The 72,089-nt window shown below is 40.2% G+C and overlaps 1 protein-coding gene across 4 annotated transcripts; it reads right to left on the minus strand.

Annotated features, from left to right (window-relative positions):
* Nucleotides 1-4,065: 4,065 nt before the first annotated feature.
* On the minus strand, nt 4,066-28,822 carry INSIG2 (insulin induced gene 2). Of its 4 annotated transcripts, none has more exons than XM_059166664.1 (7): nt 28,730-28,822; nt 22,801-23,182; nt 9,894-10,018; nt 6,535-6,701; nt 6,256-6,355; nt 5,117-5,299; nt 4,066-5,076 (listed from the first exon to the last, which is right to left on the minus strand). In XM_059166664.1, the coding sequence occupies exons 2-6, from the start codon at nt 23,042-23,044 to the stop codon at nt 5,258-5,260; spliced, it is 678 nt and encodes a 225-aa protein (XP_059022647.1). In that variant the 5' UTR covers nt 23,045-23,182; nt 28,730-28,822; the 3' UTR covers nt 4,066-5,076; nt 5,117-5,257. The 4 variants fall into 4 exon arrangements, with proteins under 4 accessions (XP_059022647.1, XP_059022648.1, XP_059022649.1 ...); XM_059166665.1 differs by lacking the exon at nt 28,730-28,822 and adding an exon at nt 28,395-28,702; XM_059166666.1 differs by lacking the exon at nt 28,730-28,822 and adding an exon at nt 28,270-28,386.
* Nucleotides 28,823-72,089: the final 43,267 nt, after the last annotated feature.

Raw genomic sequence — 72,089 nt, forward strand, 5'->3', positions numbered from 1 at the left:
GTCCTTTGCACCTGACCTCTGAGATCATTCCAGGTAACACCACTACTGCTCTAATAGCTGGTTACGCGGGCCTTGAGTCCACTCCACTGCGGTGTGTCTCCACCTACGTTGGTGAACTATGTAAACAAAGTTGTTTAGATCACACCTTGGACCTCTCAACCTGGAAATGTTCCACTAAATTCTTGACTACAAACCCTAAGCCTATCATCACCCTTTTTGTGGAAAAGGGCTTTTTACCTCAGGGCATTCAGTCCTTTTAGCGCAACTCATTCTTTCTTTCTTTCTTTCTTTTCTTTCTTTCTTTCTTTCTTTCTTTCTTTCTTTCTTTCTTTCTTTCTTTCTTTCTTTCTTTCTTTTTAATATTTTATTTATTTATTTGACAGAGAGATCACACGCAGACAGAGAGGTAGGCAGAGAGAGGGAGGAAGCAGGCTCTCTGCCGAGCAGAGAACCCAATGCGGGGCTCAATTCCAGGACTCTGAGACCATGACCTGAACTGAAGGCAGAGGCTTTAACCCACTAAGCCATTCAGGCGCCCCCCACTTTTTTTTAAATTAACATATAATGTATTGTTTCTTTCAGGGGTATAGGTCTGTGAATCACCAGGCTTTCATAATTCACAGCACACACTGTAGCACAAACCCTCCCCAATGTCCATCACCCAGCCAACCCATCCCTACCCTCCACCCCCCAGCAACACTCAGTTTGTTTCCTGAGATTAAGAGCCTCTTACGGTTTGTCTCCCTCCCCCATCCCATCTTGTTTCATTTTTCCCTCCCTTCTCCCCAGTGACCCCCCCCATCCTGCCTTTCAAATTTCTTATATCAGGGAGATCATATAATTATCTTCCTCTGAGTGACTTGTTTCGCATAATACCCTGTTAGGTCAGCACTGCTGATTCAACTTCCCTTCCCAATTTGCCTGGATCCCGTGATAAAAGATCCCTTGATCTTTTGTTAGAAGCCTCCACTCATTTTTCACATAGCCTTTGTGCCATGTCTTCCAATAAATTCCCAATGAGAATCAATCTATCCCATCACAATTGCCCTAAACTCCTGGACCTCTGAGCCCCCCTAGACATGGCACTACCATGTTGATTGGCTCCGCTGTAAGAATCTTATCTCTGGCCTTGAGTCCTTGATGGCCTCAAATGATCTAGAAACTCTTTCTTTATCTCCAGTCAGTCCCTGTGTCTATTCTTTGTAGAGGCTGTCCAAATCTCCACCATTCCCTCAAAGTTCTCTAGCTAATCCCAGCTGCCCTCACTTGTAATATACACCTCAGTATATGATCAGACTTGTCCCAAATATGTTTTGTAAGCTATTGGTATACAATGAAAGACTTCAAATGTTAAGATAAAAAGGTTAGGAAAAGCACTTTCCAACATAAAACAGTCACATCCCCTTTACCTATAAGGTTAATACTTCCTTCCAACTGCACTTCAAACTTCTAGCTCCCTTCTGCCAGGAACTGCCTTCTGCTCTGGTTTCAAGCACATCGCTCTTTTATTTCTTCTCCCACTTCTGACCACAGCCCCTCCACCTCCTTCACCAGCTCTTCTGCACACACCACTAGGCCTCAGATCTCATCTCTGTTTGTTCTAACATGCTCCTTGAAGATCTCATCCACCTCCACAGTGTCAAAGATCATGGACACATGCCAACGACAAGCTCCCTCACTTCCATCCAATAACCCAGACTGCTATATCCAATTGCTTATGATGCATCTTTACCAGATGTTCCAGACATAGCTGAGCTGATCAAACTCATTAACTTTACCCACCCACCTGCTTCTCTGCATTCCTCTTTGGTTTATAGGAATACCATCCACCTAGTTTCCCAAGAAAGAAATGTTAAGTCCCACTTCTCTTCCTTATCCTTCACACTCAAGTCATCAGGTTCAGATGTTAGTCTAAAATGTATCTCAATGTGTCCCTCACTCTTCGTTCCCGAAGTTAGGATTTCTCTCTCGCCTCAAACATTCCCCTCATCTTACATGCATCTACACCAACCAATAGCAATCTGGGCTGCACATTAAAACTGGCTGGGGAATTTATGAAAATCTTCATGTTCAGCGCACACCCCAGGCCAATTATTTTAGAGTCTCTGGGAGTGGGAACAAGGCATCAGCATACTTACAAGTTCCCATATGATTCCAATATGCAGCCAGCTTGAAAATTTTCCCAGAATTGAAGACATGAGCACACAGAATGAAAGTGCATACTGAATAACAAGCAAGAAAAGTAAAAACAAATCTAAAGCTAAACAGGTCAAAGTGAAACTGAGTTAACTGTGAAGATAAAGAAAATTCTGTGTAAAAGCTCCTGGAGAGAAAAACCAAAATTACCTACAAAGGAAAGAAAATCACACTAATAGATTTATCATCTCCAACACTAGATGGCATAAACAATGAGTTAAAAGTCTTCAACATAATGGGAGTGATGGGGCAGGGGGCAGTGGGTTAGCCTATGAACCTAGAATTCTAAGGCCTGCTAAATGTTCTAGGAGAGTGAAGCACATTCTTCCACATGCGCAAACCTAGGACTTTACACACACAGACCATTAATAGAATTGAATTGAATTACCTTACAAACAACACACAGTTGACCTTTGAACAACCTGGGTTTGAACCACACAGGTCCACTTATATGTGGATTTTTTTCGATAAATGTGGTACAGTACTGTAAATGTATTTTCTCTTCCTTATGATTTTCTTAAGAACACTTTTTCTCCATCTTTATTATAAGAATACAAAATACAATACATACACAAAATGTGTTATCAGTAAGGCTACAAGTAGTTAAGTTTTGGGGAGAGTCAAAAGTTGTATGCAGACCTTGGACTGTGCAGGAGTCAGTGCCTGTTGTTCAAGGGTTAGCTGTACTTCACTGTGCAGACAAGTGAGCCAAGAAAATTAGAGAACTATTTAATAATGACCAAGTTCGGATTCCACCTAGAAAATACAAGACGTGTGAATGTATGTGCCACTAAGAGGTTCCACCGCCCTTGATCAACGTAAAATGGCTCAGTGCAAACAAATAAATTTTATAACAAAAGTATCAGCAGGATTCTGGATAGTTAATTTTAATTGTTTTCCTGTGCTTTTGTAGAATTAAGTTTCAGTTTTCAAGTGTTTGCTTTCCAGAACTTTAATAAGAGGAAGTGCTGCCAATGTAGCAATGTTGAAAGATGTCTACTTTCTTTCACTGCAAAAAACTGGATGTAATATATTTACATGTTTATCAAAATATCAAAACAATTTTATTTTTGCCACTAATATCTTGTTTTCTAAATGATCTGAAAATAATCTTGAGAATTCCCAAGTGATAACCATTCAATTCCTGTAATATTAGACTTGGTTTCCTTTCATTATTTCTTAGGAAATTCAATCATACATGTTAATTTTATTAAATTAACTCTCAGTATTAGATTCTAAGATTTAGCACGAGGAAGAAAAAAATGACTCTTAACCAAGATGATAATTATGTATTTAATACATCTTGCTTTTAACAGCAATTTTCAAAGTAAACACATCATAGACCTTATAACTTATTAAAGATTTATAGTGCTTACAAAGTTGATTCTAAAAATATACCTTATTTGTTCTAAATGAATAACATTATCTGGAAGATAGAATAATAAATTATAGTAGTATGTTTACCACCACTATAGTTAAGATTGTATACATATATTCAATATGAAATCCTTTTAGGATCTTCATACTTTCAGCCATAAAATGTAAAAGCAGATTAAAGTTTGGCATATGAGATCTCAGTCTGACAGCAATGGTTTTAAACCCCAAAATTACAGTATCTAGTTGACACATTACGAGAGCATGGGCACATGCACATACATTTCTACATGTACATTCTCTCTCACTCAATCACACACACACACACACACACACACACGGACACACACACAAACCCAAAGTAAGGAGAAAGTTCCACCCCTGTGTATCAGACAATTGTCATCAATTTCAAAAATAAAAACTGAGGAAAAAGTTAACTAAAAATATGTTTAAACCACACTTAAATGGTTCCCATTGTTGGAAAGATATGCACAAAACATGCATGGTATATGCCATCTCAGGACATTCTGGAACAGGCTTGAACTGTTCACTCATGGACATATGAATATAAAAAAAGTGATATGCTCATCCATTCCACAGATGGCATTCCACTGACCGTCAGTCATGTGACCCAGACAGGCTAATGTGGTTTGCTTCACAGAACCCAACAGATTACAGAACCCAAGAGAATTAGAAACTTCATTTTGATCTGTTTAGGGTTTCTTAGGTGTTCCATGTGCAAAAGCAGTGAGTTACTGTACTGCAAAAGACAACATCATTTCACACTTTGTGGCACTGCAAAAGGTCATTTTGGTATTTCTATAACATATTTATTCTAGCTAAATTTCCCAATGGTGCCTTCTTTTAATTACATATAGCCTTGCAGACTTAGACTTAAAACAATTTAATGCTGATAACCCTCTCCTGCTCATCACTTTTACCTCCAGCAGAATTCCTTTTTGGATGCTCTCCAGTAATGCAGGTTTTAAAATGTTCTATGGAAGTTCATTTTCATTACCAATTAAAACACCCAAGCTCTCTGAGACAACATTAAAATAGAAACTAACCATTCGTCAGGGCACCCATAACTCATACTGCTGCGATTAGAAAAATGAAAAGGCACAACATAAGCAGAAGAGAATATACCAGCTTTCCATTTTTCTTTTTCTTTCTCTTTTTTTGGCTTTCCTCTTATTTTATTTCACTAAGTTTATAAACTGTTCAAGCATTCTTATACTCTGCATGACAATAACAGAATATTTTGGCACATCAACATTGTGATACAATATATGGTATGTTTAAAAAATTAATTAAAAAATTTCATCTATTAATGAACACGCTGTTTAACGTAGTGCATATATTTTATAGTTATTTAAGTCAAATACATCAAGGTTTGTAACTGATTTACAGATGAAGCAATCACAGATTGCAGTAATACATGCGTATGTGCATGTATATGTGTGGAAGTGTGTGTATGTGTGTGTGTAGATATGTATATATGTATATCTACATATACATATCTACACACACACATACACACACACACACATACACACAAATATATACACCAATCAAGGGAAAAACTGCATCCTGGCAATTTTACAGTCCGAAGCTTTGTTGATACATAGCGATCATTTACGTGCCCTTTTCATCCTGTTTTTCTGTATAGAAGATATTTTTGCCTTCTTCATTCCTGATGAGATTTTTCTGCGATAACTTTACATTCATACTGTAAAAATTAAAAGGTTAACAGATTAAGGTGTATTTTGAATAGCAATTTCCATACAGACTAGAAATTAATACTTTATTAACATATGCCCACTTTATTTGTCAAAGAATCTGAGAGTTATGCAAGGATTAGAAGCAAATGACAAATGTGATGGGAAAAAGAAAGCTCACAGTCAAGAAGTGAAAGAGACATAGCAAACACAGGCAAAAAACAAGGTTTCTGCATCACACGTAAATGATAACAGTATGATTCAGATCAATCCTATAACACGAAGGGAGGCAAACGGGTTTCTCTGAGTGCTTGGTAAGGCGAATCAGCAAAGGAAGGTCATGAACTTAAGAGCAGGACTATACAGTGAATTCAGGTAATATTTTTTTCAAATCACTTTATAAAATCAAGGGGGAGAAGACTATTACATTAGCAAAATCTTCTGGTCAAGACAGTATTTTAGAAGTACAGCTACAAATGTTCACCCACAATTCAAGATAAAGGAAACTAATGGGCTTGAGATAATTGGATGGCCAGACTATCAAAAAGACAGCCACCCAAGCCACTCAGTTCTCCTAGCAGCTACAATGACACAGAGCACTTATCTAACTACTCTGGCCTCCAAATGCAGCTCCCTGACTCCTCCCATTCAGGACAGGCATGACCAACAGCGTCCTTTTTCTTTTTAACTAAAATGTTCAAACATCTTGATTTGCCAGAGATAGTCCTAATCTATATCTATTGAAGCAACATAGTTATTAGTAAGGATGCTTTTCACTTTTAAAAACTGTCTCTCTGTGATAGACTATAGACTAGTTAAAAAAAAATTAGAGGTTAAATCCTATCACCTTATCCATAACACCTTTTAGCCTTTCTATCCAGGGGTTCCTTTGACTCTCAGTATGCTTGGCTTGGAGAAAACTTGTTTTACAACTCAATAACGGATGAAATAATAAGCATCAGCTTACCATTGCCAGTTGTCGACCAATGTTTCCCATTGTTATGCCTCCAGCAAAAAATATACATGGTAACCAAGAACGAACATAGAGAAAATCTGGAGATGTATATCTAGAATAACAGAAATGTTTTTAACAACCCAACCAGGAAGTACAATGATACATATAAAGAAAATTACAATGGAAATAAGTTACTCTGTACATTAAAATGGCTAACCCAATTCCAAAATCTCAATTCTGAAATCAATTGTTTATTTCTTTTAGCAAACAAGCACCAAAAAGAATACTTACTGATAAACACCATTATAGACTAGCAGTTGAGTGACCAAGGTTGCCAAGAAAGCAATTCCTACTCCAAGGCCAAAACCACTTCTAGATCTATCAAACGTCCACCATAGTCCAATGGAGAGTGCAGCCAGTGTGAGAGACAACTGTATGTTGTTATCAAAATCCACTTTCTGAGATCAGTGTTAAAGAGTCATCTTCTTAAAACTTGTCACCAAATAATACCAACTGTTCATTTTTCTAAAATAAGATGTTACTGCTGAGACAGGAACTGATTGCTTATTCGAGAGTGAGTTCAGTCTTTCCATACAATGCAGGACAACGGGTGAGATTAAAATTGTCTGCGATACTTACTAAAGATACACAGAGAGCATGATATTTCATTAACAGATCCCACCTACTTGTATTTCCCCCACAACCCACCCCAAAAAAAACTTCTGTCTACATTCACAATTATAAGATCAGACCCATTACATGAGAAATGCTTTCTTTGCTAAAAATGTAACCAGAGGTCTCGGAACACAAGTACTGCTAAAGGAACACATTTTTGCTAAAAAAGAAACCAATATTACTTCTCAAACAGGTTCAGAATTACTTGCGAATCATACAAGAACTTGAAAATAGAAGAGTTGACAGCTATTTAACAGGGTACCACATTCTTTATATGATTTACTGACAGACACATTTTATAATAATGCAGTTCAGAAACAAGAGGACCAAGGACACAGTATCCCTTTCTATTATGTCAACTGTTCTAGTTTTAATTTGTTGAGGATAAAGCCTTGAAGTGAACATTATCTTGCAACCTGCCAAGCTATTTTGGTGCCTGAGACTTTCTGGTATAGGACAGTTTGCTCAAATGATATTTTATTTCCGTCACTTACTTAAGCATCTATTCACAAATGTGCAGCCCTTTTCTACTCCAAAATCTCTGGGCAAAACGAAGCTTTACAAATTCAATTTTCTCATTTCTTTGCTAGAGGATTACACTAAAGGAATTAATTTCAAGTATCATTAAAAGGGCATTATCTATGTCCCAAAGGCCACATCTTGGCTCTATATCTGGCTCCCCAGGGGGGGCTAGATAGCTCAACCAAACTAACTGGCCATGCTGCCACTACAGAGAAGAGAGGAGAAGTTCAAAAAATGCATATAAAACTACTTCCCACTTCCTTTAACATCCTGTACTTACCACCCACCCCCACCCCTACTACACCGGCTGGTATCTCCAACACCCACTTCATGTACTTCTTAGCATCTGAGGGCCATCTTTGGCCATTTTCTCAAAGTCATTTCCTGATTAGGTTGATTTACCAAAATAAAAAAATTAAAAAACCCTACAGTTTATGGTATGCTTTCTGCAAAAGCTTTTCTTATTCTTTTGCAGGCATTATACCTAACACTCCAAAGGAAAGGTTATATGCTCTGATTTTTCTATGCAATAAACATTCTTATAAAGAGTGGAATTTGATATTCACTGAGTTCTATCTTTGATAACTAAACAAACTTTATTAAGAATCAAAGGAAAATAAGGATAAATAGGTAAAATACTTCTACCTGGAAAATAGTACCATGGGATTTTCTCTAGTCTAAGGAACCTAATATTATTAAGTCTATGTGATAAATTTTGCAGACATTTTGGATTTTGCTTCAATGGTGAACAGAACAGTAAAAAAGAAATCACTATATTCAAGTATTTCATTGCCAGAGAAAAAAAGAATGACCAAAGCAAAAAACTTAAATTAGATATATAAAGGTTTTTAAATTCCAGAAAAGACTATCTAAATTTGTCTATTTAAAAACACCTGAAACATCTGTGATAGAATGGTCTAATCCACCAGTTGGGAGGGATTTACATGCTTAGGGGGCTCCTGAATGAGGGAAGGAGCCCTTTCTAGACTCAAGCCAGGATCTCTGTGGTCTGATCTCACCTCTGTCCCAGCCTTGCAGGACGAGCACCTTGGCAAAGTACCTAACTCTTAGCTTTCATTTGTCTTGTTATCTTTATAAAGAAAATGTATAACTGGGTGATTTCTAAGTTTTCCTTTAGATACAGTATTTTATGAGTCTATCTTTTTAAGCACTCCCCGCCACTAGATCTGTTTGTTATAAAATCCTAAATCTCAAAGATTCCTCCAAGCAAAACTTGTTGGGAAATTCTTTAATACAAATGGAAATGGAAAACCAAACTAGTAACCACCACTGAGGGGCTTCCAAATTTACAAATCCCCAAGGGCTAGCACAACTGGAGAAAAGAAAGGCAAATGTGTTTGCAGAATGGAGGACCTTGCCACCTGCCCTTGTTCCCCTTCTCAAGCTTCTCCAAAACAGCTCAGTATTTCCTATGAAAGACACAGGAATCCATCCACCGTGTGCCCCACCCTCTCACCAGCTAACCACCAGCCGCCAGCCCAGTGCAGAGCCACACAAGGGAACCCTAGGCAGCCTGACCTGCACTGCATGCTCTTCCCAGCATCAAAGCTCCTGCCCCTTCCACTCTCTAAGCCACATCTTCTAGAAGAGGGAAGACTGCACTAGCCAGTCCCAGGCTCTCTTCTTCCACAAAGGAAAGTCAGGGGCAGGAGAGGAGAGGAGAGGCAGTCGGGAGGATGACAGGATGAAAGTCTTACAAGAGCAAAAACTTTTATTCTGGGGTGGACTTTTTTTTCTCTGTGCTATCAGGGAAAAGATGGGGAAGAAGGGAAATAGAGGCTACTTTACCTTTCCAGCTGGGATTCTCAAAAAAACACTCTGATCATGAAATAAAATGTCAGAATCCATAAATGATCAGACTTTAAATATATGTACCTTAGGGACAAATGTTCTTTTTGGCCAGTATCTAAGCTGAACATTTCCACTTACTACACCTTTAAGAACATTTATGTGGTTTGCTGGCATTGATTAAAACCAGTGGATGAATCTTTTCTTGGAAAAAATTACAGATTCCATACATTAAAAACAAATTAAAAAACCAGCCAGCATCCTGAAGCCACCACACGTCCTCACTGGCAAGTCTTAAACGAAAAGAGAGAGGGAAGAAATCCTTTGAAAATGTATCTGTTTCAATCAAAGAGTTAGCAAAACTACACAGAATTATGTAACCTAGTTCAAGAAGAACACACAAAATGTTTAAACGTGCCAAGTTGTTCAGTGGTCCTGAAACACGGGGGTTTAAATAAAAGGCCATACCCAAAGCATTAACTGCACGGCTGCTACCGTGATATTTCAACAACATAGCACATGTCTTTTTATGACAAAGGGGACATATCACAACTTGACAATGGTGAAGTTGCAAGGGACTGTTTAACCTTTGGTTTGTTGGAACTGCTTTGTGATTATGCATTTCGTTACAGCGGAAAGGATACAGCGCTGGCATGATTTATACCAACAAAGACGGCTACGCACCGCATCACACTGGACCACTCTCTTTTAAATTTATGTGGTTCTCCTAGATGTCTGTCAATGCAGGGGTATAATAACCCAATCACAGCTGTGGAAAGAAGGAGAAAAAAATTAAGTCATCTCCAATGCTATACTGGCAAAACTTAAGCTAAAAGAGTCACTACAACCCCCACAAGCATTTGAAAGATTGTTTCAAAAGCTCTCCAAGTTGCTTAACATCAATCACTGATATTTTTAAACTTACCTCCCCAAAGGGGGGTTGGGAGATAACACCACTGCAGAAAGCACTGTAAATGATTACAACAGTATTCCAAATTATAATTGCAGAGCACTACTTCACTGTATGAGTCATGATTTAGCAGTTTGCACTAGATGCTGCATGCTTCTTCTCTACTACTCCTATCTCTGAGATCTGAAAACATCAGACCAGCTGGCAGCTAAGCAATGTTCTCTCTGAAGTACATAACCATGAAGCATGTTATAAAATGCTGCATAAACTGTCCAAAGAAAAGCTGGAAGCATAAATGAATACAGTAAGGTCACCCCACACATAGTGTTTGTTCCAATGGCTACGGATGTCCTGGTCTACAGATTACTCTAGTGCCTCCAGCTTGTCTCCTGTGCCCAGGGCTGTGTCCTGATGTTCCCCTCTATAGAGTTCTCTATAAGAACTGTACATTTTCAGTTAAAATTTAAATTCCTTCTTAAAAGTGAGAAGTCATTTTAGTACATTTCTCAGTTTTGGAAAGAACATCTTGAAGGTTAACCATATAATTATGAAAAACTGTATACAAAATGTCTATGATTGAGACTCCAAATATTCACGCCCAATTTTTAAATAAAGTACTTGTCAAACGTCAACATTTTATTCATTTATGGAAAGAGATTTTAAATGTATAGTTAGTCACTAAAAAAAGGCCTTAATGAACCAAAACATTCTTCAACAAGTTATAAGGAAAATGTACTTCTACAGATTAAATTTAATGGGAAATAGCTAATCAGCCTTGGCTTGCTCATTTCCCTAAAAACAGAATAGTCATGTTGCCATCAAGTAATAAAGACACAACTGATGTCCAGTGCTACCTATGATGTATCTTGAAATTACTGTACCAAAATCTTAAGTGCCTGAGGATCAGGAACCGCCCCCCCTGCCTGGCCTGGTATTGGCTAGATCTTACAAAAGACACATTCAATCTTTAAGGAAAAAGAGAAATCAATTAATATCAAAAACCACAGGCTATCAGACCAATGGAGCAGTATTAAAAAGAGGTCACACAGTCACCCCTCCATCTGGGGGTGAGCAGCTGCAATGGTATATGTGTGCTCTAATCCACAAATCTGAAAGTGCTCTTCTGAGTTAGGCTTTTGCTGAGTAGAGATGGTTCATAGACCATCAAGAGATTAACAACAAATTTCAGCAATGTGGACCTCCAACAACTATTAGTAAATTTAAAACTTTCAAATCATATTCCTATTTAAAAGGCTTGACTCTAAAATCCTGAGAGATTAACTGACAGCATTTCCAAATTCCTACAAAATTAAAATGGCAACAAGCATGCCTAACAGTTGAAATACATCATAATGAGTATTACCTCCTTTTTTTTTTTTTTTCCTCTCAAGGGGTCATGAAACTAACAGCTCATGTCATTCCTCACTCTCTCTCTCCCTCTCTCTCCTCTCTTTGCCTGTTGCTGACTAAAATCAACTAAGATCAGGCATTCCAAGTCAATTTTCCTCAGCAGCTGATGCCATAGGTAAAGAATTATCACATAGAGAATACTGACGTGTGTGCAAAGATATAAATAAGTAAAATTGACTAGATTTGTATGCATGTGATGTCAGACTCACAAGTGAGAGACAACTGAGGAGAGAAAGCAAAAACACAAAAAGGAATTTAAACTGCCACGCTGCCAACCTTGGGATTTGCCAATAAAAATCAAATCCATTGAGTATGCATGGTTCTCGGTTGCTCACTGAGAAGAAGAATTCGAGGAAGCTTGTCACTTTCCATTAAATGTCTTCTTCCTTCCCTTTAAATAAAGGCATGGCAGAGTCTGATAGCAGTGTCTACAGCACAGTGAGACTCCACTGTTTGTGAGTTCAGCAAAAGGATGTCTGGGCTTCTTTTCTCTTCCTTCTGACTTTATTTTAACAAGAGATTGTTAAAATCATGCCTGTATAACATTATATGCAAACACTGTCCTGCTTAATTGAAGGGCTCTCTGATGCAAAATAACATCTCTTGGGATAGATTTACTTCTCTTGGTTACAGCGTACCAAGACAAAAGCAGAAGAAGTTTGCAAAACATCAATATTAAGTCATCACATTTTGGGGTATTGTGTTTAATTCAGTGATGCACTAAGAGGAACAGTTAAATCAAATGTTTTTCAAGAAAGGGTGGGGAAAAACGAAGCCACTGAAAGAGATAGACTTTCATGGAAAACTACAACGAGTTACGCAATGTTTCATTCAATAAATTCCCATAATATATCCAGTTCTTGCTATTTGCCAGGGATTTTAAAAGAAAAAAAGAGTAAGACATGATCCCAGTCCCAAAGTGAGCACAGAAACAATGCAATACAGTAATATGTTAGGGGTGTTACTGACAGGGCCTAGTGGGGGCCCAGACTTCTGGCATGTGCTGAGGGGAGGCAGGGTGCTGGAGTGTTGGGAAAGCTTCACAGAAAAGGGGGCCCCTGAGGGAGGAGCTGAGTGTAGCACATCAGTGGCGTGGAAAGAGCTTTCTAATCCAAGGCGAAAGTCTGGGGAAAAGTATGGACAATGAAAATACCCACTGTCGGGGGTGGGGGGAGGAGTCAAGATGGCGGAGAAGTAGCAGGCTGAGACTACTTCAGCTAGCAGGAGATCAGCTAGATAGCTTATCTAAAGATTGCAAACACCTTCAAATCCATCGGCAGATTGAAGAGAAGAACAGCAATTCTAGAAACAGAAAACCAACCACTTTCTGAAAGGTAGGACCGGCGGAGACGGGAAGGCGACGGGAAGATAAACCCCGGGGGGAGGGGCCGGCTCCCGGCAAGCGGCGGAGCAACGGAGCACAAAATCAGGACTTTTAAAAGTCTGTTCCGCTGAGGGACATCGCTCCAGAGGCTAAACGGGGCAAAGCCCACACGGGGTCAGCGTGGCCTCAGGTCCCGCAGGGTCACAGAAGGATCGGGGGTGTCTGAGTGTCGCAGAGCTTGCGGGTATTGGAACGGGAAAGCCGGCTACAGAGACAGAGCTGACAGTAAGCTCACAGCTCAGTGTTGCCTTGAACCAGCCACAGGCTCGGTGAGCTCCGAGCGCGGCCGGAGGTCAGGCAGACGGGAGTAACTGGGCGCTGTTCTCTGAGGGCGCACTGAGGAGTGGGGCCCCGGGCTCTCGGCTCCTCCAGGCCAGAAACCAGGAGGCCGCCATTTGTATTCCCGTCCTCCGGAACTCTACGGAAAGCGCTCAGGGAACAAAAGCTCCTGAAAGCAAACCTGAGCGGATTACTCAGCCCAGCCCCTGGTAAGGGCGGTGCAATTCCGCCTGGGACAAAGACACTTGAGAATCACTACACCAGGCCCCTCACCCAGAAGATCAACAAGAAATCCAGCCAAGAACAAGTTCACCTACCAAGGAGTGCGGTTTCAATACCAAGGAAAGCAGCAGAATTCCAGAGGAGGGGAAGGCAAAGCACGGAACTCATGGCTTTCTCCCTGTGATTTTTTTTTAGTCTTAAAGATAATTTAATTTTTTTCTTTTTCATTTTTTTTTTTTCTCGCCTTCTGGTAAAATTTTTTTTTAACTTTTACCCTTTTCTTTTTTAACGTTTTTTAACTATTTTATCTAATATATATTTTTTTCTTTTTTATATTTTTCTTTATTCGTTTTCTTTTTTAAAATTCTTTTCTTTTCTTTTTTTTTCTATTTTTCCTTATTTCTTCCTTTTTGAACCTCTTTTTATCCCCTTTCTCCCCCCTCATGATTTGGGATCTCTTCTGATTTGGTTAAAGCATATTATCCTGGGGTTGTTGCCACCCTTTTAGTATTTTACTTGCTCCTTCATATACTCTTATCTGGACAAAATGACAAGACGGAAAAATTCACCACAAAAAAAAGAACAAGAGGCAGTACCAAAGGCTAGGGACCTAATCAATACAGACATTGGTAATATGTCAGATCTAGAGTTCAGAATGACAATTCTCAAGGTTCTAGCCGGGCTTGAAAAAGGCATGGAAGATATTAGAGAAATCCTCTCGGGAGATAAAAAAAAAAAAGCCCTTTCTGGAGAAATAAAAGAACTAAAATCTAACCAAGTTGAAATCAAAAAAGCTATTAATGAGGTGCAAACAAAAATGGAGGCTCTCACTGCTAGGATAAATGAGGCAGAAGAAAGAATTAGTGATATAGAAGACCAAATGACAGAGAATAAAGAAGCTGAGCAAAAGAGGGACAAACAGCTACTGGACAATGAGGGGAGAATTCGAGATAAGTGACAACATAAGACGAAACAACATTAGAATAATTGGGATTCCAGAAGAAGAAGAGAGAGGGGAACAGAAGGTATACTGGAGAGAATTATTGGGGAGAATTTCCCCAATATGGCAAAGGGAAACGAGCATCAAAATTCAGGAGGTTCAGAGAACGCCCCTCAAAATCAATAAGAATAGGCCCACACCCCGTCACCTAATAGTAAAATTTACAAGTCTCAGTGACAAAGAGAAAATCCTGAAAGCAGCCCGGGAAAAGAAGTCTGTAACATACAATGGTAAAAATATTAGATTGGCAGCTGACTTATCCACAGAGACCTGGCAGGCCAGAAAGAGCTGGTATGATATTTTCAGAGCACTAAACGAGAAAAACATGCAGCCAAGAATACTATATCCAGCTAGGCTATCATTGAAAATAGAAGGAGAGATTAAAAGCTTCCAGGACAAACAAAAACTGAAAGAATTTGCAAACACCAAACCAGCTCTACAGGAAATATTGAAAGGGGTCCTCTAAGCAAAGAGACAGCCTACAAGTGGTAGATCAGAAAGGAACAGAGACCATATACAGTAACAGTCACCTTACAGGCAATACAATGGCACTAAATTCATATCTCTCAATAGTTACCCTAAATGTTAATGGGCTAAATGCCCCTGTCAAAAGACACAGGGTATCAGAATGGATAAAAAAACAAAACGCATCTATATGTTGCCTCCAAGAAACTCATTTTAAGCCCGAAGACACCTCCAGATTTAAAGTGAGGGGGTGGAAAAGAATTTACCATGCTAATGGACATCAGAAGAAAGCAGGAGTGGCAATCCTTATATCAGATCAATTAGATTTTAAGCCAAAGACTATAATAAGAGATGAGGAAGGACACTATATCATACTCAAAGGGTCTGTCCAACAAGAAGATCTAATAATTTTAAATATCTATACCCCCAACGTGGGAGCAGCCGACTATATAAACCAATTAATAACAAAATCAAAGAAACACATCAACAATAATACAATAATAGTAGGGGACTTTAACACTCCCCTCACTGAAATGGACAGATCATCCAAGCAAAAGATCAGCAAGGAAATAAAGGCCTTAAACGACACACTGGACCAGATGGACATCACAGATATATTCAGAACATTTCACCCCAAAGCAACAGAATACACATTCTTCTCTAGTGCACATGGAACATTCTCCAGAATAGATCACATCCTCGGTCCTAAATCAGGACTCAACAGGTATCAAAAGATTGGGATCATTCCCTGCATATTTTCAGACAACAATGCTCTAAAGCTAGAACTCAACCACAAAAGGAAGTTTGGAAAGAACCCAAATACATGGAGACTAAACAGCATCCTTCTAAAGAATGAATGGGTCAACCGGGAAGTTAAAGAAGAATTGAAAAAAATCATGGAAACAAATGATAATGAAAATACAACAGTTCAAAATCTGTGGGACACAACAAAGGCAGTCCTGAGAGGAAAATATATAGCGGTACAAGCCTTTCTCAAGAAACAAGAAAGGTCTCAGGTACACAACCTAACCCTACACCTAAAGGAGCTGGAGAAAGAACAAGAAAGAAACCCTAAGCCCAGCAGGAGAAGAGAAATCATAAAGATCAGAGCAGAAATCAATGAAATAGAAACCAAAAAAACAATAGAACAAATCAACGAAACTAGGAGCTGGTTCTTTGAAAGAATTAATAAAATTGATAAACCCCTGGCCAGACTTATCAAAAAGAAAAGAGAAAGGACCCAAATAAATAAAATCATGAATGAAAGAGGAGAGATCACAACTAACACCAAAGAAATACAAACTATTATAAGAACATACTATGAGCAACTCTACGCCAACAAATTTGACAATCTGGAAGAAATGGATGCATTCCTAGAAACAAATAAACTACCACAACTGAATCAGGAAGAAATAAAAAGCCTGAAAAGACCCATAACCAGTAAGGAGATTGAAACAGTCATTAAAAATCTCCAAACAAACAAAAGCCCAGGGCCAGATGGCTTCCCGGGGGAATTCTACCAAACATTTAAAGAAGAACTAATTCCTATTCTCCTGAAACTGTTCCAAAAAATAGAAATGGAAGGAAAACTTCCAAACTCATTTTATGAGGCTAGCATCACCTTGATCCCAAAACCAGACAAGGATCCCATCAAAAAAGAGAGCTATAGACCAATATCCTTGATGAACACAGATGCGAAAATTCTCACCAAAATACTAGCCAATAGGATTCAACAGTACATTAAAAGGATTATTCACCACGACCAAGTGGGATTTATTCCAGGGCTGCAAGGTTGGTTCAACATCCGCAAATCAGTCAATGTGATACAACACATCAATAAGAGAAAGAACAAGAACCATATGATACTCTCAATAGATGCTAAAAAAGCATTTGACAAAGTACAGCATCCCTTCCTGACCAAAACTCTTCAAAGTGTAGGGATAGAGGGCACATACCTCAATATCATCAAAGCCATCTATTAAAAACCCACTGCAAATATCATTCTCAATGGAGAAAAACTGAAAGCTTTTCCGCTAAGGTCAGGAACACGGCAGGGATGTCCATTATCACCACTGCTATTCAACATAGTACTAGAGGTCCTAGCCTCAGCAATCAGACAACAAAAGGAAATTAAAGGCATCCAAATCAGCAAAGAAGAAGTCAAATTATCACTCTTCACAGATGATATGATACTATATGTGGAAAACCCAAAAGACTCCACTCCAAAACTGCTAGAACTTGTACAGGAATTCAGTAAAGTGTCAGGATATAAAATCTATGCCCAGAAGTCAGTTGCATTTCTCTACACCAACAACAAGACAGAAGAAAGAGAAATTAAGGAGTCCATCCCATTTACAATTGTACCCCAAACCATAAGATACCTAGGAACAAACCTAACCAAAGAGGCACAGAATCTATACTCAAAAAACTATAAAGTACTCATGAAAGAAATTGAGGAAGACACAAAGAAATGGAAAAATGTTCCATGCTCCTGGATTGGAAGAATAAATATTGTGAAAATGTCTATGCTACCTAAAGCAATCTACACATTTAATGCAATTCCTATCAAAGTACCATCCATCTTTTTCAAAGAAATGGAACAAATAATTCTAAAATTTATATGGAACCAGAAAAGACCTCGAATAGCCAAAGGGATATTGAAAAAGAAAGCCAACGTTGGTGGCATCACAATTCCGGACTTCAAGCTCTATTACAAAGCTGTCATCATCAAGACAGCATGGTACTGGCACAAAAACAGACACATAGATCAATGGAACAGAATAGAGAGCCCAGAAATAGACCCTCAACTCTATGGTCAACTCATCTTCGACAAAGCAGGAAAGAATGTCCAATGGAAAAAAGACAGCCTCTTTAATAAATGGTGCTGGGAAAATTGGACAGCCACATGGAGAAAAATGAAATTGGACCATTTCCTTACACCACACATGAAAATAGACTCAAAATGGATGAAGGACCTCAATGTGAGAAAGGAATCCATCAAAATCCTTGAGGAGAACACAGGCAGCAACCTCTTCGACCTCAGCCGCAGCAACATCTTCCTGGGAACATCGCCAAAGGCAAGGGAAGCAAGGGCAAAAATGAACTATTGGGATTTCATCAAGATCAAAAGCTTTTGCACAGCAAAGGAAATAGTTAACAAAATCAAAAGACAACTGACAGAATGGGAGAAGATATTTGCAAACGACATATCAGATAAAGGACTAGTGTCCAAGATCTATAAAGAACTTAGCAAACTCAACACCCAAAGAACAAATAATCCAATCAAGAAATGGGCAGAGGACATGAACAGACATTTCTGCAAAGAACACATCCAGATGGCCAACAGACACATGAAAAAGTGTTCCATATCACTTGGCATCAGGGAATTACAAATCAAAACCACAATGAGATATCACCTCACACCAGTCGGAATGGCTAAAATCAACAAGTCAGGAAATGACAGATGCTGGCGAGGATGCGAAGAAAGGGGAACCCTCCTACACTGTTGGTGGGAATGCAAGCTGGTGCAACCACTCTGGAAAACAGCATGGAGGTTCCTCAAAATGTTGAAAATAGAACTGCCCTATGACCCAGCAATTGCACTACTGAGTATTTACCCTAAAGATACAAACATAGTGATCCAAAGGGGCACGTGCACCCGAATATTTATAGCAGCAATGTCTACAATAGCCAAACTATGGAAAGAACCTAGATGTCCATCAACAGATGAATGGATCAAGAAGATGTGGTATATATACACAATGGAATACTATGTAGCCATCAAAAGAAAAGAAATCGTGCCATTTGCGACAACATGGATGGAACTAGAGCGTATCATGCTTAGCGAAATAAGTCAAGCAGAGAAAGACAACTATCATATGATCTCCCTGATATGAGGAAGTGGTGATGCAACATGGGGGCTTAAGTGAGTAGAAGAAGAATCAATGAAACAAGATGGGATTGGGAGGGAGACAAACCATAAGTGACTCTTAATCTCACAAAACAGACTGAGGGTTGCTGGGGGGAGGGGGGTTGGGAGAAGGGGGGTGGGGTTATGGACATTGAAGAGGGTATGTGCTTTGGTGAGTGCTGTGAAGTGTGTAAACCTGGTAATTCACAGACCTGTACCCCTGGGGATAAAAATATATGTTTATAAAAAATTAAAAATTAAAAATTAAAAAAAAAAATACCCACTGTCACCTGAAAATTGTTAAGCTTTAGGCAAAAAGGGAGCTTCAAAAAGACTCTGAAGAAGACAAAGTTGGCAAGGGTCGTATCATAGAGACTACCCTGTACACACTGGGGAATCAAGAAATAATGCCATTGCATTTGTAGCAAACTAAAGGCTGCTCACTCTTACAGTCCTAAGTGTACCACACATGATGGAGAGAAGGGATTGGCGGGTGGTCAGAGTGAAAAATTAGAAGAAGAAAAAGAATAACTGAAAATTCCCATCAGAGCAGTAGAGGGTCTGGATCAAGAGACAAAGGAACATAGAAACTTGGAAACCTGGAGAAGTGAGAGCAGGAGGAAACTTTCAGGGCTCTCCAGGAACTGGGTAGATGACTGCTGGGCTAAACTGAAAAGATCTGTTTTTTCTTTGTTAGATATTAGCTTCACAGGTATGAATATAATTTGGTTACTTGCAATTTTCAAATCAATCTCCCTAGTTATTTTACCCACACAACGATAGTTATCTTTTCCCTCTATTCTTTCCTCGGAAAGATTCCTTTGCAGGCCCCCATAACGTTCAAGAGGTTTCTAACTCTGATTCTAATCACTGCACATATTGAGAAGTTAATCAACTTGAAACACCAACCATTATTAAATTAAAAATAGAGAACTAAGAAAAAGAAAATGAAATCAAAAGAAATATACCAGAGTTCTCTACTGGGTACCCCTTCAGAAGCACCGCTAATTTTCCAGCAGTAGGTGCTATAGGGGAAGATAGCAGATAGCCAGGGACCCTTCTGTTTGCATGTAGAAAGTGGTGATTCTGGAGAATCTCCAGAAGGTAGCTAGCTGCTCTATGAATATTAGTTGGACAGGAAAAACAAAGGACAATTATCAGTTTTTCTGACTTAAGATGGTAAAAGCCTAGAAATTTTTGAAAATGCATACTAGCACATATACACAAAAACATATATTCATTGACTTCTTATTTCCTTGATGTTTTCCCCAAAACTGGGGGCAGGAGGTGCAAGAATCCATTTTCTACCTTCAGTAATGTTCACAAAACTGGTATCTTCACTCTCATCTACTAAATGCCATGACTCACCCAACAAAATCAGTAGCAGAGTTAACTGGAATCTAGATTTCCAAATGCCTCTGTACCTCCGTGTACCACATACCTCATGGAATGCACTGCTTTCGGGATAAACACTTAAGTGTAAATCCCCTAAGTGGGGAAGTAGGAAGTTAGGTTTGTAAGTGTGATAAACCTAGTGGCTGGGCAAAGGAAGGAAAGCAGGGACAAAGTAACTGAAATGTGGCATTAACATTTGTAATTGTCTCTCTTAAATAGGAGTTTGTGGCAAAAGTGCCCATGTCACAGGGACAGACACAACCCCTGGTCCTCTCCTTAATGGTGGTACAAAGAAACCTCCTGGTACAAAGAAACCTGTTCTCCTGCCCCAGCCACAAAAGTCCAACACACAACAGCAGGTTCCATCAAAGCCTGGCACTTGGTCTGCAAGCTTACCCTGAGTCCAGAGGAAGTGTGAGTAGCTTCCTCTTTCCCCTCCTCCAGCCTGGAATGCTGGAGCCAGCTGCACTATTCACTAGCTCTGAGACCCTGGGCTCAATGACATCCTCTCTTCCTATCAGGTTCCTCATTCCCCAAAGTAGGCACAATGTCAAAATCTCACTCCCAAAGTTGCCCTACAGATCCCTGGGGTTAAGGGATGTGCCTAGCACATTACGAGGCAGTCAGTAAGTAACAGTTTCCCTCCCTTGACCGTCCTTTGTCTATTCTGAAAAGTCATGTTCTTCCAAATCCCAACAAGCTTCAATTGGTAGCCAGATAGCAGCTATACCATGCGAGAAAATAAACAAACTAGAAAAAGACAATGGGTGGGCCACCTGGGTGGCTCAGTGGGCTAAAGCCTCTGCCTTCAGCTCAGGTCATGACTGTAAACAAAGAGAATCCACCTCAGTCCAGGGACTGAGCCCTGCATCAGGCTCTCTGCTCAGCAGGAAACCTGCTTCCCCTTCTCTCTCTACCTGCCTCTCTGCCTACTTGTGATCTCTGTAAAATAAATAAATAAAATCTTTAAAAAAAAGAAAGGAAGAAAGAAAGAAAGAAAAAGACGATGGGAAAACTTAGTTTTTCTCTTTTTAGTTTAGCTGAAATAAAAGAAAATACATGAGGACTAGTAGACACAGCAACGAATGATAAAATATAATTTATGCTTTCTATTCTATTTGGATGAGTTTGTATAGTGTCTCAGAAAATGTACTAACCCTGGGGAAATTACGAATCACTGCCTTTATAAACTTTTAATGTGAATATTGTGATAGAGACACTGACACATAAACTGACACATAAACCACACTGAAACCTTACCACAACATGCCTCTCCATCCATGCAACTGTCCAGCAGATTCCACAAGTCATTCTAAAACATCTCACACCTAACTCCCCCCCTTCAACCTCCAGCTCAAGGATGGAAGTCAAGAGTACATTTTACTGCAAGGTATTGGTGTATTTTAAGTATGAGACACGAAATGGACATTCCAAAAAGCAATTTTCTCCCTCAATCAGCTTTTTCTTCTACCACACAATGATGGTGTCCTCTAATACTTTCTTTTATAAAATGTTATTAATCTATTGGTCTCAGTCAGTAGAAAAAGCTAAAAAGCATCAATTATGGAAGCTCTGCATGAAGTAGGCTTTCTGAAATGCTCCACTTTATCCCTCACACACTGTCCACCAAAAAAGAACTAAAGTAACTACTGAAATAGGCTAATGACTGTAAGCAAAGAGAATCCACCTTATTAATCTCTTTAAGTATTCATTATCCTTAAACCATATCTAAAAACAAGATACCAAGAAAAAAAACAGGTACAAAAATCTAAAAAATAACAACATGAAGCTTTAAACTTGCATAACACTACTCCATCTCTCAAGTTGTCATGTACTTCAAAAACAAGGCCATAACACACACAGGTCTAAGCCTTAAAACCACAGTGACAATGATCATCAAAATAACTCAGAGTAAGAACTGGAGTGCCTGGGTGGCTCAGTGGGTGAAGCCTCTGCCTTTGGCTCAGGTCATGATCTCAGGGCCCTGGGATGGAGCCCCACATCAGACTCTCTGCTCAGCAGGGAGCCTGCTTTCCCCCTCTCTCTGCCTACTTGTGATCTCTGTCAAATAAATAAATAAAATCTTTTTTTAAAAATTATTTTAAAAAAAGGATTAATATGAGGTGGGTTGAAGAAAAGACAAAATTAAGAATTAAAAGCCTCACCCCAAAGGGAAGTAAGATTCTTTTAAGATTAAATTGTTAAAGTTCATAGGTCAGACAGAAATCAGACACAAGAGTATCTACACTGTGATTCCATTTATATTACATGGCGAACGGGCAAAAATAACCTAGGGACAGAAACAGAAAGATAAGTGGAAGCCTGAGGCTGGGGGTAGGGAATGGACAGCAAGAGAGCACAAGAGAATCTGTGGGTCATGGAAATGTACTAAAGCAGGACTGTGGTGATTGGTAACACCATGTGTGAATTTGCTTCAACACATCAAACTGCTCATTTAAAACAGGCCCACTGTCCCGCATTGAAATCAAAGCTGAAAAACAAGTACTGCCCAGACAACATCCACATGCATGCGGCCTCCTTTCTTTCTAAGCATTATAGAAGCAGCCTACACATACCTGAGGCTGTGCCACAGCACGGCGGTACCCACCACGCTGAAGAAAAGATGCTGGCGATCACGTCAGGTGGAAAGAGCGTCACATTTCTCTGAATCTGAAGTAAATTTAACACTAGGGCAAGAAATACTCCAATAAAAAATAGTACCACTCCACGAATCATCAAGTTCACACTCCTGCTAGTGACAGATGAAATGTAGGGGCCGCGCTTTTTGGGCCCAGGTGATTCTGTCTCTCCTTCTGCCATGGTTTCATCAGTTCAGTAAACCAGCAAGGTGGGGAGAAAAAGGCTTCCCAGCTGAAAAGCCAACTGTCTGTGAATCAGTGCAGAATGGTGTTTCAACAGTTACAGCATCTTATCCTAAAAGAGGACCTACCAGAAATCCTGTAAGAGATAAGAAGAAAAGAAATCAATGTTTATCTAATAAATGATCATACAATTTTTCTGATTTCAATACTAATTAATTTCAAAGTACAAATAATGAAATGACAAGCTTACGTATTTATTTAAATTAGTATTTATTGAATAAGAAGTGGTTTAAAAAGCATTCTTATAGGCATGGTATAATAAAAAGTGTTATAGTTATATATACTAAGACAGAATAAGTGACCTGCGAAGCTCAAAGGTTAGAATAATAATAAAAACAGCTTGTTCTGCTTCAGAGAAATGCAGAACAGGTTATCTGTGATAGTTATGCCAGAATCTGGAAGATTAAAATCCAAGTTTCTATTTCTTCTACCTAAATCTCCAACCCAGAACAGATGGGCCTGCAGATTTAAAAATCTTTATGCTTTATAAAAAATAAATAAATAAATGAATTTATACAGAAAATCAACATATTCTAACGAAAATTCTGTACTGCTCACAATAAAATGTGACTTGCTCATAAGGATGACCCTCCATAGAGGAACGCACTGTTTTCATGTTTACAGGCTGTATATTTGATTTTTGCACAAAAGCATCTTAGAAAACACAGACTGCCGCCCACTTACCTATACATAAACCAAGCACAGAAAGCAGACCTTCTCTCTGCAGGGCCACAGCTGTGTCCCACCCCTGCCTGGACCCAGCAGCCCTCTTTTGCAACCACAAAGCTACTGTGGAGGAGTTGCACTAGGAAGCAGAAGAAAGGAAGCTAAGAAAATAGAGAGTAACCTCATGCCCAGACTGTAAGGAGTTTTGGCCACATGGCTCCTAAAAGCCAGGGAAAGTGGTCTCTTGTGTGCATCTGGTTAAGACAAAGAACATCTGATGCTTTCTGTGAACACAAGACCCATGTGTAAACTGAGGGTTGGGGAGAGGGGTGCTGACTTTAGAAATAATCTGTATGAAAATGAGAACATTTGCGAGTACTAGTAAGCCATGTCACAGCCAATCAGTTCCATGTGCTAAACAGAGACAACAGACTGGGTTTTTTGTTTGTTTTGTTTTGTTTTGTTTTACTGAACCTCTGTCACATCCAAAGCTCTGTGCCCAACACTCACAGTGGGATGTCTGTCCTCAAGCTAGTCCTCACAAACCTACCTTAGTCTACAGCATGACTGAGCTCTACAGCTTAGAGGACTACAGAAAACAGTACATCTTATGGCTGATTCATGGACAAATACATTCTACAAACCAACTGAAAACGTCTAGAACCCATCTCTTCCTGATCTGGTCCTGCAGACTCTTCCTTGCTGTGCAATCCAGCAAATAAGCATGCCAGGTGTTCAGCTGCTACAGAACTTTTCATCATCACCATAATCATGACTATTGATACAGCTCTCTGGACATACAGTTAGCCCTAATCTTCAAAATCATCCAAAGGTACGTATTATCATCCTCATTTTACAAATGAAATCAAAGTCAAAGAGATTTAGCAACTTGCTTATCATCACATGACACATAGTAACAGTACTGGAATCTTACCTTAGGTCTGAGTCCAAAACCCACCTCTTCCCTCTAAACCTGAGTCCTATTCCGGCCTAACTCCTCAGACCTCTTCTTTGGCACATGGATTTGTGGAAGGGGATTTGGTTACTGAAAAGATGGCAGACATGGAAAATCTAACTCAACTGTAATATATCCTCAGTGTAAGTAGGCAACCATATAATATCACAGAGATCATGCCAGTAAATGCAAAAATGCTTTAAAATTTTCCTCAAAATTACTAGATCAAGGTGTGAAAAGGTATTTTAAAGAAAAAAAAATCATATGGCCAATTTACAGACTCGTATGCCACCATACTGCCTAAGACCCTTCACTTCCCAGATGTCCAGTAGACACAGCAAGGTGCCCCAACTTCTGCTCTTAAAATGGCTACTCGAGAACAAAAAGTATACATACATTTTAAGTAGCCCCAATTCCTCTAGTAAATCCTTCTTTTACGTCTGTGATTTTTTTCCAAGAGGGAATTAATGGCAAAGGATATGGTGTGTTGAAATTATGTTTCTGTAAGAGCTTAATAACTTCAACTTAAAAAGCTTTTTCCAGTTGTGCCAGGCCCCAGCTCACAATCACCAGTGTTTGTCAGAGGGCAATGGCATTTTTGGCAGGACAATTCCTTGCTGAGTGAAACTGCCCTAGGCATTGCAAAATACTTAACGTCCCTGACTCGTGCCCACTGAATGCCAGTGTGTGCCCCCTCACCCATTTGAGACAACCAAAAATGTTTCTACAATATTTCCAAACACCACCAGATTAGCAATGTCCTCCCACTCAGGGCCACAGATTGCCACAGACTATTTCCTCAAGCTAGAGACTTTCTAAGTTGTTTGTTTATGTTATTCTACAATAGCTCTTTATTCAACCTTTCCTAGCAGTGCTTGTTTATAGATTCCTACTTCACCCCAAAAGTTTTCTTTAAAAGTAACAAAATGTTGTTTTGGTGACTGTTTATTTGAATGAGTTCTCTTTTTAAAGATAATATTTTAAAAATCCAAAAAGCTGATTTTTATGACTATGTAATAATATAATAGCATATAATTACTAGAGACAAAAATAAAAGAATGCTTTAGAATTACAGTATCCTAAAATTTAAGAAAGAAAAGAGAACTGAGAGATCATCTGTTCCAGGGGGACTTGAGCCTGATGCAAAACAAAACAAAAAAGTTGTATATATATGCACTTTCCTGGACAGTTGCACAGTTTATACCAAGTACTTACAAAGTCCATAATCCAAAAGAAGTTAACCAGTGATCTAACAGTTTTATCATTTTACTAGATAAGAAATTCCACAAGACCACTCACTCCCTACTCCCACATCCCTACTATGCAACAACAGTTCAGTTCCTTAAAAAAGCATGCTGTTTATAGTAACAGAACAGGGAAGTAGGTTATTTAAATGAAAGCTTTTGGGATTAAGTATGCCCTTAATCTGTTTATTGTAAAGTTTGGTTTTCTGATTAAGTATTGATTTTTTTTTCTTAAAATAAAATGTACCTATACCTTTAAACATTATTCTTATATCAATGATAAATTTGATTCTTCTCCAAAATTAAAAAAAAAATCTATATTTGAAAAATTTAGATTATTCAAGAAATAATTTGTTGATTAGGGAAAAAATCTTTGGTATAAAGATATTATTTAGAGAGAACAATACCTCAACAGATCTTCAATGATAATCCTGGTAGGGAGGTAAGTGTTTTTTCCCCATTTTTACAAAACAGAGTAAGTTAAGTAACTTCCTGAAATGATAACACTGTTATCAGGTAGCACCAGGACTGGCATTCTCCCCCACATCCCCAACACTCTGGTTCCTTCTAGAGTTCCTTCACATTTCATCACACTGTCCCAACTACAAACACCATCCAAAAACAATTCACGAATCACACAAGTGGCAACTTTTAAGTCATACTGATCAACTAATGTTAATACAAAAATAATGGTTTTGTTTTTTTTTTTCAAAAACTGACAAAGAAAAATCTCCCACTGTATATAAGAAATCCTTATTCTTCCTTGAGCTCTGACCTATAACTTCTATAAAGTACATTACTAAACAAAGAGAAAAATAGTTTAGACAGGTCTATAACAAATCATCAAAAATGAAAAAATACTAGGCCAGCTATAGGACCGCCTGTTAATGGGTGATATTATTCCTTTAAAAAAAAAAAAAAGTGGTAAGTGATTCCAGACTATTGGAATGAAAATCAAAGTTCATGTCTTCCACTGAAACAACTTTTAGGCAACAGGCATTTGAAAACAAACAAAAAATTTTCTATAACCTTAAGAACCGGTTGTATTTGATCAATTCCAACACCCTCTCAAATCACACAAGATCATTCATCCTCCAAAGATTAACAGTCACAGAAGTATATTTCCTTCCTTATAGAACCCTATCTCTTCAGGTGTTTAGGTCAGATAGGCTATAAATAATAAAACTAAATTACTACCTCACATCTTTCATTAGATGCTCTCTTAATTATAATGGTATTCTCAAAACAGAATAAGCATAAACATTAGGAAAAACACATCAATGAAAAATAGCACACAAATGTGAATCATAGACTTTGCACACTAAAACTTCTAGAAAGACAAATATGTTTGTCTTGAAGACAATGACATTTATCTTTCCTTTCTACATTAAAACCCAAACACAGAAACCATTAAACAAGAAGCATTTACATCCCATTACTACTTTTAAATGTCAAACCTCATTCACTAAAAAGATTACTCTATCATTTGAATAGTTTTTTGATAACAATGAAAATGTGTCTCTAAATTACTCAACTGCATTTTCTCCTTTCCTTTGAAGCGGACCATTCGAAAAAGCAACAGTTGTCAGTTTATAAAAAATCAACCTCTTTCCCAAATGTACATGATTCACTGCATGGTCACTTTGTATCAGATATGTACTGACAACTACAACAAATCACACTAGTCAACATAATGTGCAGTGAAAGAATGAAAATGGAAAACAGGCTAATATTTTTTTTCCCTGGAGACCCTATTAGTTAGGCATCCCTTCATTTTCACTCAGTGGTAGGCAACCAGGGATAAGCCCCAAAGTTGGAAAACACAATCTAGCCACTGTTTGGCTGCCTTCCCCTGCAATCCTCTGCTCCATTGCAATACTGGTATGGGCCAGCTCCAGTGGCCCACGACTCAAGTCTACCCATTCCTTCTTAAAGCTCTCCTCATTAATCCTACAAAACAGGAAGCCCTTCATGACATATTTTCCATATTTTCCTAGACTATCAAGCTTATCCCATACTTTTAAAACTTTTTTCCAACACTAACAGGGCATGGGTTATGATCACTTGTTTTAGCACACTTCCCCCACCCCCCATTCCAGTCCCCTATTATCCACACCGCTTTGCTTTTCCAAATTTCCAATCCCCACTGAGCAACCCCCAAATCCCAGTAACTATCACCAACTGACTTCTAGGTCCCAGCAAGTGTTCCCTTTGGACTGACCCACACACCTACTCCAAAGGTGTCCAATTCCAATCCAAATGCCAAAGTCCCACTCCTCAACCTAATAATCAACATACCTTTTTGTGGATTCCAAAGTTACTACAAAAGCTACGCTTTTGGATCCATCCACCTCCCCAACCTGAGTCTCCCTGGCTACAAGCCTCCCAAATCCTGACAGCTCTATGGTTGACAGCTCGCCGACCTCCAGCTTCATCAGATCTCCAGGGTCGCCCTTCCCGCCGTCCTCCAGTTTTCTTTCCGCTCGGACACTCTTCCACTGTCCGGGGAGACTCGGCCTCTCCTATGACCTCCGCCCGACCCCGCTGTCCGCCTCCGGACCTCGCCGACCCTTCACCAGGTAAGCGGGAGCCCTTGCCCTTCAGGCCCCATCTGTGGTCCTGGCTACCCGCATCTGCCAGCAGGGTTCCTAGCCTGCAAAAACACAAGCGGCTCCTCTTCCCGAAGGCCATCCCCCTCTTCAGGCCTCTTCCCTCAGCACCATAGCTCCCGAGCTTCGCAGGGGGACCCCCAACTCACCCCCGCCTCCGCCATCTTCTGGGACCTGCTCCCGCCCCCCTCCAGCTCTTCCTCCTCCCCTCCCACAACTCCGCCGAAGCCCCACTGCGCCTGTGCAGTCCACGAGGAGGCGCTCTGACGATCGGGGCAGAGGAACTTCCGGTTAGTACCAGCGCTTCGTTGTTGAGCCGGCGAGACGGGGCAAAGGAGCTTCCGGTTTGCCCGAAATCAGCTCCTGCTTGTAGGCGTGGACTGTTTTGAGAGTGGGAGGTGGTTAGGTCAGCTGTTGTTTGCTGACCAGGCAATCTTGGGTTGTGACGAGTATCCAGGCCCAGTGGGCGGTGTGAGAGAATCGCGCACTGACACACGCACACTCTCTGGGAGGCGTGACGCTCAGCGTGTGCCTCTGCTCCAGGAGGAATTGGCTCTGGACTACAGGCCGCCCAGATCCCCCGCCAGGGACGCTGACTCTCAGTATCTGTGCTTTCGCTGGGCTTTACTCTTTACGTTTTCACGTCCTGTACTAAATCCTAAAAGCGTAACTGATATTTCGCTCATCTCCATCCCACACCACTTCATAAGGTCTTTATTAATAATGGTTCCACAAGTTCGACCAGGTAGCACAGTTTGAGGACAGATGTTTTCCCAGGAAGAGCTTTGGAGGTCGATAGCAAAGTAGAGAAAACAGAGAATCTTATAACCCCCTCTTTGTTGGGAGGTGTACTATGTATGAATGTGATCAGATTATAGTGGTCTTGAGGAAAGTTTTAGGTGAAATTTAGGCCTACCATAATTGTTTAAGAGCTTCCCATAAAAGTGTCAGTGAAATACTTTCCCCCCCTTCCTTTGAGTGGTTAACAGTAAGATGGATTTTTATATTTCTAACCTTTATATCAATACACTTATTTCTCAAAATTAAAGGCTAAATTAAATCTGCAGCAAAATATATCTAGGCAAGTCTTTATATGCTCTTTCTTGTTTTCTCTAATGTTTCCTATAGCTTATGAATGTCTCTCTTTTTAAAAGATTTTATTTATTTGAGAGAGGGAGAGAGGGAGAGCGGGTGAGAGCACAGCAGGGGAAAGAGGTAGAGGGAGAGGGAGAAGCAGTAAAATAAGATTTGGGCAGATTATATGGATGGGTGAAGAATTTTAAAAGGAAAAGGGAAGAGCACCTACAAAAGAGACAACAACCTCAAAAATGTCCTGACATTAAGGCTTTCTATGAGTTCTATTTGTCCAGCTTATGTCTCCCCTAAGCCGTCTTTTTCAAACATGAGAATTCGGTTTTAAGAAAATCCTTATGGAAAATTTTAGCCTATAGAGGCATTTATTTTAGTTTAAATATTTATTTAAAGCTGAAAAATGTTGGTATATTCCAGGAATTCAAAAGAAGGTGGAATCGCTGGGGGGTAGCAATTGAGAAGGAAGAGGTCACACATTGAGGTTGTGTATTAATATCATGATTGAGCACATTCTCAATCAGTGTGTCAGACACTGCACTAAATTTAATTTCATTTCACCTGCTCAAAAACCCCTTTAAAATAGATATTATGTAGTAGAGGAGGAATTAAGACCAAGAGCTGTGATACTCAATCTTGGCTGTGTATTAGGATTGCCCAAGGATCTATCAAAATTTATTTTTTTTAAGATTTTATTTATTTACTTGACAGACAGAGATCACAAGTAGGCAGAGAGGCAGACAGAGAGAGAGGGAAGCAGGCTCCCGGCTGAGCAGAGAGCCCAATGCAGGGCTTGATCCCAGGACCCAGGGATCATGATCTGAGCCGAAGGCAGAGGCTTTAACCCACTGAGCCACCCAAGCACCCCTCTATTGAAATTTCTTGAGTCTGAGCCTCATCCTCCATGTATTCTGATTTAATTGGGCTGAGGAGAGGACCTGAACCATTTTAATAGATTCCTTGTATAATCCCAATGTGCATCCAGAGCTGAGAATCACTGTCTTAGGGTTAATTTGCCCAGGGTCACTTAGCAACTAAGTAAGTGGCAGAGGAGGCAGAAATTTAATTTAGATCTATCTGATTCCAAAACCTGTGCTCTCAGCTGCTCACTAGCACCATCAACATTCAGCAACATGTAGCACACACCACTTGCATGCTTGGAATTTTGTTAAACACTGGCACGCAAAGACAAATGAGACAGAGGCTTTGCCTTCAATAAATTCAAGCCTGGTAAGGCAGAAGTCTCAGGAAATGAAACTAGGCCAGCTCATACAAGGTAGAAGCAAGTCAACTGGAAATTCTGTGATATTTCCTTCCAATTTTGAGCTAAATTGGCATGGAAGGGAACTGGTAGTGGGGAATCTAGGTAGGTGGCTATTGAACTAAGACAATGGCAGAGGTACAAAGAATTGGCAGGACTTACTGGCCATTGATGAGAGGATGAAGGAAAGAAAGAAGCAGAAGATGACTTCAGAGTTTTGAGTTTGAGTGGAAGTAACACCATTGATTCAAATCAAGAGCACAAGTATGGGGTTGAATGAGATTGAAATACTTGTTGAACACTCAGATGGAAATATCTAGTAGAGCACTGGAAGTGTGCATCTGGAATTCAAATGAGCAAATAGTCTGGAAGTAAAGATCTGGAGTCACTGACTTATAAGTGGTAGCTGCAACCAAGCTTTGCATAATGTGTACTCTATGTATGGATTTTTTTTTAAGACAACAGAGATCAGGGAGGGGAGAAAAACCACCAAATTTGACATTACCATATTTGAATAGTTCAATAAAGCTATTTTTGTCTACAGTGATATTAAAGACAGTCAACTCATGATCATCTATGATGAGTTTTTAATACTTTCCAGACCTTCTCTAGCCTCACAGCAAATTTAACAGATGATGCATGGCCATGGAATGCAAACCAATTTTAAATATTGGCTAAATATTTAAGAGCACAATATGATACATTCAGAAATGTAATAGAAATATCCTAGAGCAGTGTTTCCACACATAAATAACTTTTATGCACCCCTAGTTTTGAGTTCAATTATTTTATCCTGATATTACTTTAAACTGACAAAAATTACAGTATTCTAAACATAAATCTAGAAATAAAATCCTTAGGCTTAAGCCATATACCTCTATAAACCAAAAGACTTGCAAAATAAATAGGAACAAAAGTATAAAATAAGTAAGTTTCAAATTGTAATGTGAAAGGTGTTTTTTTTTTAACTTGAAGAATTTCAGTAAATATTTAAATCTTTGCTCCAGAATGGATTATTTTAAGATAAAATGTGATTTTAATACTGTATGTCATGTGATGGTTCAAATCTCTCACCACTTCTCTTTATTAAACCTTTGTTTTTACAATGAACCCTACCATTACTGGCCCTTTATCTGGGGCAAATGGTCATTTAAATCCACCTCTTTTTTTTTTTTTTTTCAAATCAATGTAAAACAATTACAGGCCAATCTTAAGAGAAATCATGTAAGAGTACCCTGTTAGAACATGTTCATCAACATAATCCAGAACAGGCTTGCAGTAATATTTGAAGTTTATCATGTAAGTAAGATTGTATCATTTCAAAATTCTTCAGAGGAATTATAGAATACTGAGAATATATTCATGTCCCTTAAAGATCTGCAAATGCCACTTTGAAAAACAAAACAAAACAAAAACCTAACTTAGATTATTCAGTGTTTTTGATTATTTATGCTTTATAAAATTCCTTAGCATAGATCTCCAATTCTCAAAATACATTCCATAGAATCAATATTAACAGGTAGTTTGTGCGAGGAGAGGGATGAGGTTCTACATTTGTATTTGGTAAGCATTGGATTAGAAAAAAATGAAACACATTTTCAATATGGGGATTCTGAGATCCTTTAACATGCTAGGACATGGTGGTCCCAGGGAACCTGTGATTCTTTCCCTTCTCCAGGGCATCTCACAGTATTTGACTATATTTCCATATTGTTAAACATTTCAGGCTAGTATATGTAAAGAAAGTTGAAGGAATGAAATTGTATTTTACAGTGAAGGCTGTTTATAAAATCCTCTGTCATCTGTCAATCAATGACATCTACTTAGAAAGCAGAAGCATCATCAGGCATATGGCACACTTTTCAATGCCTAGTGTGGTGCCTATTTAATAATACAAACTCAAGAAGTATTTTGGGGGTTAATTAGTATTTTGCTGCATTTGTTATTTGTTTTATGTCAATAGCAATTGCTGCTGTTTTAATTTAATGAACACATATCTTCTGGAGAGAAGACCATGGTCACAAAAGTGTTTTGATGAAGCCCGTCATTTAACCAATATTTATCCTGAAGTATCATAAAGAAATTTGTCTTAGAATCTACAGTGTCCAGTACAGCAGGCACTAGCCATATACTGCTATTTGATTAATTTAAGATTTTATTCATGTATTTATTTGAGAGTGAGTGAGTGAGTGAGAGAGTGATTGTGAGTGTGAGCAGGGAAGGGGCAGAAGGAAAGGGAGAGAGAGAACCTCAAGCAGACTCCATGCTGAGCATGGAACCCAACACAGGTCCATCTCACGACCCTGAGGTTATGACCTGAGCCAAAACCAAGAGTCAGACATTTAACTGACTGAGCCACTCAGGCACCCTAAATTAATTAAAATGAAATAAATTTTAAAATTTAGCAGGCACACATTTCACGTGTGCAATAACCCCATGTAAACAGGACAGATTACAGAATATTTCTATCATCACATGAAATTTTATTGGAAAGCCCTGTATTAGATTTCCCCAGAATACTAACATGGTAGGGAAAAAATCAAGAAATGGAGGTGAAATTAAATTATTGCCCACCATCAATTTGTCCACCTAAAATTTATAACCTCTTTGAGCCCATGGGAGAAAGACTTGTATAATACAAAGCAACCCAGTGGTTCTAGTTTTATTTTAGGAAAAAGTTTGAATTATGGCACTCTCCACTTTCAAACCTGGCACCAACATCTTCTAGAGGGATTGCCAATTCCAAGAGAGTTTGGTTTCTCGGTAAAAGCCATGAGCAGACGGCCAGTAGAAAGTCTATACCATGTAATGTAGATCAGGTGCTTAAAGAAAAGCCCTCCCACTGAAACCAAAAGTGTTTCTTGGAATATATTTTAAGTATCACAAAGGAGCTGAGAAGATAAAGGAGGATTACCAGGCCAACATCTAAGGGAAGGTAGGACCTTAAAGAAGTAAGCAAAGAAGGAAAGCAACTTGCCCTGAAACATTTTCCTAGTTGGAAAAAAAATTGAAATTCTGTTTTGACAGACTTTTCAGATGAGAACAAATGTAAAATCTTGAGGCCTGCTAATCTGGGGACTCAGACCTCAAGTTTAAAAGTTGGGACAGCCAAGGACAACACCTTGGTGTAAAGGTGATAGGAAGTAAAGCCACTCCCCACCCACACAGGGCAGAATGGGCAGAAATGAGGAGAGCAGAAGGAAATAAAAACATAAATGAGTACCTGTGGAAATGTAGGTACAAGCTGACCCTCAGGCAAATTTGCATTCCAAATTCACTCCACCTCAGTAAATTCAAAAATTTCATATTTTTAATTTTGTTTAAAGTGTTCTTAGATGGATGGAATCCAAAATACCTGTGAATTGAACATTTCTTCTACATGTCTTTCCATTCTTTTACAAATGTCTAGCCTGCATTTCAATACAGCTACAAATGTTTTTGTAACACTCACCTTAACCAAGTATCTGTAGCTTTTGACTTATTTGTCCTAGAAACAAAACCTGCCCTTTTAATATTTCCATTTCATCGATTTAAAAATTTTTTAAAGGATTATTTATTTGAGAAAGAGACAGAGTTTGCATAGGTAAGATGAGGGGCAGTGGAAGAGAATCTTCAAGCAGACTCCATACTGACTGGTGGGCCCCATGCAGGACTCGGTCCCATGACCCATGAAATCATGATCTGCACCAAAACCAGGAGTGGGATGCTCAACTGACTGAGCCACCCAGATGCCTCCATCAGTTTCCCGATTTTAAATTACATTATGCAATCACAATGACATAATTCACAACAATCACAATGGACTCTGAGTGGACATATAACCCAATTGCTGGAGCTGGAAGTGCTGGGGGTAACTAGACCCAGGAATGGAGCATGCTTTATCAGGGAAAAGAGACTTGCATTTTACTTTCAGTGTAAGATCTTACATCCTTTCTCAGTGATGTGAGGTAGACAGGGGAGGCTCTTGAGAGGTATATCTCACCCAAGGTATATTAGCAGTTGGGTTGGAATAGAAATCAGATCTACTGATTCCTAATTCAGTGATTTTTTTTAATAGAATTCATCTTGATTTAAGAACCATGCTTGAAATCTTTTAGATCATGTAAAAAGAAATTTTTTCTACTGTATTCATCTAACACAAACTGAGGTGATAATAGATAATTCTTGGTCTATCTGTAGGTAAAGTTTTTGTATGTTTCCTTGATAATATGCCCAGAATATTCAATCTATCTTTTTGTAACTCTAGACTGAAAATATACTGAAATTACCCACCATTCAGTTGTAGTTACAAATGTGAGGTGATTTTATAATAATGATGTTTATCTTCTTGGATATAAACTCATTAAATGTTTTCTGCAATTACTGACTTTTAGCCTGATCTTACCATTTTTTGTTTTATGGCAAACTCTATAGCACATTCAAACAAACTGGGGGTTGGGGTGGGGGAGGAAGTGACAGAGGTGCTTACGAATCAATCTAATCACAAGCAGGCCAACTCACCTGAATTCTCAAGGTTGCACTGCATCAATCTGTGATTATTAGGAAGACTGGTACTGATTACAGAGGAAAAAAACAATGACAACATGTTGCCAGAGAGGGGAGGAGGATGGCGAACAGGGGCAGGGTGACCCCCCAAAGCTCTGAAGGGAGAGGTCAGTAAGAAGAGCAGTCGCCTTTTAGTAGTGACCTTGATGTAACGCTGTTGGGTGTTTTGGGGTCTGTTAGGAAGTAGTGGCAACTAAAGTCAATAAATTGAATGTATATAAAGTCCAATGGTCCCTGTAAGGCTGGGTATGTATCATCAGGCAACAAATAAACTAAACAAAGCCCCAACAAGGTCATCGCGGATGAGCAGGCAAATGCAGAACACAACTCTAAGACAAAATCACTGGGGTGTAAAACATCACAGTGAGAAGACAACTGGAAAGACTATAGACTATAAACTATTTGTCAGAGAGGCAATGATAGAGACCAAGAACCAAGAGGCAACACTAGCTATTAATTATTACAAGGGCCTATGCAATTTGAGGTCAAAAAACATAACAATGTGTTCTCTAAGAGATTTCTCTCTTGCTAATTCACCGCACCGTTATTTCTGTTGTGTGACACTCTTGCCTTCGAATTGAATTCACACACTGAGGGCTTTAATACTATTCAGTCTCTCCCAAAGGCGGAACGTGTACTCCAATCTCTAATTGAACTTAAGCTAGACTCATAGTTGTCTAAGTTTATTGTTTATTATATAAGTTTATTATATCCAATATATCCATATATTGTGGATATCCAATATATCCATGTATTGTTTATTATAAGTATATTATATCCAAAAAGATAAACATCATTATTGTAAAATCACCTCACATTTGTAACTACAATGGAATGGTGGGTAACTTCATGTATTTTCAGTCTAGAGTTATGAAAAGATAGATTGAATATTCTGGGCACAGTTTATTGTTTTTATAAGAGACTGAAAAAAGTAGCAGAGAATCTCCTCTGGCTTGCCAATTATAAATGCATGTGTATACACATTGATTCACAAAAGCAGAGGATTTCATCTGATAACAGATGGAAGACACAAACAGTCAAATTTTTGAAAATTTCCCAAAAGGAATATGTATACGGCTAGGTGATGTAACAGACATAAAACATACTTACAGAAACTCAATGGTTTGGATTTAGATTTCTTCTGGGACTCAGATTTGCCAAAAACAGAAACTTCCAGAAGAATTTTTCATAACAATAAAGACATTGCTTGAAGTGATTTTAAATTTATTTCCTTTGGAATTTGAGAATCATTGCCTTTTTTTTTTTTTTTAAAGACTAGCAATCAATGTATTAATAGCGATTAAAGAGAATTAAATGAACTTAGACTTTTCAGAAGCATATCTTAGATTCATAAAATTAATGTTAGTACTGAAGTATGATAAAACCATTAGTTGAAAAGGCATTCCAACCTGGAACATAATATGTGTAGCTCATTGATGGTCTGGAGAGTCCCGATGATGCTCACTATTTTCAGAGACTTTATTAAACACTTGAGCTCCAGTAGGTCCCACCGCTCTTCTGTTATTTGAAAAATTGCCGTGTGTCCACTCCTAGAGCTCAGTCTTATTTAAGGGAGCCTGAGGTAAACGAAAAGCATGTGCCCTGTGTAGAAGGAGGAGTATCTTGGTTCCAGGCTCTGCTCTCTATTACCATCTGGTTATTCTTGGGCAAGTGACTTGCCTTCTCTGATCCTCCATTTTCTCATCATTGAAGTGCTTCTTGTCATAAGGAATATGTGTAATAAAGTAGTCATACAACGTCATGGTTTTGTGGATATTACCATTGATCACTTTGATATTTGCCTTGACAAATGGCATTCCTATTTCTGTTGAATGCCTCCAGGATCAAAAATTCCTCACCTCAGGGCACCTGAGTGGCTCAGTGGTTTAAAGCCTCTGCCTTCAGCTCAGGTCATGACCTCAGGGTCCAGGGATCAAGGACTGCATTGGGCTCTCTGCTCAGCAGGGAACCTGCTTCCTGCCCTCCACCTCTCTGCCTGCCTCTCTGCCTACTTGTGAGCTCTGCCTGTCAAACAAATAAATAAAATCTTTTTTTAAAAGTATTAAAAAAAAATTCCTCACCTCTTACGGAAACTTGTTTCATCTCTTCAGAGCTCGAGGTGCGAGAAAGTTCTACTTGGAGTTCAACTATATCCGGCTTCTTGCTGACTTCCCACCCACTGACACCACTTCATGTGACAGCCTTGAGATTGTGAACATCTCCTGCTCTGCACCCCCCCACAGGCTCTTGTCCCCGTTAAATATACTGTTTGTTTAACCATTTTCCACATGACACGTTCTCCATCCTCTTACCATAATTGTTGCTTTCTTTTGGGCATGCTTCAGACTACCAACATCCCCTCCATAGGGTTACTTCCAGAACAAACACCAAAGCTGCATCACCACGTCCCTCATTTTCGATCCCTCCTTGAACACAACGCCTCACTACAGTAGCGTTTTTGGCAGCCATATCCTACTATTAAGTTGTATTGAGTTGTTAAATTTAAACAGCTCTTAAATCCTTTCCATGTGCACAAACCACATTTTCTCTATCCTGTTCCGGTAAAGTTGTGGGTCGAATTTGAGAGTGTTTAGATTTTTCCATGTTTTCCACTGAGGAAGATGGGTGGATGCCTAAACAAAAGGGATTGTGATTTTTCTGTTGAATTTCTTTCCCATGCAAATTCCATGGTTCAACATAATGATGAGCCCCCGTAAGGCTTGTGTTACCTGCAGACTGCCTCTGCAGGCCATCAGGATCTTATCCAAGTCCTTAATCAACACTTTGGGTAGTGCTGCACCAGGCACAGAGGCCTGTGGTAGGCTCCAGAGAGAGCCCTGCTATTTGGTTTGACATAAATCCACTCATCAAAAAAGAATTCTGTTCACTATCGGCCCAGCTTACATTCAGAGTGGGGTCATTACAGACTGGTAAATATGTTTCGAAAGCCGGACTAACCGTTTCAGCTTCACTGACTGATGCTGATTCATTTGTTGAGAGCTTGCAAGTCATCTCTTTAATGCTTTGTTCTAGAAAATTCCCCAGCTGTCAAGGACGTCTCCCAGAATTCACAGGATTCACCTCTGCTTTGAGAATAAGACATTTGTCTATTTTCAGTTTTCCCTAATTCTTAAGGGTCTTCAGAAATTATCTACAGGAGTTCCTCGTTTTTATCCTAAGATCCTTGTAGCCTCTAGGAAATGTGACTCATTCAAGCCATGAAACTTAAATGCATTTTGAGTGGCTAGTGCTTTCTTAGAGGTTTCTCCCCTACCTTCCTTTTACAAACTAGTATTAGGGCTGCTTTTCTTTCTCTGAAAATCTTTCAGCTGGAAAAAACATAGGAATTAAAGCAGTGAAGTGGTTCTACTCTTCCTCTTCTCTTTCAACACTGCAAGTAGCAGGCTCCTTAAACTTGGGGCACACATCTGTCCCATCTATGAAAACGTGCCTTGTGTGACTCATCACCTCAGGCCTGAACCACTTACATGTGGATTATTCACAACTCCAGTCCTAAATGCTGGCACTCCACAGTCTAATCTGTTTCCAGTTTGACCCTAGGACTTATTTTTTATCTTTCACTTCTGCTTCTCTCCTGAGACCTAATGCTTTTCCATACTTCAATTTTCCTTTTGCTTTTAAGTATCAGGCTCCTGCTATGGTCCCCCACAGGTAAATGCCCACCCCCACCCCCGCAGATGGATTCTTGCCCTTTGGCTGATTTCCTTGGTGCTAACATTCCCACCAGGTGTTCCAGCCACCAGTTGCTGTGGATCAAACCAGGAAGCAGCTTTATTGCCTTTAAGTCACACGGTGTTACTTCCGCCATCCTCTTTTGGTCAGCCAATCACTAAGTTTTGTCCAGATTCAGAGACAGGAGATGTGGACTCCAGCTCTTAATGAGAGGAGTGTCAGAAAATTTGTGCACAGGTATTTAAAATGCCACCAGGTTAGTGGAGCCCAGCAAACAGAGCCCTGGCACCACACAACAAAGTCATCCTTTACTTAAGTAAAGTGTATATGACCTAAGCATGCATGACCTCAAATGCTTAGCATGTTTCATAAACCTCCCTCTATCCTGGTCATTAGGGTCTAATATTCTTACAGGCTTACACTGCTGTCTTCCCTTTGACCATGATTGTTTGTCTCTTTCCTGTTTGAATTCATCAGAGAAGAGCCCATGGAGTCCTATCAGTTTATTAAGGGCTCTTCCATTATTTCCATTCCACGGTAATGCCAAAAGTTAAGCTTTGAAAATATTTTATTCTTTTTCTCAGAGTCCCTATAAATGGAATGCTGGCAGTCCCTTTCCTCTGTCTGCATAACCCTGCTTAACATTAACACGCTCAATACTGGCCCCTTGTTAATGCTTCTTATCCCCTTCTTAGGATGGAGAAGGTTTATGGGGAAGAGTCAGACAGACCTGAGAGTCCATTTCTGCTCTCCCTCACTAGCTAGCTGGGTAATCTGGACAACATGATTTTACTTCATTAGGAGAATAAATTTCATATGATAATAGTGATGGCAGTAGGATTAACTGACAGTGGAATTAATTTTTTAAGATTTTTTACTTATTTGAGAGAGAGAGAGCACACGGAGCAGCGGGAGGGACAGAGGGAGAGGGAGAAGCAGATTCTCTGCTGAGCAGGGAGCCTGAAGTAGGGCTTGATCCCAGGACCCTGAGATGATGGCCTCAGCCAAAGTCAGATGCTTAACCAATTGAGCCACCCATGTGTCCCTAACTGACAGTGGGATTAAATGGAAGACTATATGGAGAGGATTTAGCACATTAGTAGGCACTCACTAAGCAGTAACTGTTACTCTTCTTCATCTCTTACCCATATATTTTTTAAAGGTTTTATTTATTTATTTGAGAGACAGAGAGAGAGAACATGAGCAGAGGGAGGTGCAAAGGGAGAGGAGAAGGAGACTCCCCACGTGCAGGGAGCCCGACATGAGGCTCAATTCCAGGACCCCGAGATCATGACCTGAACCAAAGGCAGACGCTGAACTGACTGAGCCACCCAGGTGCCCCAATCTCTTACCCTTATTATCTTTTCACTGAAAATGGCAACCATCTCTCTATTCTGGACTCCGGGTGTGAGTAGAATAGTCACTCACTATATATCTGTACCAAACACCCTGGCCGGTGACTTGTTCTTTATGAGTAGTTGTCTATGCTTTTGCCTGGTTTTGTCAGCAACTTCAGCAAGATCTGCTAGGGTCATGGTGACCCATTCCTTCCTTTCTTTTGTAACCCTTGCAGCACAGACCTCCATCCTAAGCTACCGAGTCCAGAGGCGCAACCCATGTTGAGCTGTCCCTATGTCCCTATGTTGAGCTGTCCCTATGTTGAGCTCTGAATGTCAGAGCCAAGACTGTTGCCCCAAGTTCCTCTCTGCAAATAACTATAGGACACTTTCCTACAGAGAGCCTAATGTAGGGGAATGCTGCTTGTCCAGGGTGTACACTTGTGGGTGTAAAAATTGTCATGAGTCACTGTGTAAATACTATGGAAATTGCTTTGTTTGTTAATGTGAAAAGCTCTGCAGAAATACAAGGTATTATAGGAACCAGGGCTGAACATGAGAGATAAGGTACTGTGGGGAGAGAACCAGTGAGTGAAGCATCGGTGTGTGTCACGTATCCCTCTGAGGGGACGAAGCCCACAGGTTCTCCTCCCTCACTTTCTAAGAACACCGACTCCCCTGGGTGAATAATTTAAAGGACAAATTACCACTCTTCTGGGTACCAAAGCCAGCCATAAGCTAAAATTAAATTAAATCATAAAGCCCTACAAGAAACTGAGGGAAGAGTCAGAAATATAAAACCAAGGGAATCCAGGGCTAAGCATGAAATATTAGAGGCAGTGCAATGTCCTTGCCTTCCCCTGCTGATGAAGGGAAAAAGTGAAAACCACCCTGGCACAGACTGAAAGGACCACCATCAAATATCCATTTTTAAGTACTTGGTAGTGGCTATTGCAATGATTTCAATTCCGGTGGGGTATTGGAGGGAGGTAGGAGAGACACCACTAGATCAACCTGGAGTGCTTGCACCTTGGCTAACTAGCTGGGTGACCTTGAGCTTCTCACTGTCTAACTTGGCCTCTGTTTCCTTTACCTTTGAGTTGAAAAGATGAAATCAGAGTTTGTGTTTCTAAAGTTTTTTTTTTTTTTTTTCCCCATATCAGCTCAAAGATAGTGAGCTATAAAAGCATGTATAAGGGTGCCTGGGTGGCTCAGTGGATTAAGCCACTGCCTTCAGCTCGGGTCATGATCCCAGGGTCCTGGGATCGAGCCCTGCATCAGGCTCTCTGCTCAGCAGGGAGCCTGCTTCCTCCTCTCTCTGCCTGCCTCTCTGCCTGCTTGTGATCTCTCTCTGTCAAATAAATAAGTAAAATCTTTAAAAAAAAAAAAAAAGCATGTATAAAATTTGCCTATGGAAATATAGAAAGCTCATTTTTCACAGCACCAGCCCTAGCACCACCTTTAAAATTTCCTTCTATCCTGGGGCGCCTGGGTGGCTCAGTCATTAAGCCTTTGGCTCAGGTCATAACCCTGGGGTCCTAGGATAGAGCCCCGCCTTGGGCTCTCTGCTCCTCCAGAAACCTGCTTCTCCCTCTCTCTCTCTCCCCCTGCCCTTGTTCCCTCTCTCACTGTATGTCTGTCTCTCTCTCTCTCTCTTTCTCTCTGTCAAATAAACAAATAATATCTTTAAAGAAAAAAATTTCCTTCTACTCTTTAGTATACTCCTTAGTATTAGACCAGGAGATCGGGTGGGGGGGAAGGGGGCAATTTTGGAAACAGAAAACTATGAAGTGTGTCCCCACACTTCTTTCCTCCAGATGGAAATGACTTGTTTACATGTGGCCTAGAGGTAAGATCCCACCCAGAATGCAGGAGCGAAGGAGCCCTTAAACATCCCAGGTTGGCTTCCGTGAGAGGAACCCAGCATGCATGAACTAAAGTAAAAATCCAGCCATCTAGCAATCTACAACCGCGGAATGAGGAAGGATTGTGAAGGAGTTCCTTTATTTAATCAATACAAAGCAGGGACTTTGGTAAGCAGACTGGCAGATCTCCAGCTGCCAACGCGGCATGAAACTCTAAAATAAATTAAAGGCTACAAAGCAGATGGTATTTTCCAGGGGGCTATATAGTTGAAAAACCTGGGACGTGCCCTACGTCCAGCATTTTAAGCTTAACTCTAGCAACATCACAGCTGAGCCTGGTCAGCATCTCCTGCTATGACATATCACAGGAACGGGTAAATAAAATCCTCACACATACCAGTATGTGTTAGGATTTCCTTGTTAGAAAGCTGTACTCAACCTCTTGGCCCACGTGAGTGAGGGCAGCAGTCAAGGCCACGTATCAGGAATACTCCCTTAACCGGTGGTGCCCAGGTCTTTGGATTTTAGGGACCAGTAAAATTTCAAAGGGAAAGAGAGAGACCAATCCCATGGAGGCCAAATTCAAAGCCATTATTTCCTCAAGTAAAAACACCTAGCCACCGATCCTTCTCATGTCATAAAAGGAGGTTTTAACACTAAACCAAAGGAAGGACATTGTCTCAAATAAAGGATGGTCCTTTAAATTGCTTGTGTTTAGTTTTCGGACATATTTAATGACATTGCTCTTTACTTTTCTGAGCGGTCATGAATCAGTGAAAATTTCCTTCTAGGCCAGAATGATTCGTAAACAGGCATACGGGAAGTCCTGCTCTTCCTTAAGATACTCTAAGAACTAGAAATCCTCTTTCTCCAATAATTCCAGTCCCACCTTTCCGGGCTGAACTTTAAGCCTGTTTCTACTTTGAAGCTTTTTTTTTCCCTGAATACCAATGACCTTTTATGATCTTGATAGTCCCTGAACTGTTACATCACTTAGAATATTATTTTAACATATAATCTACCACTGTCTCTCTCTCTCTCTCTCTCTCTCTTTTTAAGATTTTATTTATTCCTTTGAGAGCGAGAGAGCGCAGGCGCACACCCGAGCGCAGGAAAAGGGGAAAGGGCAGGGGGAGAAGCAGACTCCCTACTGCACAGAGAGCTCCACTTCAGGGCTCATTCTGGTGTCCTGGGATCATGACTTGAGTCAAAGGCAGACGCTTAACCAACTGAGCCACCCCAGGCGCCCCATAATCTAGCAGTCTTGCTTTGTGGGAAAAGGTTTTGAAATTGAGAATGTTTTATAGAAAATAGTTTCATTTTAAATGAAAAACTTCAAAAGTTTTCTTATTGACTAAGAGAACCAGAAGTTAGACATCTTAGAATAAGAGCTCAGCTTTAGAAAGATAAAAAAATACAGAGAAATCTACCAAGGAGATGAAACATCCATTATTTAAAATGCATCTGAATCTGGCTGAGGTCTTTTAAAGTTGAAAGTACAGAATTCAACACAGTTTGATAATAGGCTGTTGTGTAGAAAATGCTTTGGTAGTACATCAAGAAAGGGTTACAAGACCTTGGATTTTAATATTGTCCCTTCTCTTTACCGAGCTAAGTAAGCATCAGGACAATGACTCCCCTACTTTTTGTTCCAAATGGCCCATATTCCCATTTAAATAGAATAACAGACTTCTGCATAATTCAAAAAAATTGTCTTAGAGATCATCTAGTCTACCCTCTTGTTTAACAGATAGGATATCTAAGGCCTGGGTAAGTGAGATGACTCACCCCACATCCCAAGAGATCAGTATTAACAATGGAATTTCTACCATGTTGTATGATCTTTTAAAGATTTTTTTTTTAAGATTTTATTTATTTATTTGACAGAGAGAGACACAGCAAGAGCAGGAACACAAACAGGGGGAGTGGGAGAGGGAGAAGCTGACTCCCCACTGAGCAGGGAGCCCAACCTGGAGCTCAAACACTGGACCCTGGGATCATGACCTGAGCTGAAGGCAGATGCTTAACGATGGAGCCACCCAGGCACCCTATCTTGTAGGTATTTTAAATATAATAGTCTTATATCCCCATATTTCTAGGTATATAGTATGCTCCACGTGAGTATAGTCCCTACAGGGTTTATAAAGAAAACAAAATTTTCCCAGCCCTGTAAGTTCTCCTTTTGGCTTTCTTTTTACCCTGGACTATTCCTTCTTCCCTTCTTTAGTCTACTACCCCTACCCTCTCCCCTCTCCTCCGTACTCCCTGTCCAAACTCCTTAAAACCTAAGCTCTCGAGAAAGGCTCTGCTAGATGTATCTAGCCAATATAACATCCTCCTAATCTTTATGGACTAAAGGTCCATATGCCCAAACATCATGCTGGGCATCGCTAAGTGAGTTTTTTCTACCAGGGGTCCTTACGATTTTACAAGGTAGAGAGATAAAACACCACATTAAATCTTTATTCAAAAGGCAAGTGCAGTTTTCTCTTGCCTTGAAGCCACCACATGTAAGCAATAGTTTACTTTCAAAGTCATCCATACTCGTCTTTGTGCCCTCATCGCAATTACCACAGTCCTAGATATTTTAGCAATCTGTATGAATCTATATTGACAACTTAAAGGACTCTTCTTCATTTTCCTTCTTTAGGGTCTGATCTTTTCTTCCTTAACTAAAAGCAAATCCTTACGCTTTCCACTTAAATGTGATTTTGAGATATTTGAAACATTTCATGATGTCAGTATCCAAATCAATTACTCATACCCAAACCCAGAAACAAGGACTCCCATTTCTGGAACAGATATAGTACAGGACACATGCCAATTCTCTAACTTCTCTGGCCACAAGTTTTCACTTTTCTGAAACAGAAAGATAGTTCTTAACAAAGACTGAGGTATTGGAGGGTTGGGACCACACCTTTTAATCTTCCGTATGTTACATATAGAGCCTCGTCTCGGGCTCTGCCCACGCAGATGCTCAGGAAATGCTTGCTAACTGAAGATTTTTATGATCACTGATAGAAAGACAGCATAAATGCAAAACACGATTTTTCCCTTGCCCCGAGTTACCCAGGAGCATCATTCTCATTCAGAGATGACCACGTTTCAGAAAGTGGGTCTCATAAAACATACAATTTAATGAAGCCATCTGGGAAGATGATCGTCATATAAATGCAAGATATTGATATTATCTGGCTACTTGGGGAAATACCATGTAAATGAAGGTACAACCCAGCTCCATAATTCAAATCAAGTATTGATGTACAGGTCTTTGGATAATGGACTTCGAAGATTGATATTTCTCACAAATCTGAGGCTACTTTTCTCTCCTCCTTTGCAATTTTGCTATTTTTGCAATAAGATTTTATTTTACTTTTTTTTTTTTTTTTAAGCAGAATCTATCAGTGTCAGTTGGGAGTCCTGAAACAGAAAATTTACATCTGTCTTTATCAGGGTTTTTAACTTCTCTTTTTTGAAGCAAGAAATGATGCAAACAACCAGGCGTTTCTTTCCTGCTCCAGTAATTATGCCGAATGTTGTTCAGTTATTCAGCCTCCCTACTGACCCAGCTGCTTCCTTTTTTGTTTCACACACCTAGCAGGAAGGTGTGTTCTGCCCCCAATATTATCCTGAAGGCCGTTCTGGATGAAGCCACCCAAGGATCTGGACGCTCTTTTTGCCAGTGTTACCCCCTTTCTCGAGTGACCATCACTAAAACAATACCAAGTTCATTCATGCTGGTAATCACAAAGTGAACATTCAGCTAGCTGTGGTACGTACTCTCCATCTTCTATGTGGTTGGAAAAGGGGATGGAGCGTTTCCTCTGCACTTAGGATTCTGCCTTACTCCCTCTGCTGAGGTAATTACCTCTCGAATGGAGGCAGCACCTGTCCCCACAGGGTGATCCGAAGGTCCTCTGGGCTCCTTAATGTCTTTGCTGGAAAAAGTGCCATCCTGTGTTTGTGCCCACTTTCTAAAAACCCCTGAGTCCTTCACACACTCATCAAATATTGTATAAATACAGTCAATATCAACACTCTTCCTAGAAATTGTCTGCGTGGCGTGGGGGGTGTTCATGAACATTGTCTGTGGTGGGTTTGCTGGTCCCAGGCACCACACAGAGTATTCATGTAGGGAATGCACATGAAATGAGTTGGGGACATGGAAGCAGAGAGGCTGCTCCAAATGTTTTGCCTGGGTGACAACTGAGGTAGAATACAGGGGGGAACTGACAACATATCATTGATCCTTAATCCTTTTCATTAAGAAATGTTCACCGCAGACACTCCTCCTCCTATTGCTCATTGTCTTGCATCCCTAAATCACAGCTTAGAAGCAAGTGTGCCCAGAGCTGTGCCCTATATCTTAGGGACAAGTTTGCACACTGAGTTGCACACTGAGAAGCAGGGTCAGAAGAATCTGCTGGTCCTCTTTCTTCTCGGACTACAAGGCACTGTCACTGCCCATCCGTGGTGGGAAAATAATAGTCTGAGTGTCAGCCAAATAAGCTGAGGGGAGGTCTCATGTCCTGAAAGCCATGTAAGCAAGCCCATTTACTGAGTGCTGTAGGCCAGAGAGGGTAGTAGTCATGGGGGTACAGAAGGGAGAAAGCACAGTTTGTGCCCTCAGAGAGTTCTCAACCTGGCAGGATCATCATAGTAAATTTGACTATATGGATCTGTTAATGTTTTCAACATTACTTTCCATGTTTAGAACCTCTAAATGTATTTTTCATGAAAACAAATTACAAACATGATGACAAAATAGTGTGGACATCCCAAGGGACCAGAACTCAAACCACAGAGATAGAAAGTACAGAAACAATCCTACCCAAAGAACTGATAGTAACAGATCAACACACATGAGAGAAATAGATTTGCCACAAAGAAAAGGCATTGGTACTGGGGAAAGCCTTTCAACTTGTCATAAAACATCAGACCATTAGGAGAACTCAACACTTATTTTAAAAAAGGTGTCTTTGTGTAGAAAAATTAGTCTCTCAGATAACCACATTTTCTCAGCATTCAGAGATAGGTTATCACAACAGGAGAAGGCAAAGAAGTAGGATGCGATCTAAACCTTAAGTCACAATACTGGTGGGAAGGTGAGTTTTTGCACATGGAAAAATTAAAGTGATATTGATTCACACTGTAAGCTACCTTTAAAACCCTTTGTCTAATATCTAAAGATTCTGTGGAGAAAGAAAGATGTATGGCCATAACCAAGAGGAAAAAATTGAGTTTACAGGGTTTTTGTAGTTAATGGGGGGGGGGGGCGGCAGTGACAAAGGACTTGAGGTTTGGAACCTGGGAAGAGCTGATAAAGTGTTTTTCTGTGCAAACAAAAAAGCCAAATCCTTTCTAACCATTCCCTGAAGTGATTTTCTGTAAGCATCAAAAGTCTAAGACCAATAAGATTTTGTACTCTGTCATTCAAGTGTTTGGGAAATTTTGAGTCAAATATAGATTTGTTTAAAAAAAAAAAAACCCAGAAATTGTTTTTCTGATTATTCCTTTTCATAGCAAAAAGGCTGTAGGGGAAACAATAAAGAGAAAAGCAAAAAATTACCCATAATACTGTTGCAGAGAGATAATCAGTATTAATATTCTGGCTGTATTTTTCTGAACATTTTTCTATGCATGTGCACATGCAGGTTAACATATGCTTTTTACAAAAATGAAATCAGGGGGCGCCTGGGTGCCTCAGTGGGTTAAAGCCTCTGCCTTTGGCTTGGGTCATGATCCCAGGATCCTGGAATCGAGCCCCACATCGGGCTCTCTGTTCAGCGCTGAGCCTGCTTCCTCCTCTCTCTCTGCCTGCTTTTCTGCCTACTTGCGATCTCTGTCTGTCAAATAAATAAATAAAATCTATCTTAAAAAATGAAATCATACCAGGCATATTGCTTTTTAATGGAATTTTTTTACTTAATAATATTTCATTTTGCATCTCAATAAATATAGGTTTGAATGAGTATAGTGAGTTATTTTCCCCCAAATTTCATGTCCATCCAGAACCAGAGACTGTGACCTAATGGGGAAATAGTGTCTTTGAAATTTTAATTATTTGAGGGTCTTGAGATGAAATCATTCTGTACATAGGGTCCCTGAATTCAATGACTAGTGTCTGTATAGGGAAAAAGAGGGGGATTTGGACATAGAGAGGCCCATGTAAAGACAAGACAGAGGTTGGAAGATGCTGCCACAAGCCAAGGAAAAGAGGAAGGCACCTGAAGCTTGACTGAGGCAAAAAAAACTCCCCCCTGCCCCTGCGCCCCATACTGCCAGCGCCTTCAGAGGCAGTGTGGCCCTGCTGATACTTCAATTTGGGACCTCTGGCTTCCAGAACCATGAGAAGAAACTCCTGTGGCCTTAAGCCACGCAATTTGTGGAAACCTCTTGTGGCTGCCCTAAGAAACACATACCATTAGCATTTTTCTTGGCTGCATAGCATTTGTCATATTCCATTCCATGCGGAGGTTTAGCAAGGAATGTAACATAGTGATGGATGATGCTGTTGGGCATTTTAGGTTGCTTCCAATTTTTCCTTATTGCAAACGACACCACAGTGAACATTTTTGTTCAGGCAACTCTGTGCCTTTTTATGGGGAGGGAATATAGCCTAATGGTTAACAGCATAGCATGAGTCCCAAAGCCAGAGTCACGTTGCCTGGATTAGAATTTGGGCTCCATTACTTACTAGCTATTATTACCTAAGGAGTAACTTAGCTGAAGATGTGCTGTTATATGGAAAGATTTTTTTTTACAACCTCTGATGCATAATAAGTACTAAAGGCATGTTTCCTATTTATATTATTGGAAATGGATAATTCTTTCTAGATCAAAGGAGAAATACATTTTTAAAAATCAAATGCAATCCTAAAAGGTTTAGGAATAAATCCAATAAGCACCAGAGTTCACTTTTGTTCATAGGTATACACACTTTCATAGAAAAATTAGAGCAGAAAGACTAGGAGTACTTAATTTCTAACACCTTCGACAAAACAAAGAAAGCACTTAGGAATTTGTTGCCATTGGCTTTGAAAAGGCCATTGTTAATTGTTCAACGTACTGCCACTTAAATATCTAAAACTACTTCTAATTTCAATCCTAGTTCTGCCACCTTTTAATCTGGAGGACATTACTAAACTTCTACGCTCCTAAATTTTTCAATCAAATACTGGGATATTTATCTCAATCTCATTAGGACTATTCAAAAAGTAAACTGAGGTACTTTATGCAAAGTGCCTAGTACAAAACCTGGAGCGTAAAGAGGCACAAAATAATATATTTCCATCACTAAAAAAAAAAAAATAATGTCTAAGAAAACTCCAAGGAATAGCCTATTGAATAAAAAAAACAAATCTAAGATACTTGCAATTACTTCACAGATGAGTAATGAATAAATGAAACCTTTTGACCATGTGCCCCATGAGTGAAAAAAAAAAATTTGCACCATGTACCAACAACATGTGGATATTTAATTATAAATTATAAACATGTATGATGGTTTTCATTTGCACATTGCAAAACTCAAAACTAGAAATTTCGAAGGAATGAGATGAAATTTTTAAAGTTCTGACATTTTCTTTCCACACTCCAGTGGATCATCTTGAACAACCACTACCTTGGGTTCATGTATTTCAATTTAAAGATTCCCAATGATAAAATATTCTCAACTACAAGATGGCATAGAGATGGGAGGGGTGCAAGGATTTGCCAATCACTAAATGCACATGGAACTAACCAGCAAAACATTTCTGGATCATGGGAATACCTATCCGTTTGGTACATGCCCTGTTGCTCATTTTTCAAGATCTGGTTCTAAGTCTAGCTCCTGCATGAGATTTCTGGCACTTCCAGATAGAACTGGTAACTGATTCCCTTGATTTGCCCCCTACCTATACCAAGCTCTAGCATGTATCTAGAATACCTGATTGCATTTAGAAGCCTCTGTGTCTCTTTCCCCATCTTGACCATCTGCTTCTCTAAGGCAGGGTTCCTTTCATAGTCTTCATTGATTGGCACGTATTTGATACACAGTACAACTTGAATAAATACTTACTAAATGGATGAGCTAACAAAACTAGATAGCTATACAGTGCATAAAAATTAGTACACCCTGAAAACACATAGTAAGATAAAAAAAAAAAAAAAAACGCTACTAACTGTTAAGTGCAGCCTCTTCAACATAGGAGCATATTTAATTAGATTGTAATGTCTGACTTTGTTAGCAGCAAATTTCACAGAATTTCCCAGTGAATTCTCTAGATACTGCGATGGAATTCTTGGTTGCTTCGCTCCTCTGCACAGTTCTCCTCTGCTCTACGGAGGAGGGGAGTTAGGCCTGGATGGGGATGTTTATGTACTTGCTAATCATACGTTTTGTTTTCCCTCCAAGCTCAGTTCTGCCTGCCAAGAATAGCTCAGGATGACAATCATTTTCATGCTTTTAGTCAAACAAAGGCTCCAGAAGGACATGGAAGAAGGGAACAAAGCCAGGAGTCGAACATCAACAACAATAAGCAGAAGAAAAATAAGAAGAAAATAAGTTTAAATATCTTGCTCCCATATTTCTCTATCCCATCTTGCATTTTAGTACTCCTGTTCACCTGAAATTAGAACATTGTGGGTGTGTTGGGACCAGTAGACTTTAAATAGCTACAGGAAAGAAGAAGGCTCCGTTCTACCCTACACTTACACCCCTCGAGAGTCACTTGAGTTTCTCAATCTCTCTGTCTCTCACCACCACACTTTGTCTTTCATGTGAACTTGAAGCCATGACTAGAAACTGTTCACAGTATTTATTCCTATGTCTGTTTCTTTAAAGCATTGTTTTCCAAAATGGGTTCCATGAAATGTTCATAGATGCTTCATGGAAAAAGATTCTGTGGTGAAATATTTGGGAAATTTGTGGTTATGCAAGTTAAACAGATTTCTTTGCAGTAGGTCTTCTCATGTCCTTTAATTTTCTGACATCCTGGTCAATCTCTAGGAGGAAGCATAAGTTACACCACAGAGACCTCTTTTTTCTGGGAATCATCTAGCCAAACTAGTGTTCCAATTAGTGTACTTTTAGAAATGTCACCCTTTGGGGAACCCTCTTACACTGTTGGTGGGGATGCAAACTGGTGTAGCCATTCTGGAAATCAGTATGGCGTTTCCTCAAAAAGTTAAAAATAGAGCTACTGCATGACCGAGCAATTGCACTGCTGGGCATTTATCCAAAGGATACAAACATAGTGATTCAAATGGGCACATACATCCCTGTGTTTATAGCAGCAATGTCCACAGGAGCCAAACCATGGAAAGAGCCCAATGTCTATCGACAGATGAATGAATAAAGAAGATGTAGTATATGTATATACAATGGAATATGATTCCGCCATCAGAAAGAATGAAATCTTGCCATTTGTTAACAACATAGATGGAACTAGAAGGTATTATGCTAAGTGAAATAAGTCAGTCAGAGAAAGACAAATACTGTAAGATTTCACTCAGGTGGAATTTAAGAAACAAAAGGGATGAACATAGGGGAAGGGAAAGAAAAATAAAATAAGATGAAAACAGAAAGGAAGGCAAACCATAAGAGACTCTAAACCATCGAGAACAAACTGAGGGTTGTTGGAGGGGAGGATGGTGGGGGGATGGGGTAACTGGGTGACAGGCATTAAAGAGGGTACTTGAAGTAATGGGTATTGTATGCAACTGATGAATCACTGAAATCTACCTCTGAAACTAATAATACAGTATATAGTAAATTGAATTTCAATAAAAATATAAATTAAAAAAAATGATACCCTCTTGGTTTAGCGTTTGGCTTGAACTGGGGGGTCTTGTCATCAGAGACACAGACTTTTAGAACTACCGTGGTCATTTGGCTTGGTGTGCAGCTCTTGACAACAGAGAGAAAACATTGCAAAAGAACTTTCCCAGATAGTCATACAATGAATTTCATTCTTCTGTGAGCTGGCACCTCTGCACCCTGGAGCCTGAAATGCCAATCCTCCCAAAAGAGATAGTCTAAAAACATTGCCTAGTGGAAGAGTCAAAGGACCTAAATGGGGCACTGTGGTTTTAGGAATAAGCATCTCAGGACCTATTTGTGCATTTAATCTCTCAGCAGTTGTTTGTCAGAAGAGGAAATGCCCTTCCCTCTTGGACTACAGTCCTGGAGAAGGTGGTTTTTTGTGTTTTGTTTTGTTTTGTTTCTATTTTTATTCCCACCTACCCCAGCACGAAGCCTTCCTACTATACATAGCCTTTGTTTACAGTGTTCTCACCAAGAATATTACCTCTCTGCCCCTAATTCCTACAGAGGCTTCAATCTCCTGCTAGTGCATGAAGACTTTCCTTTCCACCCACTTTAACACTCCTTCCTCCTTTCTCTAAATACCTAAGTACTTAATGGCTACACCGGAGGTGAACAAAACCTGGTCCTCCATGCAAATGCAGCCTGCCATCCATTTTTGTAAATAACAATTTCAATGGGACACAGCCACCCCTTTCATCTAAGTATTATCTATAGCTGCTTTCTTTCTACAAGAGCAGAACTGAGTGGTTGAGCCAGAAACCACATAACACGCAAGCCTAATATAATTACTATCTGCCTTTACAGAAAAATTTGCCAAACTCCATACTGTTTCTTTAGTAATTATCAGATGCAGCCTTGCTTTGTGCTGGGATTCATACTTCTGATGTTCTTGTATGTTTTCTCAGCGAGCCTTAAGCCCACTAAGGGCAGGGTCTATGATGTGTACTTTTTTAAAGTCCTTTGTTATATCTAGCTTCGAATAGCTTATCAATAAACATTAGTTCATCGGTGGTTATTTTTATCAATAAGCATTAGTTCATTGGTGGTTATTTTTATGGATTTTTTTGAATGAGTATGGTTTTCCCAAATTCTCCCATAAGATGTTCCTGGTCCTGAAAAAAAGAGAATAAATAACATCATATTATTTTCATACTATTTCAGTCTAGTGGTTTGCAGTGGGAAGTGGGCACGGGCTGTTTACACTGGTTCACTTCAAGTTTCCTCTGAAAATAAAAATAAAACCTCAGGAAGACATTCCTTCCTAGCAGTCTGGAAAATATTATACTCCCTATACCCAAATTGCAGAAATTTACTATTTTCCCCCATTCTACTATATACTAATTCCTGCCACCTCCAAACAGCTACAACACACACACATACACGCACACATACGCACTACTCTGAAGGCTCTGTGAACATTAGCAGATAGAATGTGGACTGGCAGAAACTGATCAACATACTTCTGGGATGACGATGGCCACCATGCTGATCCTGCTAATGGCCGCCTGGTGCAATGACTGGCCTGGCTGCGGCCTGAGTTCCCAGCAAGGACTGGTCTGTAATGGCCTCTCATTTGAATACTGCCCCTCACCTACATAAATGAGCCTCAGATAGATTTGACTGGAGGACACCAGAAGCTCTTTTGCACAGCCATATTATCTAGTCTGAAACTTCTCTAGCTGGCATTTGTCAGGGCAAATGAAAATCCTAAGTGAAAAGTCATAAAAGCCAACAAGAACATCCTCATGAGTAGCAGCTTGCCCGCCCTCAGTGGGGTTCCGCTCTCAGTGGGGTTCCGTCCTCAGTGGGGTTCCGTCAGTCACTCTCAGTGGGGTTCCGTCAGTCAGCCACTCAAAATGCTTATTTGGCTTGTTCGATGCCAAGAAGTGGGTCCTTAAGTTGTGTGCCCGGTCGACGCACAGACATCTGCGTTCCTGTGGCTCCGGGTGGTTGTACGGGCCGGGCTGATTATGACTGTGTAAATCCACCTGCAATTTGTTCTCCACCCGGGACTACGATTGGCTAGTGGGGGAGAAAAAGGAAGGCGATGTTCTCAGAGCTCCTCTACTGCAAGCTTCAGCTCTTAGACTTCCATTCAGGCTGACTCCTCTTGTTTTCTGAATAAACGTGAGGACTGACTTGGGGTTAGGTAACATGGGATCTTCCCCTCGTCCGGCCTGGGGCTGGCGGCCCAAGCAGAAAGAGTCTGATCTTTCGATTGTGAAATCGCAGCCACTGACATGTTCGAATCTGCAGAAAGTAGCCTTTTTATAATACTACTACCAGTTTTCTGTAATTAGAATTTTCATGGTGTCTCCTGGTGGAGAGATGATAGGCCTTAGTCACAGAATTTACACTCTAGCGGCTTGATAAATATATAACATGTTGGAAAGGAGTTTCGTGAAAAAGTAAACATTATTCATCAGGGTTTGCGTTCTCTTACATGTTGCTTTCAGCTGAGCGATATTGTAAGTTGTGTGATTTTTATTTGTTTTGCATTCATTTGGCTTTCTTTCTAGATCTTATACCTAATTGAAACCAAATAAGAACAGTGCTGAAACAACCCTAAATATGGCATAGGGGGAAATGTGTATATCCTTTTCTTTATATTATCTTTTGTTCACATCCTGAGTGCTATGGAAGGCAGAATGCGGCAAGGCGCTATTTTATAGCATGTTTAATGCTTATCAGTAATTTTTCCTCCTGACCTTCTGCCTCAGACAATTAATTTTCTTGAACCGCTCACACACTAGAAGAACATAGGGGGGAAAAATAATGTTAGTACTAGTGAATATAATCTTGGAAGAAAAGCTGTGCAATTATTCAAAGACCTAATCTTATCTCTTGTTTCATTTTTATATCACAAGTCTACATTTAAAAGTATTAGATATACTGTCCTGCTGTCCCGCACCTTCAAACCCCAGTAAATAAATGCTGCTAAGTGCCACCAGGAGTGAAAGAGCTTGTAATGAGAAGTGTGAGGAGATATGTGCTCCATTCATCATTCTGTTCAGTCCAATATTGAGGCTCTTGTTATCAGCAGGATTCGTGGCGGTGTCATCGCGGCCGGCATAAATCTTCTGTCAGTGTGGGTCGGACTGATGCCCTATTAAAACTCTGCTTTCCCCTAATCACAGAATGACCTTTCGATGTCTTTAATTAACCTCTGACCTGAACCATGCCAATGTCTTGTTGGTAGGTAAATCTATGGCGTGACATTTGCTTATGACACTACATTTGTCTTGGTTTAATCATCATACCTTTCGGATTATGGCTTGAATGAAATACAGTTGGGATCCCTGCTAATAGTTGGATTAATTTTTAAAAGGTTAGAACATAATATTTTCCTCTGAGCTCCCAGTGATATCTTTGCCGACATTTCCCTCTGGGGAGCTGGGGGTCCCCCATTAAAGTAAATTCAGGTGAGCCTTCAGTTTCACCAACAATGTCATCTTTTCTGCTCAGAGTTATTCCTTTCGAATGGCCTGGGGAGCTGGAAACATTCTAAATCCTACAGATGTCTTTAAGGCTTTAAAATACGAGCTATCCTCACTTGTCCAGGACAATAGAATGCAGCAGTAGCATGGGGTTAAGAGAAAGCAGGAAGGAGGAAGGGAAGAAGGGAAGGGACCTGGAAGGAAGACTTTCGTCTCACTTTGGGATTGTGCTTTTTCTACTCCATGATATATGTGTGTCTCGGGTCTTGAAACTTCGTTGAATAATAAAATTTCATTCGTATCTCATTCCTCCACTAAGAGGAGCCCTGTTGGTAACCTCCTATAGGAATTAGTGACTATTACAAATGTAAAATATTTTTAAAGAAATACACTTTTTCTGCACACCACCGTAGTTATAAATTGATCAAAGTGGTTACTAATTCATTTAAACTGAGTAGGTCTTTTCAAATGACAAGTTGGGATTGGCCTATAAATCGTGACGTTATACGAATAAAACAGAAGTTTTGAGCTACCTAAGATTTATCTAATTTTATACTCAATCTGAAGCTCCATGAAGGGCTTGGACTAGATGATCTCTCAGGTCTTTTTCAGTTGTAAAAGTCTATGATTCAGTGTCTCAATATTATAAATTCTGGGTTTATTGAGTCTGAATTCAAAAGGTTTTCCTGCCTTTAAAATACAATTTAAAAGTTATATTGTAAAGACATTCAGAGCTGGAAGTTTTCAAGTGTCCCACTTACTTTTCCTCTGCTTTCTGCCCCTCTCTCCCCTCTCAGTCTGGTAAGCTGTGGAGAGTTATTCCTTTGGAGATTAGTGAAAAAGGTGTATATGGCATGTAAAACAGCATCTGGCGCACAGTGATGCCCAGTTCATTCCGGATGCTGGTGAATGTGTTCGTATCCCCAGTGTTTGCCAAGAGATATTACCTCCTTAGATTGAGGCACTAGTTCTCTCCTAATCTATTTTCTTTAAAAATTATATGATTTAATGGTTAACAACTTTAGAGTCACTCCCCAGGTTCAAATACCTGCTCTATCAGCAACTTACTGGCTGTATGGTCATGACTTTACTTAACCTTCCACAATTTCTTGTCCATAAAGTGGGGAAATAATCGTACCTAGTTAACAGATCTATTGATTGAGATAATAGATGGGAGTCATCCATCTGCTCCATATTTTATCTCCATTACCTAGCATACTACCTGGCAGATAGTGAGCGAGTACTCAGTAAAGACTAAGATTTAACTATTAGGTAAAATTGTTTTATTAATTTAATTATGTATTAATATTATCTATATACTATCTATCACCATCATCATCAACGAACTCATTCTGTTTCTAGCTCACATCTCCTTTGGTTTAGAAGGGATCGTTACCTATTTTAACAGAAGTGGGCTTCGGTTAGGTTCAATGCTGAAGTAAAGAAGTGATAACTACTAATGATATCATCTCTTCTGCTTAAGTATTATCATTTAAGAAGTGTTTACTGAGCAGCTATTATGTGTCAGGCTCTGGGGATATGATAGAAGGGTAGAAGAGCAAAGAGTTTATGAGAGAAAGATTAATGTTAATCAAAGAAGGACACTAAAAAAGGAATAATTGTGTGACTTGGCCAAGGACCATGACAGAGAGACACACAACTCTATGAGTGGACTTCACCATAATCAGGGAAGTGAATCGAAGTCCAAAGGAGAAATAGTAGAGGATAAATCACATAGAGATTTATATGCCATGTTATAAAATTTTGTTTTTATCCTAATATAATAGGAGGTAGGGGATAGTGCATTATGAGCTTCAGGTTTCCAAAAGCTTACCTTGATGACCATGTGGAGAGGAAGTCTGAAGGAAACATGGGCATACATGTTAAATGTTACTGATTTACATTGTACAAAACCACATGGAAGTAGTCTCCTTTATGATTCTTTCTTTGAATCCCAGAAAAATTAGGTTAGGTTGATAACTTCCTATTAGGCACAAAAATATAGAGGAAGAGAGACCCCCAAATATGTAAGCCTTTCCTTTTACAGTGAGCATCAATACTAAGGACCAAGAGGTACCACATAGGCCTCTGAAGTTACCCTCTGCTGCAACTTTTGCTATAACTACAAGAGCACAAGGCTGTCTGTGTTTACTACTTTATATTATGGGCCGTTACCTACTTTCTAATTGAAAGGTTACATGCCAAGCCAATGACATGGTTATTATGCTGTTGGGGCTGGGCTATATAATTCAATTAAAGTTACAAAACCCACTTCTAAACAAGGTCCAACAAGGACAGAAGAAAAGAAAACGTCTCTAGATAGAGAGTTCTCAGGGCAAGCAGCCTCTTAAAGAAGTAAAGTGGCTTTATTCATATTTCCTCCTGCAAATATTTATTCGAATCTTATGATGCAGCAGGTACCTTCCAGGTATTACACGGTAAACAAAGCCTAGCCTTGAAGGAGACATCTGTTACGTGATTTAGAGGGAAAGGTTAGCTTTTATGAACCTACTCTGTACTTGGTATTTTATGGGGATTATCTGATTTGGTCATCAAGACAACTCCACAAAGTAGAAATTATGATCTATGCCATGGAAGAATTAGAATTTGAATCTAGATCTATTAAGCACAAAACCTTTGTCTTTCCTTTACACCGTACTATTTGCCAAGAAGGTGCCCCTCTTCAGTGATAGCTCCCCAAGGAAGGGAAGCTACCAAGATTCGCCCTCTTTCCAGTACCCACTTTTTTTTTTTAAGATTTTATTTATTTATTTATTTGACAGAGAGAGATCACAAGTGAGCAAGAGAGGCAGGCAGAGAGAGAGAGAGGAGGAAACAGGCTCCCCTCTGAGCAGAGAACCCGATATGGTGCTCAATCCCAGGACCCTGAGACCATGACCTGAGCCAAAGGCAGAGGTTTTAACCCATTGAGCCACCCAGGCGCCCCACCAGTACCCACTTTTTAAAGCCACAGGACGGTTTCTGGATCTCAGCACCACTGATATTTAGGAATGGATAATTCTTTGTTGTCTGGGGCTGTCCTGTGCACTGTAGGATGTTTAGCAACATTCCTGACCTCTACCTACTCGGTTCTAGTAGCGCTCCATTTTAATAACCAAAGCTGTCTCTGGACATTGCCAAATGTCTCTGGAGAGGACAACTGTTCCTAGTAGAGAACCACTGGTATATAATAAAGGCAAGAGGCCAAAAGATTAAACTCTGAGGTCAATCAGAATTTAAAAGGAAAGCAGAGGAAGAGAAACTAGTGTGAATGATCAAGAGAGGAGACTTTCAACAAAGAAATGATTGGGAAAGTCAGCTGTCGTAGAAAAGTTACATAACATAAGAACAGGAAAAAAAAAATCTTTTAATTCAATGATGAGGAGGTTTCTTGGTGACTGCACGAAGGTGAGTTCCAGAGGACTAGGGGAGGAGGAGGCTGGAGCCTAGATGTGGGTCATAAGTGGGATATATGGGATGGAGTTAGTGACAATGAACTCTCCTTTCAATGAGCTTAAGAACATTGTAGAAGTGAAGTGCAAAAGCTGAGCCCAGGGCCTAAGAGCCCGGAAGCATCTACTTTCCGTATCTTGGAATACTCTGGGAGCCCAAACCAGCCATAGAAGAAGTCCCAGCACCCCAACGCCACTATGCTCTGATCACAGTCTCAATTGAACCCCACTTCCACCTTCCCTGCCAAGTGGCAGAAAAGCAACTGAAGGTATTTTGAAGCCCCCAGCCCAGCCCATCCACTGGCTGAATCTAGGTGACCTAACTCAAAGCTACTTGGGACAGGATTACCCAGCTGAGTGAGCCCTGCTTAAATGCCTGAGCCACAAAATCTTGAGATACTATAAAATACGAAGTGTGAGGATGATTTTTTACCCAGCGGTATGTACCTGGACCACATTGCAGTGGTCATCCCAGCTGTCTTCTATCCATGAGATATATTTAAGGAAGAAGGATGTTAGACTTCATGCCATCCTGTCCCCACTACTCCAACAGTAACTGCTAAGCATGGGTTTTATGCTATTAGCACGTGATGTTCAAGCATTCAAGACTCTAGAGTCATGCAGACCCAAGTTTAATTCTTATCTTCTCTACTTCCTCGCTAAGCAAAAGAGGGGTGATTAAAGGTCCTATTCATAGAAGCACCAACCTTGAGTGAGTTTCATTTCCATAAAGCACTTACACAGTGCCTGACACAATAAATGTTTGCTGAAGGTTAACTGTTACTTAAGTAATGGATTTTTCCATCAAAGGACAGCAAATCATCACATGCTTTATAAAATGACTCTGACTTGGACTTCAGAAAAGTTTTCACTAACTTCATCCCTCCTAACTAGCCAGAACTAATGGGACCTTCTGCCCATACCTTATGCTTCTTTATATACAACCACAACCAAGTCTGATCCTATTGGTCTTCCTGTGGCTTCCAACCTCCCGTTCTCACTGTTTGACCTACAAACCCAACCCCCACATTCACACACACCAAAAAAAAAAAAATAATAATAATAAATAAAATAAAAAATAAATAAATGCCTCTAAACCACAAGTTCTCCTGTGGGAAATGTTAAGTATTAAAGGATTGACTCCTGAATGTCTTTTTAGCAACCACAAAAATTCCAGTTTCAATTTGTGTGACATGTGAATCACTCCTTTGGAAATAACTGGAAAGAAAGAGAGAACTTACTAGGTGTTGGGGATAGAAAAGAAAGAATAAAGTACAAGTCACTGAGGAATAGAGATTTTTGTAATGAAACATTGGGAACTCTGAAAGGAAATGGAAAAAAGGAGAAAATACCAGGAGGCAAAGGGCTGAGCTGTGTATGAACAGGGGTGAGGGCAAAGCTGAGGCTATAATCCTGGCTACTGGACAGATATTTCAGTATACCAAATTAGCCTTGAAGATAGCCCAAGGCTTTTTCCATCTCGGCCACCCAAACTACTCTGCATTTCTGAACCCATAGGGGACTTCGAAGTGATAGTTAATGATTCCGAGTCATAACATTAACAAACATTGAACATTTAAGTAGAAGACAAGGCACAGAGAGAAAATGCCTCGTAGCATGCATATTATCTGAAAAACCAATTTATAAACATCTCATCTTGATCTTCTCCAGGAGGGAACTCCTGCAAAGTTGCTAATAAGCAATGGGGGTTAAGACAACATTAATTATACAGCATCCATTGTAACTAATTTAAATGGGGAAATTGTCACCCGAAATTTATTTAGTGTGCTCTTTACCTTCCCAAACACAAAAACAGAAGGTAAATGACAACCTCGTACTTTTAATCCCAATTTTAACATTGTCAAAAGTTTCTTACCTTCCGTGGGCTTTTCAAGAAGAGGACTGAGGATTGACATGAGTGTGTATGGAGAGTTGTGGGGGGGTCATATAGACTTAACAGAGTGGTGGTAGCCCCTTGCTAGGTACTCCATCAGATTCTTCCAATGGGAACATGCTGACTTTGTAGAAACAAATGGATCTGATGCCTTTTGGGTCAAAGTACTTAAGATGTGTCTTGTCTTGCTGTGAACTATTCTTTGTGACCACAGGACAGAGAGCCATGGATCAACTACTTCATATTTACAGAGGTTCTTCTGAGCTTTACGCTGACTCCACTCAGTCCACCTAGACCTCCCTCCCTTCAACCAGGGCTCTACCTGGGGTTTGTGTGTGAACACGAACAGAAGGAGGAGCAGTCCAATCTCCCATTCATGAAGGGCCTGAAATTTATACTCTTGAGATTTTCTCCAAACAAATTTATATAAACACTATACTTTTTAGAGTGTTAAAACATTAATTTTCTAAATGTAAACATTCAGAATCTATAAATGTACACCTGGCTTAGGCATCTCTTCATTTTTGGCATATCTGATCCTCAAAACTGGAGTGATCCGGTTCTTTCCATCTGTGGGAGCCCCCAACCAATCCAATAATCACCTACAGCTCTTCCCCCCAAATACTAAAACTTCTCAAATGAAGGGAGCTAGATAGATGTTAAGCTGAAAATGGGAATGATAAATGAATATGCAGTGGGCATATGCAGGTCAAAAGCGAGATACTAAATTCTATTCCATTAAGTCCCACTAGAAGGTATATCCCTCAAGAGCTGGGGCTCAATCTTTCATCTCTATATCCCTAATTCATAGTACAGTGCCTAGAACCCAGTAGGAGCTCTATGCATAGTGTCAAATGGGTGAATGAATGAATGAATGAACAACAGTAGCCTGGACAGATTATTCTTTATGCGATATATGATACTGTCAAATTCAACTGCCTGCAAGGGAATCATTTGTCTATGGAGTAGGCAAATTTTCAATCTGGGGCTGACTTCAAGCAATTGCTCAGACCACGTGCCCAGCTAAAGGAACATAAATGATTCTTAATATCCTACCAAGGAAAGCATAAGTGGGAGAAGAAGAGCTTCGGCTGGAAAAGTCAGAGCATATTCCAAAACCAAAGAGAAATTCCTTTTGGATTGTCAATTATTTGGGATTACCTGGGCCTGGGTCACAGACCATTGGTGTGGATAATCAAGAATTGACTGCACATGTGGATGTTAAGCCTGCTTGGACTCGGGCATCCCCCAGTGGCTTGATCACAGCCTCCACTACTCCCCACTTCACATAGCTCAGGGTAGGAGGTGTCAGTGCACAGCAAGCTGGGGGTGGGCAGGGACCTCCAACTAATGCCCCCAAAGACTAGAGATTCCCCCAGAGCTATAAGAATGAAGTGGACTTTTTCATGCTCTTGACAAGCAGAGCAAAAGGTGAGAGGAATAGGGCATAATAGGAGAGAAAATCGGGAATTGTCTATGCCAGTTGCATTTTCCTAGTTGCTAGAATCTCAGAATAGTCTATCCTAATCCATCACATGTATTCAAAGCAGGAACAAAAATACAAGCCAAGCTGAAGAGTGGGGAATCCTGCTTTGGGTGCTGCCACCCATTGCCTCCACTGGTGTCCATTAGCCGCTCAGGGCCTTTCCCCAACAGCTTCCTCTACAGTCCCAACCTCTCCTCCTGCCCGATAGCCAGTTTTCTGCTCCACATTCTGTTCTGCCAGTGACCTTCACTCAGCTCTCAAAGGTTAAATCTAGGACCATTTGATAGTTAATATGGGCTTTCAGATTAATGTGTTAATGGGCACTCTTTTTTTTTCCCCAAAGATTTTTTTTTTTTTTAATTTGACAGTAAGAGAAAGAGAGAGAGAGAGATCACAAGTAGGCAGAGAGGCAAGCAGAGAGAGGGGGGAAGCAGGCTCCCCACTGAGCAGAGAGCCTGATGCGGAGCTTGATCCCAAGACCCCGAGATCATGACCCAAGCTGAAGGCAGAAGCTTAACCCATTGAGCCACCCAGGTCCACCCCCCTCTTTCTAATAAGAGTTTTCAGAAGACCTTTGCCCACTTGTGTCGACCATCGAATGGAATGGCCCCTCCAGGAAGGCAGCATTGGGAGTGGTTGGGTGGTGTCAGCCAGAAAGAGGACATTCTGGGGATCTATGAACTGAGGCTTTTGAGACACTTCTGGCTTCCTCTAGATGGATGTGTCGATGGAGGCAGGTGACCATCAGGATTTCCAGTACTGAGGGACAAGTCTAGGATGTCATTTGCTACTTCTCTACCCTATGGGGCTCTCCTGAAAGCATTTTAGATGCTTTTCACTTCATCCTTCTAGTTTCCTGAGAGTACTTAAGCAAACACAAAGAGGGACAGTTTGCAAGGTTATACATAGCATCATGATCAATACTGAGGAAGGGGCCCACGATGAACAGAAATTTCTGTGGCCCATTCTATGGAAGGACAGCACTGAGAACACAGAAACAGAGAGTCTGCCCCCACAGTCGAGCTGCCTAAAGGAGTCCTTAGCCTCACCAGAAAGAGTGGGATAATTTATATGTTAACATTTTCTTTTAATGTGGATAGCATTTTCCTCATTTATAGTTAATTAGGTTAAGCATGCATGGGGAGCAAGGGAGAAAGCCTTTTAGTGATGCTCTAAATGATTAGTAATTTGAATAAAGTAAAGAACCTCTCTAAAAGATGGTGCACCGGCACATATTGAACGGGCCCACTCTGACGTGGAAGATACTGTGGTCATTAAAGCACTAAGATGAGAATATACAGGATGTGCTAAATATTTTAAACAGGTTTTAAGCCATGCGTATGTATGATATAAATGACACCAGGATGAATGGTTGAAGATCGAACATACTGGATATTTGGTATCCTGGGAGCCATCTTCAGCCCCCCAGTCACACCAATATACCGGGGCCCAGGGACACAGTGGGAGTGACAAGCTTTGGGTTTCTCCTTTGTAAGATGAGAGTAACATTCGTGCATTCCCTCATCTTGGTGGCATCATTATGTATGCGTTTCACTTTTTAGCCAATAGTGGGCACCCGTCAGCTAATAACTAACACTTGTCAGAGCAGTTCCCTCCCTCCTTCATTTAGCTGAGTCAAATACTTTAAGTATGCTTTTCTTGGCTTCTTCCTTTTTTAAAAAATTCATTTATTTACTTGAGAGAAAGAGAGAGCAGGGAGAGGCGCAGAGGGAGAGAGACAAGCAGACTCCAGTGGTCAATCCAGAGCCAGATGGGGGGCTCGATCTCATGACCTTGAGAGCATAACCTGAGCAGAAATCAAAAATCAGACGCTTAACCGACCGAGCTACCCCTGTAGCCCTCCTGTCTTTTTCTTTTTAAAGAATACAGTCTCTTAAATTTATGACAGCTAATCTTACACAAACAAGGTGGAACTCCTTACGTACTGCTTCCTTACCAATAATTCTCAACAAATAAAAATAAAAGCAAGAAGACACCTGGGTAGCTCAGTCAGTTAAGCATCTGCCTTCAGCTCAGGTCACGATTCCAGGGTTGTAGGATCGAGTCCCGTGTCAGGCTCCCTGTTCAGTGGGGAACCTGCTTCTCCCTCTGCCTCTGCTACTACCGCTGCTTGTGTTTTCTCTCTTGCTCACTCTCTCTTTCAAATAAATAAATAAGATCTTTAAAAACATATATAAGTAATAGAAAGTTTTTACCACTGTTTGCAGGACATTGTATGTTCCTATCACGCTGTGTCAGCTTTAGGTAGTCCTAGCGTGTCCACCAACCTTCGTGTTCTATGTGCAGGCAGGCCAGTGGGTGGAATGTCCTGAAAAGAGCCTGGGGAACTTGGTCTGGACCCGGCTTCATCACCCCCTGGCTGAGTGACCTGTGGCTGGTTTCCAGAGTCTCTGGACCTCTGTTTCACTCTCCATAACGTGGCGACTGCCTCTATGAAGTAAATACAATCATTTAAGTGAAAGAATTTTAAGTCTCAATCCACAGGTCAAAGAATTATTTTTCTAGACATGAAGTTGTTTTTTCTTTTTTTTTAAGATTTTATTTCTTTATTTGACAGAGATCACAAGCAGGCAGAGAGGCAGGCAGAGAGAGGAGGAAGCAGGCTCCCCGCTGAGCAGAGAGCCCAATGTGGGGCTCGATCCCAGGACCCTGGGACCATGACCTGAGCCAAAGGCAGAGGCTTTAACCCACTGAGCCACCCAGGCGCCCCTAGACACGAAGTTTTAATGGCTTAGAAGGACTTTGTGCTCCCCACTACATTTCTCTGGTTGGCTTCTCTCTCAAACTCTTTCTCATTTATCAGCGTTCTCGTGAGGGGACCGATAAGATTCTTCTGAGTGGAAAGAGTGTGGGCTGTGGAGCCGGGTAGACTAAAATTTGAATCTCACTGCTTCCATTAGTGGCCATATGAGCTTCCGCAAATGGCTCCACGGTGGTGTGGGGGCCTCAGTTTGTTCGCTTGGCTAAAACAGCACAGGTCCCACTTACTCCCCTTCAGCATGAGGATAAAATAAGGATAAAGAGGACCTGGCCCAGAGTCGGTTTGAACCAAGTTGTAGTTCCTTTCCTTTCAACAAGCCAACAGGAAAACTGGTGGATTTTCAGCACCCCTTTCCCCATGGACTTCACAGAGGCCCCAAACTAGTCAGTAAAAAGATTATTTTTTACTCTCTCTCTCACACACGCGCGCGCGCACACACACACACATCACCCCTAGACTATACCATACCTACCCTCATCTGCCTTGCCCACTCTCGCCAAAAATGAAACGTGCTTATGACCATGTAAAAGCAGTGTTCAGACCTTGGTCAGGGGGTGGGGGTGGGGGGAGACGTCACTATCTTCCAGATCCTAGCCATCCAACCGCCTTCAGGCAGCTGGCTGGGTGAGGAGAAGGTGATTCTTTTTTCCATTGTTTTAATTTAATTCTAATTGAATGTATGGCTGGAGATGCCTTTAATGGACTCTTTTTTTTTTTTCCTGGTTAGATTTCCTCAGGGAGTGTACCCCAAGACCTCTCTCTTTGTGATAACTTATTCCGGCCGGCAGAGCCAGGGTCAATTTATTACATGTCCCGACCACCCCTCTCCAAAGCTCCAGCAGGAGGGGCCCCTCTGCAGTTGCTGATGACTAGGGAATTACTCAAGTGTGAACTGTTTCACTGTCTGTCACTTTGCTCATTAGGCAAGTGAGAAAATGTATCTATGGCTCTGTCTCACGGTCCTCATTAGCTTAGCGGCACATTTTTACTTCCCTTATTTGTTTTAAAGATGAATGCATAAGAAACAGGAGTCAGCCCGTGTGCCTCAGTATAATTTTAAGAAGCAAAAGCCTGGATAATCTTATTATCTTCCCAATAATTGTGTTGTTCAGGCGATAGGCATAGCGTAATTGCCTCTACTACATTGCCAGCTTGGGTATAGGGGTGTAAGTGTTTTCAGTTGTAGTAAAAACTGAAGAAGTCCAAAGCACTGGGGTAAGATCGTGGTGTTTTTGGAAAGACAGTACACAGAAAGTCCAATCAAGACAGCTAAATAAAATAATGAGCCTGTACCCTAAGAATGCTAGGTTTGTTTCTTGCTTTTTTTTTTTTTTTCCTTCCTGAAGGTTCTAGTTCCTGTAGGTAGGAAATATACTATTACTCTCACTACCTTTGTGTTAAATGTAGTTCTATCTCCACCAGGAGATTTAGCAAAAGGTTCATTAGGAAAGGGGGCAATGAGATGGGAGAGATGTGGCGAGGGTGTATGCTTTTTATTTGATTTTTATGGAGCAATCTTTACAGGTATTTATAGTTGTTTATCATCTCCAGATTTATTTACGGAGATGATAAAACAGAGCTGAGATCGCCCAATATCATTCAAGAGTTTGACGTTCTGGCTGCCTTCCTGATAGAAATGTGTCAGCCTATTTCTTGTTTGCTGCGCTTGACTTGGGGTGTTTGGGATCCACTTTTGTTCAGCCACATAAATGTTGTTCCAAATTCATTAGCATCCATGTTGGACTCCCAGCTACAGCTTTTCCGTGGCTGAAGATTTAAGCGGGGCATGTCTGTCCCACAGGGGGAAAGGGCAAGATTGCTACCCTCTTTTATGTACTTAAAACTTCTAATACACACACATAGCATGTTGGAGCTGGCGTTCACTGCTAGAATCAGTTCAAATCTAGGTCGGTCCGCATAACGGGAGAAATAGATGAGCTACACCAGCAAATATGTAGAGTATGTTTCTGTTTATTTGCATTTACAGATCTAGAGTCAAAATTTAAGAAGTGTGAAGAAAGAAGCATTCTCTCCTATTTTTTTTAAAGCTGGATTCTTTTGGTCACAATGCCAGCTAAAACGCCCGATTTTCATCTCCTTCAACCATTTTCTTCATTCAGAGAAATGAGAATGCACGTAACCCATTCAAGGGAAATATAATGCATTATTATAATAGGACTTGGCCTAAGTAGCTAATCACTTTTTATTAACACTTTTTGGCCCAGGGAGTTGGGATTTCTCCAAGCTGACTGTCAGGGCAGGGATTCTGGGAGTCTATATTAGTAATTAGCATTACAAGATCTCGACTCCTGGGGTGATTCAAATTAATACAAAATAAAAGTGCAAATTTCCAAATAGCTTTGAAAGCCTTATCTATTATTAAATTTCTGTTATTAAAGCTCTTTCCAGCCAGTGTGACAGAGGAGTCCAAAGCAGAAGGTTTCCTCAAATATCTGCACAACTCGTCTTGGACTCTTTAAAATTAAATAAAAGAGCATACAATGAAAGATCAAAAGAATTTTCTGTACAATTGAGTTACGCCTTGGCAGTAAAGTTTTCCACCAAACCAAATCCCTACAAAGCAGTATGAGTTTCATGGTCACAGTTGCTTTTGGACCTTCCTTGATACATTTGGCAGCTATCTTGAGAGCATCCAAAGAACCGCTGGCAACATCAATCACTCATTTCATAAGCAGGCGCTAAGAGGCGACAGGAGGGCTCTTGGCACATTACCATCTCTCAACCATGGAACCCCTCCGAGGCAGGAAAAAAGAGAAACGGCGCAGCATAGAGACATTATAAAGTACTCGTTTTTGAATAAGGTTCTACTAATGTGTAAATAACCTGCTTTCTCTAACCATGTCTTTAGCAGCCTAAGTGGTTAATTGTTATTGATCAGCTCTGCCCACTGTTCCAATATCAGTCATTATTGAAAATAATCTCAGTATCCTTCATTAAGCATGCATCTGTTTCCATGGGAATGCATTTTCAACCCGGAGAGCTACTTGAGTGTTATTGGTCTCACTGGTTGTGCCGGCACTGAGGGCTGTGGTTGCCCAATCTGTCATAGTTAATCAACTCTCATCTCTTAACACTGGCTGCAGTTATCAATGAGGTAAGGATTAATATTCTGGGCGAAGCAGATGATAAATCATTTGTATATAATTAGTGTACAGCAAGGTTACAGCTGACATGAATTTTTATCTTAATTATGAGAGAAATTTGTTCCATTAATTTAATTTAGTTTGCATGAGTGGCTAGACACCTAACAAAGTTAATCTTACACCTGTCATTACAACATTAAGGAGAGAGCCTCGTGTTGAGGCGCTGGGCTTGGGTCCTCCTGCGATGAGGATAATGTTGTTCATCCTGATGTGAGAATAGAGGATCATAGACAGAAGATGTAAAGTCGACTCTCTTTAAAGTTGTTCCCCAGGAGATTTATGGGAGAATCTCAAAGCAACTCAGCTGGCATTGCCACCCTCTGTATACCACGGTCCCCTTTCCAAATTACCTCTCCCCTACCTTGTAAATCAGGTGGGAGGCATGAGGCGCGAGAAAAGACTTATTTTTGTTGGTCATGTATAGATGCAAACCTCAGAACTGTTGGTCAGGGAGAGCTTTGCTTCATGACAAGTTCCAGTGTTTGTATCAAATGCAGTGGATTAAGAAATGTGTGGTGTTCGGGCTATCTATTCTAAGTGCTCCGTGTTTATATTATAATTGAACAGAATAAATCACGCAACTTGGTCTACTGTACAAGTGGTAATTACGCAGGCATCCAAAGCCTTCAGAGTCCTACACAAACTGAAACCTGGTCCTAATTATCCAAGTAATTACTAAGTCTGATCAATCATACTTGATTGATAAATGAGGTGGGGCTGTTTGCGCAGTAGAATGTGGTTTCTTTATTTTCCCAACGGTTGGCTACCCACTTAAGATGAAAAACAAAACAAAACAAAAAAACCTCGCTAATCTGGATTACTTAAAATGGTTTCCTTACAGGCTTACCTCTGTGCTAATTGTTTTGCCCAGGATGGGTGACCTGGTGCAGGGGACATCCTTAAAGGAAAAAGGGGCAGAAAGTCACAGGCTCACAATACAACATCTTTGCATACACTCTGACAGTGAGGAACGATCCCAGCGATGTCGAAACAGACCAAAACAGGGGATCATGGAACAGGCCATTTCCAAAGCTGCCAGTTTGCGATAGAAGTTCCAACGTCCAAAGGAAAGGGCCCTGGCATTTTAGGAAACCCCGAATCAGCCTGCAACTGAAATGGGAATCACACAGTAACTCAGATTAATGTATTGTAATATTAGTCCACAATTATCACTCGGAGATAGGGTCAAGAAGTGTATAGTTGGTTATTCACGAGAAATGACTGATTTAAAAACAAAGAGCTCTAATGGAATTCAATAGTGCTTTTCAGTCATTCTGCTTGGCATCTCTATTACCTGAGATGATTCACAGTCCATTATGGGAGCTTCCATGCTAATAGAATGTCTATCTTCTGTAATACAGACACATCAGAGCACTAACTGGGAATCTGTCACAATGAATTTCATCTAGATTTCACTTCATCTCTTCATGGACTGTAAAATTTGCTCTTGTACAATGCCTAAATTTACTGTGGGTAATTGAGAGAGATCTATAGATGCAGCCACACTCGGTAAAAAGCAGTTTTCCAAAGATCTATTGTAAATTGTGCAGCTTTGCCTCAGCTGGGGAAAGATGATGGGGAGCTGAATCTTGCCTTTACTAATGAGATGTTTTGGTGAGTTCAGAAGGGAGAGGGGGGCAGATGCCTTAGGGGACTCTGCCACGTGGAAAAAGGAAAACAGGGGAGGCACCTATCTTTCATCCTCAGCAAAGCTTTGCAAAAGGGACAAAAAGAAGTTTGGACACAGGCTTCATTACCTTCCGTAGAAAGGATAAATCAGGGCTACAAGAGACATAATATTTTCCGAATCTGCTTGCATTTGCTTGGCAGAAAAAGAATGTCTCCTGCACAACCCAGCTTTCCAGCAGCTTGCATTTGCCTCTGCTTGTGACTGCAGGTAGAACAAATTCCATCTCTCATTTGCTAAACCTTCTGTTTCACAGATTGTTAATCCTAACTAAAATATTTGGTATTAAGCTATCTGCATGAATTGTTGATAAAGAATTAAGATAACATTTGAGCTATTAAATATAATGTGTGCTCATATTTTTTCAACGGAGACTTGGGTTACTGCTCATAAAGTATACACACTAACCTCTTTTTTTTTTTTTCAAACCATTTCTCTTTCTTTATTTTACTTATCCCCATCAAAAGCCAAACAGAATCACTGGGTGCCCTTAACAATCGTAGAGTTTAATAGTTGTTAGCCAATTAGTATTGTGATATATTCTATAGCTTTTTTCCTAAGCCAGGAACAGAATAATAGCATCATGCTTCACTGGCAGTGAAGTGAGCTGAGCCTTTACATTAGGAGAAAATCAGAATGGTATGACTGCAGTTCATTACCGAAATAGGTAAGTGATGAACTGTAAAGACAAAGGGCATTGTTAAATGAAATGTCATTATTAGAGGTGCTCATGTTTAACAAATGTACTGTAAGTTAATTCAGTAGTGTTTTCTATAAAGTTCCTCACTGCATGTTCGCTGCTCATTTTTACTGTGTCTGCGTACCTAACATCTCCTTAAAAATGTATTAAAGGAAACAGCGTCAACCCCCAACCACAGGGAGTAATTAAACCTAGGTCGGAACCCTCTTCTGAGCTCAGGTATTTGGCGTCACTTTGACTGAAGACCCTGACCAGATGCAATTGTGTTTTGGTTCCTAGATCTACATGCAATATGCCAGGATGTGTTAAAAAAAAAAAAAAAAAAAAAACCCACACACAATCATTTTGCAGAAGGACTGAGAAAAATGTTTTCAGCTTAAAGAGAAAAAAAAAAGCAATGAAACCCCTTTGGCATCTGTGCAAAACTGTTTGCTTGGCTCTGGAGGTGATAAAAATAATTTATGAAGCTCTACATTTTTAGCAAGAGGAAATGACCTCAGCTTTTAGCAATCTGATGCAGTTGGTGAAGCCTCTCTCTACTACTTTTATGGATTTCCTTGAGCTGCATATTCTGTGACCTGTATTTCAGATTTATTGGCAGATACATAAGGCACATTAAGTAATATAAAATGCAGTGAATGCATCAAACAACTCAGCAGGGACCAGCTGACAATGGGCAGAGGCTGCCTCTTCGAAGAAGTTACTCGCAATCACCATTGAATACCTGTTTATGCATTTGTCTAACCAGGCTCGAATTTTTGTTTTAAATAAAGACATTGTTTTCAAACAAGAGTGTCTGGCTGAACACATAATATAGCAGGTGGCAGGAAGAGAGTGTATGGCCAACTCTAAAATCTAATCAAACCCTCCGATTTTGAGGGTGAACACTCTTGCTTCCAGTTTGGGGGGGAAGCCTGACTTCCTCGTGGGAGAAAGCGGGCCCTCAGCATATTGTGTTCCGTTCTAGGCATTTTGGTGAGGGGGATGCAGACTGGCCAATAATGTCTTTGGGTAAATACCTACCGTCCCTGATTAAGGGAAGAAAAGTATCTGGGGGAGACGTGTGTATTCAATAAGGCCACACACTCAGCACTTGAACCAGAGCTAGCAGAAGTTTGGTAAAACCTTACATCCCCGACCCTGTTGTCAAAAACAGTCAGGGGCCCACGGGGCAAGTGGAAAGAGGACCAGTATGTCAGTGAAGAGGCCTGAGTTCTAGCTGGGCCAGCTATATCATCTTGGGCAACTCATACCCTCTCTCTGGAGTTCGCAATGTGACTCTTGGCATCCCTTCCAGCACCAAAAC

The sequence above is a fragment of the Mustela lutreola genome, chromosome 3, assembly GCF_030435805.1.
Source record: "Mustela lutreola isolate mMusLut2 chromosome 3, mMusLut2.pri, whole genome shotgun sequence".
NCBI classification, from domain to species: domain Eukaryota; kingdom Metazoa; phylum Chordata; class Mammalia; order Carnivora; family Mustelidae; genus Mustela; species Mustela lutreola.

What these genes read in the sequence shown, in the direction of transcription:
- INSIG2 (XM_059166664.1), bottom strand. Translation starts at nt 23,044, where the DNA reads ATGGCAGAAGGAGAGACAGAATCACCTGGGCCCAAAAAGCGCGGCCCC. An exon ending in GTGCTGTGGCACAGCCTCAG is followed by an intron (nt 10,019 to 22,800) that starts GTATGTGTAGGC and finishes TTCTTTCCACAG; the next exon opens with CTGTGATTGGGTTATTATAC. An exon ending in GTATAAATCATGCCAGCGCT is followed by an intron (nt 6,702 to 9,893) that starts GTATCCTTTCCG and finishes CACTGATCTCAG; the next exon opens with AAAGTGGATTTTGATAACAA.